General features: G+C 39.5%; 2 protein-coding genes and 1 long non-coding RNA gene across 7 annotated transcripts in view; 1 reads left to right on the forward strand and 2 right to left on the reverse strand.

Annotated features, from left to right (window-relative positions):
• Positions 1–2920, reverse strand: part of LOC128734231 (tubulin-specific chaperone cofactor E-like protein) — a 127853-nt gene extending 124933 nt beyond the window's left edge. Inside the window, exons 1-2 of one of the 5 annotated variants that reach the window (XM_053828299.1) lie at positions 2722–2919; positions 2377–2639 (exon numbers count right to left, since the gene is read on the reverse strand). The gene's annotated coding sequence lies outside the window, so the exon portion shown is untranslated. Of the gene's footprint in view, positions 1–2376 lie in introns of all 5 variants that reach the window. The other 4 variants (XM_053828301.1, XM_053828302.1, XM_053828298.1 and 1 more) reach the window with 4 other exon arrangements.
• A 22349-nt stretch (positions 2921–25269) lies between these two features.
• On the forward strand, positions 25270–26096 carry LOC128737468 (protein canopy homolog 4). The gene is made up of 2 exons (XM_053832107.1): positions 25270–25560; positions 25621–26096. The coding sequence occupies exons 1-2, from the start codon at positions 25397–25399 to the stop codon at positions 26090–26092; spliced, it is 636 nt and encodes a 211-aa protein (XP_053688082.1). The 5' UTR covers positions 25270–25396; the 3' UTR covers positions 26093–26096.
• Positions 26097–29251: 3155 nt separating this feature from the next.
• On the reverse strand, positions 29252–40469 carry LOC128738334 (uncharacterized). The gene is made up of 3 exons (XR_008412094.1): positions 40204–40469; positions 40014–40107; positions 29252–29369 (listed from the first exon to the last, which is right to left on the reverse strand). It is a non-coding gene; the product is annotated as an uncharacterized LOC128738334 (long non-coding RNA).
• Positions 40470–57874: the final 17405 nt, after the last annotated feature.

The following is a 57874-nucleotide window of genomic DNA, read 5'->3' on the forward strand; positions in this document are numbered from 1 at the left end:
AAAAAGGTAAGAAAATAATATTAAACATATGGAAACAAGTTTAATTTAATGTTTTTTCCACACTCAACATGTTTAACATTTCGTTTTTATTTATTTTATTCGACAGACTACGCAGCCAGCTGTTGGTGTACATCTACATGACCAGCTGCGGGGCCAGTTTCCAAAAAGCAAACAGATAGCAAATATATACATATTTATTTTGGAAAATAAAATGAGTAAGTTTGCAAAAAAATATTTGTATTTTTGCATTTTCAACCACAAAATTACGTAAAATATAAAAATCGGCTGAGCTGGTTCCTATGCCGGTCCTGTTCGGCATGGCTGACAGAAATCGAACAGAAAAATCAAAACAAAACCGTTAGGCGCAATTTCTGCCAAAATCGGTTGTTGCATTTCTGCCAGTTTTCACGGCGGTGACGGCGGCCAGAAATCCGGCAGAATGCCTGGCGGAAAGTATTTCGCTGCCAGAACCCAACTGAGAGCATATTGTATTTTGTATTTTGTATTTTGTACAACACCTGTGAACCGTTGACTTTATCTCGGTATATCTCGGGAATCTAGCAATAAATAAAATTACTGTTTTCAGTAAAGTTGATCCGCAGACAAAGATCTTTCAAATGGTGGAAAAAGTTCCATAAGTTTTTCACCAAGTGGCATTAGTATTCGAGTGAATTCTATCACGTTTTAGCATGCCTATAAATCGGAGTTGACGCGAGTAACGAAAGGTAAATGATTGTGTTCTTACTTGTGAGAAATTCATAATTTCAACTCTTCAGCTAAGTTAAATGGTGGACCTGCAAAGGTCCGTTTGTTATTCTCGAATTCTCAAATTTCTGACTCGTGGTGTCCATTGTCTATTTTCGTCCATCAGATAGGTTATTGGTGTGTGGATTAATAGTGGGAATACTGTTTATGGGACAAACGCTACTGGTAGGATGTGTAATCAAGATAGACTTTTATGTTTATGATGTTATGAGTCGCAAGCTAGCTGCCTGCCGATGTGTCTCCAACGAAAGCCGGCGACCGACTGATCACGCACACCGAGGCAAAGGCAAACAATGTTTCAAATACAACCTTTAAAATTGCCAATTTGCCGCCGATGTGTCTCGAAAACTAGCTGTCCGATGCGTCGCAAGCTAGCTGCTGCTGGCTGATGTTTCGCCAACGAAAGTCGGCGACCGATTGATCACGCACACCGAGGCAAAGGCAAACAAAGTTTCAAATACAACCTTTAAAATTGCCACGGATGTGTCTCAAAAACTTGCTGTCCGGTGCGTCGCAAGCTAGCTGCTACTGGCTGATGTTTCGCCAACGAAAGCCGGTGACCGAAGAAGGTAAGGAAAGGAAGTTTAACCCATAGCTCATCTCGTATATATTTCTGTCATCCGTGCTAGGGAAGCACTGACGTGGGACGGTAAAAAAATGCAAATAATGAAATATTAAATATTCGACTCATATTTTCTCAATTATTAAACGTCTGTTAGGGAAACACGTAATCTACTGCGTTGTAATGGATTTTTTGAAAAATTTCCAATCGATTGATACCAATATCTCTAGAATCTGTTGACGGATGACTGAGTTATAAGCGTGCAAACCATAACCACTTTTCGTTACATGTTTCCTTTTCATTTTTCTAAAGTGCACCCCAATATAGAAATCAAAGAAGTAGTCCTACTTCAAAAGTTCACTTTTTGGACCATTTTTAATACTCAAAATACACATTGAAAAATATTTTTTGTTAAATATTTCACTAGCCACTTTTGAAAACAATATATTGAACTGCAGTAAACTGTATTTAGGTTTTATAAAACATAAGCTCTCTGTATTATATTATATGGGCTTCTTAACCTGTTCGTCTTACCCACAGTTCCCCTACGCTCTTTTTAAAAATCCGAATTAGCTTTAAAAAACTCAGTGGAGCACCCCCTATAAATGCGTGAACCACCCCGACGATAGAAGACGCAAACAAAGACGTTGACACATCGTTTTTTGTTGTACACAGACATTGCAAGGTGAACGCGTTTTTATTTTAAACAATCTTTTTCGTACTTCCATTCCACAAGGCAACTGTTGCTTTTTGAGTAGGTGATGTATATTCACTAAGCATATATACACAACTTACTCTTTATAGATGAGTCCGAAGGTTAGTTGTTACTTTATCGTCACGGTCATGTTGTTAAATATATTAAAGACTACTTATTCCATTGCACCTTTAGCAATGTGTCATAATGTTACCAAATACAAATAAATATCTAAAATCAAATAATCAATGATTTTTGTTAAACGCTAAAGATATATTGCATTCGCATTGCATTTTTTTAATCCTGATGAAAACAATGTACCTAACGCAGTAGTGGCTAAATACTGAAAGTTTACCTTTATTTATGATGATCGAATATCCAGTTATAATGGGCTAATATTAACATTACCACACTAGACGGCTAGAATATTTCAATATTGCTTCGATGCAACTTAGTTTGGATTATTCCATTTCGGTTTTTATCAAATGATTGTGTAACAAAAATGGACTTACTTCAAATTTGAATTTTACTTTCAACAGTTTGATGATTGCAAAAATTTATACACTTAGGTATTTCCGATTTAGTGAAGATTAAAACATTCAATTAGCTTTTTCTCATCTAGAACATGTACCAAAAATCGAAATAAATCAAACTTTATCTTAATTTCTTAAACAAACTGTGCAGGCCACAAAACACACACATATTGCTTAACTTTTTCCACCTGATTGTCTATCGATATCGAACAGTCACATTTTCAAGAAAGAATATTTACTTTACAGTAGTTTTTGACCTTCGCAGCAAGCGTATTAGTTTGCAAGAAGGCAAAAAAGCATCAAACAACGCAAAAGTACAAAATGTATACAACGTAAACTACGCGAGTTGCAACCGTAGGATTTGTATAGCTAAATAAATCTTATTTACAATCAGCGACTACGAATTGCTGACATTTGTTCGGTTTTTGTGCAAGAAAAAAAGAGAAGTATAAGTATTCGCGATGACGGAGCTCCACGATCTCTTTTACTCCTTTTACTCTCATAAACTTCACATCTGTGCTAGAGTGACTATATACAGAGTGGCGCCAAGTCATCCCAAATGTATGCAATGCGGTTTATCCTAGGTTTTTCTTTCTCTTTCCTGCATACGCGTTGGATAGGTTGTCTGCTCTAGAGTGACTATATACAGAGTGGCGACAAGTCATCCCAAATGTATGCAATGCGGCTTTTCCAAGGTTTTTCTTTCTCTTTCCTGCATACGCGTTGGATAGGTTGTCTGCTCGATTGGAATGACACTGACAGATAATTATCATTCCAATTTTGACATTGTCGCCACTCTGTATATATCAACCCATCGGCAGGCAACCATGTTTTCGCTGCCAACATCTCGTGTGTGCGAAAATGAGATAGCATGTCAGCACTGCGTTTCACTCAACTGCCAGCAGTCTGATTTGGGCCCGCTGTCAAATTTTGAGCCCAGGACATGTTGTCGCTGACGTTTACTGCAGCTCGTTATAGAGATGTCGATGGGGTGGTATATATATATACAGAGTGGCGACAATGTCAAAATTGGAATGATAATTATCTGTCAGTGTCATTCCAATCGAGCAGGCGACCTACCCAACACGTATGCAGGAAAGAGAAAGAAAAACCTTGGAAAACCCGCATTGCATACATTTGGGATGACTTGTCGCCACTCGTATATAGTCACTCTACCCAACACGTATGCAGGAAAGAGAAAGAAAAACCTTGGAAAACCCGCATTGCATACATTTGGGATGACTTGTCGCCACTCTGCATATAGTCACTCTAATTTTTATCTATACGGGGTGAAGTGGCTGTCAAATTCATACATTTTCGATGTCCCACCTGTCACCTGTCCCACGCATTGAGATTGCTGACAGCTACCGTATACGCACACTATCCGGCGTATACGTACACGCGATTTGTTGCTGCTGCTGTTGGTTTTTCCATGACGTTTTTCAAACTGGGGGAAAACAAACCACCAACACAACTGCAGATTAGCAAGCTCTATAGGTACCAAACTGTTTATTTTGACAGGAACCAAAAACTTTGCTGGGAATTCCCCTTTACCGAGGACCATTTGAAAGTTGCTCTCTTCACTCCTACACAGAGATGCCAGGTGATTTTTTGAAAAGTCTTCACGAATCAAGGAAAAATGTCTTCATTTGTCTGCTTTCGGCTTTCCGCCCATTTAAATTGCATGGTGAAGACATGTCTTCACCGTCTTCACATGTCTTCAAGTGAAGACATTTCACTTTTTTGTAACAAAAATGTCTTCAAAATGAAGATATGTCTTCACTTCTGCCATCTCTGCTCCTACATGAGAAAGAGATAGCAACACACCATGCCAGGCGTATGAAACTGAAGGGTAAAGAAGTAGCTAACATCTTTTTACGCTTCCTACACGTCCGACACAAAAAGAAAAAAAGCAAAAAAGTAACTTTGTTCGGGAGCTTACCAATACAGATTCATTCGAGGCTGAAGTTAGAGCGGGCTACTCACAAATACATTTTGTCCGAGGCAAAGTTTGTTGTGGGCTAGATGAGATGTTGGCTACACGAAAAATGTATGGGAATGACATTTGTGACAGCGGGGTGCACCATGCCCTCGATTTTTAGTTTCTTCTTTTGCACTCTTTAATTCGCATGTTGCGCGAAATGAAGTAATTTGCGGTTTCGTCACCAACGAGAATGACATTTGCTGAGGATCGCTTATGTAGGTGTGAGAGGGGAGCAAAGAGTGAAGGAGAGGATCCGGGAGTTTGGAATTTGATGTTGTTGATATTGCGGTTATTTACATAAATTTTCATCCTGTTGCGGCGGTAACCCGCATCGTCAATCACCGCAACGAGAACAAGGAAAGGTGGCCAAATATTTTTTGGTTTATATGTGCAATTGTTACTGATGCTTTAGCAACTAAAACTACATAAAAAACGTCTTTTAGCATCTTACATTCAAAAATATGTATTATATAAATTCATTGAATATCATAAGTATAAAAATATGTGTAAATATAGTAACAAAATTTAAGAAGTACGGAATGGGGTTGCAAATATCTAAACAATAGAAATTAATCTATTTGTATGGCAGCTCTGGACAAAAGCACATCCTTCAATATTTGGCGAGGTCAGCATTGGGCGATAATGTATCGATATAACTGGTACCGATATTCGTGAACGAAATCTCGATAGTTTTTTTTCGAAATAGTTGATTGCGGCATGCATATAACAGCTTTGTAAATGTTAACACGTTATAAAACAAGTCAAACGGAGTGTTATAAAACAAATGTAAAATGCAGATCGTCACGTGATGCGAGCATTTTTGCTGATTATGCTCTCAGCTGAGTATACGTATCGATATGTGAAAAATATCGATATTCAATTAACGAAAATTCGTCAGCTTCGCTCAATACAGAATTATTTTGACAGCTTGCTATGAACTTTCCGAGAATGAAAAGATTTCTTGCAAAGCACAATATTACTCCTACTGCAAACAGCCTCAGCGAGGGCCTCAGCTAATGTCAAAAAATCTTTATATGTGTGCGTGGTGGAATACTTTATGGTGCAGCCACCTTCCCTACACTGAAAAATAAAACAAACTAAACTTGAGTTCGTTTTACTCAATTCGGACTAACACTGAAACATGTCGAAATTAGGTAAAGTGCACGTACCCAAAAATAGGTAATCGAACCTGAACAATAAATTGCGTAAAAAGCAACCAAAAGTAAGTTATCGAACCTGAACCATAAATTGCGTAAAAAGCACCCAAAAGCAAGTAATCGAACCTGAACCATAAATTGCGTAAAAAGGACCCAAAAGTAAGTAATCGAACCTGAACCATAAATTGCGTAAAAAGGACCCAAAAATAAGTAATAGCACCTGAACAATAAACTGCGCCAAAAGTACCCAAAACTAGATAATCGCGCGTCAGCAATAAAATGCATCAAAAGTACCCAAAGGTAAGTTGTCGGTTTGTAGTAAAATATACCCAAAAACTCAATTCAGAATACCCAAAATAAAGTTCAACTTACACAAACCAAATTTTGATTATTTTTACAAAAAGAAGGCAAAAATACGGGATTTATCTAAAAACGTTGTTTATTTAAATTGGAATTTATTAGGGACAGACTGTCCGGTGGATAATACACGGTCTAAGCGGCATTTCCCGTAACTTCCTCCTGATTCGTACGGGCTAAGTAACTATACACACTCGTCTACAGTTCGTTTGCCAATCCATTCCAGCTGTGTCTTGAGAGATGCCAAACACGCGACACCTTGGTGACCTTGTACTGACCGGTGCTAAATTCCTTCCAAAGTGTCTCAGTAATTTACAACCCAAGTTCAGATGAAATTCTTGTGAACGCAGTCCAGCGAGTTGGTAGTATTCTTGCAGTGTAAAATGTCGCAAAATAGTCAGGATATGGATGGGATGGGACTTCATGGGTATCCTCATCTGTATCGTTCTAACACTTGGACGTGTCATATAACGAGGCTTCTCCACAATGCGATTACAACTGTAAAAGAAACTGCTAGTGTAAAACTGAATTTAATAATAAAACAATTTAACCTACCTGCAAACCCCATTTTTCCATTGAACCCATCACTTGTCATGTCTCGAGAGTCAGTATTTCCACCGCAGCCATATGTCTGAACGATATATTTTGATCGTCTAAATTTTGTTTAAATTATTTTTCGAGTAAACTTTGCCCAACAATCCTCGGCAATGAAATCCAGTCGAACGATAATAGGGACTTTATATAATAGCTGCGCATCATCTCAAACTCTCCAATAGAGTATGTTTCGTTGATTAAATTAATATCATGCAATCATTATCAGATTTTCGAAAAATCGTCTGACTGATTACACAGCTATTGCACCAAATCTTCCACCAAGGAGCGAAATCGGTGTGGATGTCTTCCCTGTTATGAACTTTATTTTGCCGTCCACTTTTAACAAGCTGGATTTGTTTTGTAATCTCTAACTGAAACAAACCAAATTATTTAGAACGTACCAAAATTTGCCAGATATTGTTTCGAACACTTACCTTCATCGAGCTTTGTTATAGTTTCCAGATTATCCCAATTCTCGTCGCTTCTGTTGCGATTCAGATTTGCATCCTACTAGTCGTAAACATAGCTTTCCGGTTGGACTAAATGCATGACGCTGGTCCAACAAATCAGTCGTCGCATATTCGAATCTCGACTGGAAGAATTTAGGACTAGCTCCGCAATTTTCCTGTGTTTTGACGATTGGCTGCGAAGTCCGTTGGGCGTTTTAACGCAGCTTTAGCTAGGTATTGAATTCTCTCCAGAGAAATTAGTGCTGGTCGTTTTTAGGAAGCATGTTCTAAAACAATCACAGCTAGCATTAACGGGTAAAATGATCACTCAAATATTATCTTGAATATATCTGAAACAAAAATGTCAACAAAAAGTAAACTTTATAGAACTTAATGTGGCGCTGTTCCAAACAGCCTTAGTCACTATTCAAAAATTTCATAACGCAAATGTAGGTCGCCGGTTTGTAACATACCGATGCATACCCTGCATACTTGTAAATGGTCCGTCATAGTGCTATACCAAACCAGTGAGTATGTTTATAGAGTAGCCGATTTTATGTGCTGAATGATACTGGTAGAGTAAAAATGAATATCGAATGTCATTAAGAAATTCAAAATGACAAACCGAATTGCTTTATAATATAAAGTATGTCAATGAGGCATGGGTGTAGCGACGGAGAGGGGCGGGGGTTGGGGATTAAACCAATTACCAGAAGAAAATTTGTTCTACACTTTCATCTAATCTAATCTAATCTCACACTAACGCAGCCAATTCTTGAAGGCATCCTGGAAAATGACGATTACTTGAATCAATCATTTTTCTTGTCAACGGCCAGGCCAACTGCGCAGCATGTACCGCAGAGAGAATTCCTAGGAATCAAGTGGAACCAGAAAAAATACCTAATTCCATTAAACTCCTTGAAATCAAGGGTAAGGAAGAAAGCGTGGACCTCCCGTACCAAACGCTTCCCATATACATAGATAATGATTTATTTACAGTCGTTGGGAGTATCTTTGCTAATAAAGGTTAAGTAATACTCCGGACCCTCAGGGATGAACTAATGGCATTTAGACCAGAAGCCAGGCTGCAATTGGCCAAGGATAAGCGCCTTATTTCGCTCTCCAGAAGAAAATTTGTTCTACACTTTCATGCTTAAAATTTCAAAGCCAGCTGTTTAGAGTGCAGGAAAATGTACGGGTCTAGTTGTATGATCCTCTCGGCGTCGTCAGCAGCTTAGAGTCGGGGTGGCTCGAGCTGTTCTAAGCTCCATTCAACTCGCTCTTCGGTTACTCGTCGCTCATTTCCCAAGTCGCGCTAAAGAAATAAAAAATGTTGCATTAAACCTGGACGAGTCATCTCGCACCAAATATACTATATTGACAATATAGTTCACTCCTCTATAATCCTGAAGACACGACTACTAGCGCCATTGCGGCATAAAAGGTTACCAAAGTACACCGTTAATTCGACACGTCTATCGGAAACAACTCAACTTTTAGTATAGAGTTTACCCATTTCTAGATAGAATTAATAAAAGGGCGAATGTCACAGATGTGTACCAAACGGATGAGTTATTTTCTGCTGGACCAGTATAAGAAAATCAGCTCTCGCTCGGTTTGTTCACGTTTGCCACATTCTCTGGTTTACCGGTTCTATTTTCAATACAATTCAATTCAATTCTCCATCATCCCTTTTACACTCATGGAATTGCGCATATGAAGATAGAATCAACAAAAGGGCGAATGCTGCAAGCGTAAAAACCATTCAAGATTTCAGATTTTGCTAGGCTGGTCCAGCAAAAAAGAACTCACGCGTTTTGTTAACACCTGCGGCATTCGCCCTTTTGTTAACTTTATTGAGATATGTGAGTGTAATGAAGAATTATTGTCAAAAATTGAGAAGAAAATTGTCAAAACTCTTTAATGATTTTCTGACCTTGCCTGTTTTGAAGACTAAATATTTACTGGTGGCAGCACCTTATTTTCGTAGCCGCGTATTAAGTGAAAACTTACTAGATAGTTTGAAATAAAAACGTTGCTACAATTCAAACATTTGGTTGGATCGCTAAAACCAAGACTTTTGGCAATTTTTCGTATAACAAACTAATCCGGTTAGTTTTATTATTGTTCAAGTACTAAATTTGTAAAATGGGTCGCATATACTGTGCAGTTTCTGGATGTTCCAGTTTAAAAGAGGGTCCCTCCAAGTGTTTCCTTTTTCCGAATTAATTCTACCAAAAGGTAAACTATTTTTGGAATATTTCGATTTCCAGTTATGTTCCTATTTCATTATATCTTTAGGCAAACGGATACGTGGGCAAAGTTTTGTCACAAACCATCAATCAGCAAAAGTAGTCTGATTTGTTCCCTACATTTTCATGAATCCGACTTTTTCAATACTGATAACAAACGTCATAGGTTAATACAACAGGCCATAAATGAAAAATTATGACAATTATAAATTAATTGTTTTTATTTTATTCCTGCACGCTACTGAAATGTCAAAAATGTTGTTCAAATATTACGTACACGTCCGACATTATGGTTCGTAAAAAGTTGGACAGTTTCTACCTGAGAGAGAGAGTCGCAAAGACGGTTTTCTTTTTCTCATTCTTTGACAGTTCTCATTCTTCTTATTATGTGCGTGAACCCTACATTGGACGTGAAAAGTGCGTGTCTTGCAGTGACATTTTTTGGTGCTAGTTGATCTATGGTACATCAGCTTTTGCAAAAATACTGTATGCAACATACGATAAATCGGAAGCGCATAGTTTATTGCATGTAAAATGACATGTTATGAGTACTTTAGTGAGAAATTCGAAAGTATGCTTAGCGTAAAATATTTTCTTATTTATGTTTTCCTAAAGAACTACCAGACGAAAACTTGTATGGGTTACCAACACTTTTCCATTTTTGACCAATAATAACAACTGGAAGCATTCGACAGTTCGAACTGGCTGCATTTGACGTACGATTTTTTCCTAACCGCTAATCTCTCTCAGGTTTCTACTGTTCACAATTAATTTTTATATCTAATGTTACAATCTAGAAGAATGACGTCATAGGGTTAGAGATAGCATATTCAATCTACCGCACCTTTTACTTATGCATTGGTTGCACGCTTAAAAATTTTTGTTACAAAAAGCTTTTAGTCACCTTTTTGTCCGCAAGAGGGTGTTACTTTTGCGTCTTTTCGGATATATATGAGATTTTGCGAAGTGAACTATATTGTTAATATAGTATATTTGCTCGCACGTTGAGGCCATCTGTGCCGATGCCGGTGGGGTTGTACAGAACCGTTTTCCTTACGACGTGTCCGGTTCACTGATCAAGTCTTCCACATGATTGTGAGGAACTTGCAGCTCGAGCCAAAGATACTGATACCGGTTCACTGATAGTTTACCGACTTTCGCCAAATGTACGTTGGTAATCTCCCCCTTTGTTGGTTGCAGTTGATTCATCCACCCTCGCCACTCTTCGCTTTCATCTTTTACTTTGCCAAATGTCGTCAGCAAAGGAGCGTAAGTCCTCCGTGAGCATGGTTTAATAGGGATCTAATAGGGGGTTTGTACATTGTCAGGTTCGAACGGTGGCCTATGCCTCTTAATCGCAGCGTTTTGCAAAGGGTCAAGTAGGCTCGATGTCTTGCTTAAATATCTGTAATTAAATAAAAAGAAAACTTATCCAATTTAAATCTACTGTGTATATTTATTCTGGACAGATACGTATTTCGCCTACGACTTGCAGGCTTCCTCAGTGTCTGTTTTCGGAATTTTTTTATCTGAGAAAGCCGACTTGCAAGTCGTAGCTGAAATACGTATCTGTCAAGAATAAATATACATAGTAGAATTAAATAGGATAAGTTATCTTTTTATTTAATTCCAGGCTTCGTATTCTACTAAAACGGTCCAAAAATTTCACTGCTTGAATATGCCGCTGGATCTACTTATTTGTGTCGTTGTCCGCGGCTACCAGCGATCCCACATAAACGAACTCATCTACCACTTCTGGTTGTGGTCCCGATCTTCGCCAAGGCTCGACGGTTTTTTACACAGATGGTTCAAAAATGGACAACCAAGTGGGAGCAGGAGTAACTGGCCCAGGAATAGACATGTCAATTTCTATGGGTAGATGGCCAACTGTGTTCCAAGCTGAAATTCAAGCAATTCTAGAGTGTTCTACTGTGTGCTTGCGCAGAAACTATAGACATTCAAATATATGCATCATGTCCGATAGTCAAGCAGCTCTAAATGCTTTAAAGTCGGCGACATGCACATCAAAACACGTCTAGGAATGTATTCAATCACTCCAAAAATTATCTCGCCGTAACCAAGTCAACTTATATTGGGTCCCAGGTCACTGTGGAATTGATGGAAATGAAAGGGCTGATGTGCTTGCAAGACTCGGATCTTCTCATCAATTTATAGGACCTGAGCCCTTTTGCGGCCTATCTGCTTCTGCTTTAAAAATGGAGCTGAAGGCATGGGAATGTAGGAAAGTGGAATCAAATTGGAATAACACTTTCAATGCTAGGCAGTCGAAACGGTTTATCTCTTCAAACATTTCTATGACTCGCAAAATACTGGAGCTTTCAAAGGAAGATCTAAGCATCTATACTGGTCTAATAACAGGACATTGTCCGAGCCGCTTTCATCTGAAGCTTATGGGAAAATTTCAAGATGATATATGTCGCTTATGTGGCATAGAAAAAGAAGACTCGGAACACCTGTTATGTCGGCAATTTTTAATAAAAGATTAAGGTTCTTCGATAGAGGGCAGTTAGAACCCTGTGATATTTGGAGAACAATTCCCAGTACGGACAAATGCTACTAGTCAAACAATGACGGTCACTTCTAATAGTGGTGCGTCATCTTGACAACATAGCTATAGTAAAATGGGGGATATATCACAATAGATCAAACAAATGGTCGCAGTGATAAAAATACCCAACATGGAAAAAAAACCACTTCTGGTTCGTCGCCGTCAACGATTACCGTCCGTGAAAAAGGCATTTGGTCTTCGTTTATTTTAAGCTCAATCGTCCTAACCTCTGCTTTCAGTTTAGCGCAGATGGCCTTCGCCGTGGCAAATTTTCTGACATTACTATCCTAGTCACCTGCGTAACCAAGAAGTTTGCTACCTTTACTGAAAATCAAACCTCTTGTTACGATATTTATTCGTCGGATCAGCTTAAGAGCGATGTTGAAAATCATGCAGGATAAGTTGTCAGCAGCCCGCACGCCGCGTCTCGACGAGACTCGATTCTATGGGCTCTAACAGCCTCTCCCAGCTGAGATTCGAACATACAACGTACATTTGTCTTCTATTATTTCTATTTGATTTTTTTGTCTGATGAACCCTCAATTTCAACCAAAATAGCTTTTAACTAAAAACAATTCTCCATTTCCTGCATAAACTCCTTACGGTTAGGCTATGTGAGATTTTTCTTGTAAATCCTCTCCAAGGAAAATTGTACCCACCAGCCGCCATTATAGGCATGCGATAAGCTGAATAGCTCGCTAAGAGAAAAGATAAGGTTCCGATACTTAGCAGTTACTTTTTGGAGTCCAGCGCCTCTGTGGTTTATAGGTACACGGGTACCAGTGAGCCACATTGTGGCGGGTTCGAATCTGGTTATAATATCAGATTATAGCTTGGTTCGACCCATCAGCATCTTTGGCTCGAGCAGCACGTTCCTCACTCGTCGTTCGACCCATGCACCTTCCAGCCACAAAAAATAGGAGTCACAACAACTGGTCGTAATACTAGATTAGAAGACTATGAATCTATAATATATTACGATACTACATCTACTTTTCCCTTTTTTTATTTAATTGTATGCAAGTCAATAAAGGCTGTGCTTCCACGTTTAAATTACGTTTTAATGTTTCAAGTATCAAGGTTTTATTGTGTTTGTTCGTGAACATATGTATATATATATATACTAGCTGACCCGACAAACTTCGTATTGCCACAAATTAACCTGTGTTATACATAAATCATGAATCACGGATGATCTTTGTCACAATCCCGAGTTTTGCAAGTTTCTGAGGAGTTCAACCTTAGATGATTCATTTTGGCTGTTACGTAACTATGAAAGCATCCCAGCTAACCAATAAGCATCACCAATGCTATTCAAATATAAGCCAATAAGCATTTAAGTCACCTTAAATGCTACTTAAATGCTATTTTGGCAAAATATACAGCTACTTTACTGACAACCTTCTTATAGTGCTGACAATGCTAATTTACAGCTAATTACCAACACGAAGAATTTGAATACCATTTTGGATGCCAATTTACAACACCTATCCAGTCAAAAAGCTAACATACAATAACGTGCAGTATAAAATGCCAGATACGCTGATTTGCTGCCTACGTTAAGGCTTATTAGTTACCAGGAATGGGTAGTTTAATATACAAATTTGCAATTTTTCCTCACAGTAAAGTAGAAAACAACTCCCCTGTCCCCTCATTGCATAGCCAGAAAGCAGATAGTAATATTCGCCATGATTGTACAACATTTCGCCGAATATCATTTTGCGAAAAACCTTAAGCGGAATGTACCATTTCACGGAAAACTTTTTTGTGGAAAGTACCATTTCGCGATCCTCTCCTTACTCGCTGTCGCTCGTTCCAGGAAACCTAGGAAAACAAATAAACCTAGACAGTAGTGATTTCTGCGGGGAGTTGCCTTCCCACAGTGGGCGGCGCTTCCGACGGCGGGTCGCCGGCAACACTCGCGGCCGTCTCATCCTGAATGATCTAGAGTTACTACAGATAGTTTTTGTGGTCTTGTTAATGACTAATGTTTTATGGAAGAGTCTCGAATTTCTCGAGTTCGATTAGTTTTTGAGTTTCGCAAAAATTTCTGTTTTATTTGTATGAGTCCATATCTCCCTACCACAGAGGTGACAGGTCTCTAACTATCATAAGATAAATTCAAGACTTCAAAATCTCCCACAAGCCAAATTTGGTTCCATTTGCTTGATTAGTTCTCAAGTTATAAGGAAATTTGAATTTCATTTGTATAGGAGCCCCCCCTACTAAACAGGGGAGGGGTCTTAATTCACCATAGAAAAAATTTCTGCCCCCTAAAAGCCCCACATGCCAAATTTTGTTCCATTTACTTGAATAGTTCTCGAGATAAGAGGAAATTTGCATTTCATTTGTATGGAAGCCCACCCTCTTAAAGGGGAGATGGGTCATAACTCGCTTTCTAAAGAGGAGAGGGGTCTCAATTCACCATAGAAAAAAATCTTGTCTCCAAAACCACTTACATGTCAAATTTGGTTCTATTTGCTTAATTAGTTCTCGAATTATGAGGAAATTTGTTTTTCATTTGCATACACTCAAAATAATCGGCACGTCGCATCCACGTGAAAAATCATGTAAACTTTTGTACAGCAACTTACATGAGCTTCATGTACTAGTTAATGGGAAAATTGATACAACTTACCGGGATCGCACGTAAACTGGTTAGTATGAGTGCGAGTTACCAACAATTCACGTGAATGTTACATGAAAAGTGTGATGGATGAGAATTACCTATATTTTCACGTAAACTTGACGTGCTGATTTTTTTTAGTGTAGGAGCCCCTCCTCCTAAAGTGGGGAGGGGTCCTAACTCACCATAGAAAATATTCTTGTCTACAAAAACACCAACATGCTAAATTTGGTTCCATTTGCTTGGTTAGTTCTAGAGTAATGAGGAAATTTGTATTTCGTTTGTATGGGAACCCCCCCTCCTAAAAAGGTAAGGGTTCTTAATTCATCATAGAAAAAGTGTTGCCTCCAAAAACACACACATGCCAAATATGGTTCCATTTGCTTAATGAGTTCTCAAATTATGAGGAAATTTGTATTCCATTTGTGTAGAAGCCCCCCCTCTTAAAGTGGGGAGGTGTCCTAATTCACCATAGAAAATATTCTTGCCTCCAAAAGCCTCCACATGCAAAATTTGGTTCTATTTGCTTGATTATTTCTCGAGTTATGAGGAAATTTGTATTTCATTTGTATAGGAGCCTCCCCCTCCCAAAGTGAGGAGGGGTCCTAATTCATCATAGAAAAAATTCTTGCCTCCAAAACACCCACATGCCAAATTTGGTTTTATTTGCTGGATTAGTGCTCGAGTTGATAAAATTTGCATTTCGTTTGTATAGGAGCCCCCTCTCTCAAAGTGGGGCGGGGTCCTAATTCACCATAGAAAATATTGTTGCCCTCGAAAACTTTCACAAGCCAAATTTTGTTCCGTTTGCTTGATTAGTTCTCGAGTTATGAGGAAATTTGTATTTCATTGGTACAGGAGCCCCCCTCCTAAATTGGGGAGGAATCCCAATTCATCATAGAAAAAAAATTGTCTCTAAAAACACCCACATGCCAAATTTGGTTTCATTTGCTTGATTAGTTCTCGAGTTATGAGGAAATTTGTATTTCGTTTGTGTAGGAGCCCCCCCCACTTAAAGTGGGGAGGGGTCCTAATTCATCATAGAAAATATTCTTGCCCTCGAAAACTTTCACATGCCACATTTTGTTCCATTTGCTTGATTAGTTCTCGAGTTATGAGGAAATTTGTACTTCATATATATGGAGCCTCCCCTCTTAAAGGAGAGAGGAGTCATTCTAAAAGTCCCTTTCTAAAAAGGGGAGGGGTCCCAATTTACCATAGAATAATTTCTTGTCATCAAAAACACCCGCATGCCAAATTTTATTCAATTGGCATGATTAGTTCTCGAGTTATGCAGAAATTTTGGTTTTATTTGCATGGGAGGCCCCCCTCTTAGTGGGGGGAGGAGTCTCTAACCATCACTAAAATCTTTCCTGGCCCCAAAAACCTCTACATGCAAATTTTCACGCCGATTGGTTTGGTAGTTTTTGATTCTATAAGGAACATCTCGACAGACAGACAGACAGAAATCCATTTTTATATAGAAGATTTAGTTAATAATCGATACATTTTTGCCGTTCTCCTCTCCGAAAACATAGTTGAACTAATGTTGGAATACCAGACCGTTTGTTTCCTTCAACCTCCTTTTTTAGAAATACATATAAAACCATATAACGGGTCTCATATCTAATTTTCTACGTTAAATATTGACGAAAAATCCAAGAGACAACTTTTTACGCGTAGCTAGCAATAACCCCCCTGATGTAATGTAATCAATAATGTTGTGGTCAGAGTGATAAGCCCATACAAAAAAACCCTCCTCTCACCTTTATACTCTTTCCCCTCCATTCAAAAAAATCCTTCTTCATTACATTCCCTTCATCAATTGTAGAACCATCGTTTCAAAAAATATTAACCCGTTTTACTCAATAAACTTCAGTCTTATAACTGCATTGATTAGAGAGCGTACTAACCGGATATATCCGGAATGTTAGCGCTTACTGTAAATAATACCAATCAATTCGTCTTTGATGTGATAAATGAAGACCCTTCTCCTGACCTAAGTATAGTTCCGCCGAAGTATTATATATTCCGTATAAGTATCGTATAGTGAACCGCCGCCTTAAGAATTGCATAGGGGGTCTCAATTCACCAAAAAAAAATCCTGCCTCGTAAAACCATCACATGCCAAATCTGGTTCCATTTGCTTAATTAGTTCACGAGTTATACAGAAATTTATGATTCATCTGTATAGGAGCCCCCCTCCTAAATGAGGGGACCTAATTCACCATAGAAAAATCCTGCCTCGTAAAACCCTCACATGCCAAATTTGCTTCCATTTGGTAATGAGAAGACTAATTATAATTTGGAACACATATCTCTAATCTTCCCTAGCAGCGAAGAAATTTTGGTGAACGCACCTCAACCCCGCAACATAAAATAACAAATAAAAAAGTGCCTCATTTTTTAAAAGACTATAAATCCTTATTTAAAAACTTTGAAAGCCCTGCTAATTAAAGCAAATTACTCCTTCTAGATATATTCAAAATAAGAAAATGCGGCTTCGTAATAATTGCTACAATTGAGTCTGAAAATATAGATAACTTAATAAACAAAAATCTACCTATATGGCACCGAGCAGCAACCAGTTCCGTGTCCGTCAAGCTATACGTGATGCTGGAATACTGACTCCTCTAGCAGGAAACAGACGATAGCCGGTAACAAACTTCCGAATGTTGTATGCTTTGCCGGATCTTCTCAACGTTCCGTTCTGACTAGTTGGTTACGGGCAGACAGGCTCAGGAAAAGCGGTGCAGCGGACGGCACCAACAGCAACTGTAACAGAAATGGGACGTGAAAGATCGAAAAAATAAAATCCAAAGGAAGGAAACAACTTACCAGCAGCAGCGGTACATCAAACATTATGAACTCTTCCTCAATATTTTGCGTTCAACACTGTGACCGCAAACACAATTCAAAACCTCCGAAAATCACTGCGTAATATTAAAAATTCAAACAATTAAAACAACACGTAGCCGCGGTAGCTAGCCGCACATTTGGAAATAAACAAATCGCGAAAACGTTTGACAGCCGGCCGACGATCGAACAAGCTATACACGACAAAACAAGACAAAACCAACAAGTCCTAAATAACCCAAAAATACGGAATGCGATACTCACACAAATTTTGCGTTGAAATTACCTAGGTTCTAGTTCGCCATTTACCCAAACGTCAAGTTCGCTGAAGGTACACAAGAGTTGAGTATTTTCAAACTGCAGGTTGGGTAATTTCAGTTTTCAGTGTAGAGTGACTATATACCAGGGGGGATCTATCGGTAAGGAATTGTGAAACTCACATATGAAGGAGCAGACAGGTGACCATAATTTTCAATGCCGCTCTTGCTACTTTTTTTCTTACCGATTTGCTGCTCATGCCTGTATATGTAGCTTCGGAAAAGTTTCATAGTTTGTTTTATTTCAGGGGTGTGAAACGAACGTCAAATGCATATGATTGCAGTAGAGTGACTATATACAGAGTGGCGACAAGTCATCCCAAATGTATGCAATGCGGCTTTTCCAAGGTTTTTCTTTCTCTTTCCTGCATACGCGTTGGATAGGTTGTCTGCTCGATTGGAATGACACTGACAGATAATTATCATTCCAATTTTGACATTGTCGCCACTCTGTATATAGTCACTCTAGATTGCAGTGTAACCGTTTTTTCTGACGTTTCGGTCCGAGTGACGGCTAACGCTTTATTCAATGGAAATTCTAATTGCCGGCGAACTAGTTAAGGATGCTCTCTTCACTCCTACATGAGAAAGAGATAGCATGATTACATACCCTTGAATAGAGTGACTATATAGTATATAGTATATATAGTATATAGTCACTCTACCCTTGAAGTTTGTTCTATTTATGAAGTATACACGGAGAAAAATGTGGCTACTGTGTTACCTGACTCACTGCGAATATGCTAGGACAGGACGTGCCAAGTGTCAACCGCGGCGTTGACCCAAAATCGACCCAATTTCTGATTGGCTGAAAGTAACGAGCAACCGTTGACTGGAAAATATAACGCGGTATCGCTTTCAGTGTTGCTGAAACTCATTAGTGGGAATACGTCAATAAGTTATTATTTCCCAATTTTAATTTCTTTTGTATTCTGTAGTTCTATGCTTGGTTTTATATTAGTTTTGTTTGTACACGAATTTTAATATTCAAAATAAAATGCAAAACATGATTTTGGTCGCATTAACTGTGGCGTATTCGGGAGCTGATTTTCGGCAAACGAAGTTATTCTTAAAACAATATGTGCAGGCAACAGTGGTGCAGAGTGTACAAAGAATATTCAATCGGGATGGCGGTCATAATGAAAAGAAGAGTAAGAAGCCAGATGGCACGTCCTGTCCTAGCGAATATGCGTTGTATTCGCGGCACAGAGAACAGACTACCACAGGTAATCGACAAAACGTGTGTAAAAGGTTTTTATGTAATCTACGAGTAATCCTTCAATAGAGAACCCCTCGAGCAGTAAGTGGCAAACTAAATCTTGATGTCGCTGCCATCGCTGCTATGTAACTCCAGCACAAAGAAATATTGATAAAGGTACATGGATATTTTTTGATGCGCTTGGAAAACTATTTCTGGAGGGCGCCACCGACAGATTTTACACACAAAAATCGATTACTTCCTTCGAGCCTGTTCTCTGTTCTCTGTTCTGTTCTCTTTGGGGTCGGCTAGTACCGGAATTCATGGACACTCGAAACGAATTCAGTCAACTAACCATACTGCAACTGGAAACGGTGAATAAAGTTAAACCACAGAGAACAGACTACCAGGTAATCGACAAAAAGTGTGTAAAAGGTTTTTATGTAATCTACGAGTAATCCTTCAATAGAGCACCCCTCGAGCAGTAAGTGGCAAACTAAATCTTGATGTCGCTGCCATCGCTGCTATGTAACTCCAGCACAAAGAAATTTTGATAAAGGTACGTGGATATTTTTTTATGCGTTTGGCAAACTATTTCTGAAGGGCGCCACCAACAAATTTTACCACCCCATCGGCATGCAACCATGTTTTCGCCGCCAACATCTCGTGTGTGTGAAAATGAGATAGCATGTCAGCACTGCGTTTCACTCAACTGGCAGCAGTCTGATTTGAGCCCGCTGTCAAATTTTGAGCCCAGGACATGATGTCGCTGACGTTCACTGCAGCTCGATATAGAGATGTCGATGGGGTGGATTTTACACACAAAAAATCGATTACTTCCTTCGAGCCTGTTAATCTGTTCTCTGTGATTAAACTGCCCAATGTATTTATCGTCGGCGATTCAATTAAAAGAGTTGCAGGCGGAAATATCGAAGGTGGTTTCAGCGAAGCAAATATGACCCGCTACGCGCTACGTGTACGAAAACCTGCCCAAGTCAAAAAATTATTGAAAATGACCAATCTAATAGATGGAACAGAGATCATTGTGCAGAAACACTCCACACTTAATAGATGTAAATGTGCAATTTCATTTAGTGAATTGATCGACGTCGACGAAGCGAATATTTGTCTTAACCTCAAAGAGCAGGATGTTGTGGAAGTTAGATGCATCAAAAGAAAGGAAAAAGAATGCGAAATTAACACACCAACTCTGATTCTAACGTTCGGAAAAACTACATACCCCGACCATGTAAATGTTGGAGTCATCCGGTGTCCAACAAGACCCTACTATCCAAACCCACTTTTATGTTATGGCTGCTTCTCTTATGGTCACGCCAGGAAAAACTGCCCTGGTCCCACTAGGTGTAATAATTGCTCTGAATGCCACCAAATCGACGATACAATACAATGTTCTGCTAAAGAGTTTTGCATAAATTGCAGCAGTATAATCAATATATATAGAACGCCAGTGTCACTGCAGTGCGCGTGGCAAACATCACACATGTTCAGATGATGTATTTACATTATATGCATATGTGTGTGTGCCTGAGATTCATCAAAACGGGAATCTCATTGTCAAACTTTGACAACCAGTTTAAAATTTCAAATATGGCTGCCAAGTAATGTGATTGGAAACTTCGCTGTCTTCAAATTTCTGAAAAAATCGGTGCAAAAGGACGCAGTTGTGAGATTCAATTCATCCAGATGAAAAGAAAAAGAACGTTTAAAAACATTTCACTGGCATGAAAACACAGTGATGACCCAAGTAACCAGTGAGCACTTAAAGAAGCAGAAATATAACTTTTTATTAGCCTATGGTGCACACCATATCGTGCAGCACTGATCTATCCAGCTTTTTACGAGCCATAATGGCGGACGTGTTCGTAATATTTGGACAGCATTTTTGACATTTCCCTAATACATCGCACGTTTGCTTTCCGCGCGTTCACGGTAAAACTAAAGGAATGTACGGAAAGAAAACGTGCGATGTACAAGGGAAATGTCAAAAATGCTGTTCAAATATTACGAACGCCTGCGCCATTATGGCTCGTAAAAAGCTGGATATGCTTATAAAACGCTATTCGCTATGACGGCGCCGCAGTGGAGACACCTTCATTAGTTTCGAGTTTGCGTGAAGCAGAATAGCGATTTGTTAATGAGTGCAAAAGACAGAAACATGTCGGAAATAATTTTCACGCATTCAGCTACGGGCAGTTCTGTAAGTGTAAAAGAGGTGCCGTCATAGCGAATTAAAAAGCCGGTTTTGGCGAAATATCCGGCTACATTAGTGCTTGGAGATTTACAAATGCATAAAACGTAACGCCTGTTGCGTAACGGTAAAACGTCAAACATAGAAAATGGGAAAAATATATGTTTATCCTTTTTATCTTCCCTCTCTGTTATCCTTATCCTCTGTTAGGCCCAAACAGAATGCTACGTCAACGCATCCGTCAGCGTCAATTTGACAGTAAACCCATGGGAAAACTGCCAGAATACCGCTGACGGACGCATTCACGCAGCATTCTGTTTGGCCCTTAACTGACTCAGCTAGCTGCCTCGATGCACTCCACAGCGGAAAATTCAAGCACCCCTGGATCCAATCAACTGAACGAGAACTTTTAAAACGCAAAATTACTTTCTGCTGGATACCTGGGCATGCAGGCATACCAGAAAATGAGGAAGCAGACACCCTAGCAAACCAAGGAAGAAAAAATACGGCATTAAACATACCTATCCCCTCCGAAGACATCATACGCGAACAAAAAACTACAAGGTATACAGCCCTAAGGGTTGTACGAAAGGGTGACGTAGGACTATGTCATATAATACTCATTACATTGATAACATGTTTTAATCGATGAAGTATAACTTTATGTCTGATCATTAGATCAAAGACTAATGCAAACTGCATTTATGGCATATGCATATTTGAGTATCTGTGAGTATCATTGTTTGAGTGTTTATTTGTAAAAGAAGAGCGAAATATTCTGATTTAATTCTTCATTGAATCAATGGTGGTTTTGAAAAAAACCGTTTGAAATTGTTTGGTGGCCCTGAAAAGAACTATGTTTGAGCTGATAGTACTTCTTAAAAATCAGTACTATAATTACTATTGCCAATATATAGATGGATGTCGCTATTCGGTCCTTTAGACTCTAGGATGATGGTTGCCCGCTAATACAGGAGTGATAGGAAATACCAAATCACTGTAAAGTAGTAATAGATTAGTTTTATCAAAATACTGACCGTCCGTCAGTGCGATCGTGCGATAAATGAGCAAGCGGCGAACCAAGTGTACCATTTTATAGTCACTGGCACTGCCGCTGCTACTTGTAAGCTAGTGTGGGTGGTGAAGGAAACCATATCGGCTGCTGCTGCTTAAATGATTGTCCGACACTGATTGAGCAAGCTATCGAACAATTTCGCATGTCTGCGATGGGGATAATGCCAAATATAACGTAAAGTGCATCGTGTGGGATTCACGTTGGCCATTGCCCGCTGATTCCGCTTGTCTTCGGGGTCGGTGTTGCCGTCAATAGCCATCGATGTTGCCAATTGGATTGGAAAAGGGGTGTGGCTTACAAAGTGGTCTCAAAGGTTATCATTTGGATCCAAATCCTTTGGTGTATCTAATTGTCGTCCGTGCCTGTGAAGCTAGGCGATCACAAGGGAAATGTATGGGAAAATTCGACCTTAAAACTTTACACACATTTTCACTATTTAGCGTATAAAAAAATATTATTAATATGTTACTATAAAATTGCTGGACATTTTATCTATCCAACGACATATTAACTGTTATGTTTCGTTCAGTAGTATAAGTAGAATCAATATATAAAGAATGCCAGTGTCGCTGTTTTTCTATAGGACTCATTGTGGTAAACATGATGCTAACAATCTGTATCAAGTCTGTGAATCGGGAACTTCATTGTCAAAGTTGCTCATAGTTATTTATCTGTTCTGTATCTGTGCGCTGGTTGGTGCTGTCATCAGTGCGTTCTCCGCTGTGTTTTTATGCCAGTTAGAGTGACTATATACAGAGTGGCGACAATGTCAAAATTGGAATGATAATTATCTGTCAGTGTCATTCCAATCGAGCAGATGACCTATCCAACGCGTATGCAGGAAAGAGAAAGAAAAACCTTGGAAAAACCGCATTGCATACATTTGGGATGACTTGTCGCCACTCTGTATACAGTCACTCTAATGCCAGTGAAATGGTTTTAAACAGTAGAATCAATATATATATATATAGAATGCCAGTGTCGCTGTTTTTCTATAGGACTCATTGTGGTAAACATGATGTCAACAATCTGTATCAAGTCTGTGAATCGGGAACTTCGTTGTCAAAGTTGCTCATTGTTATTTATCTGTTCTTTATCTGTGCGCTGGTTGGTGCTGTCATCAGTGCGTTCTCCGCTGTGTTTTTATGCCAGTGAAATAGTTTTAAACGTTCCTTTTCTTTTCGTCCGGATGAATAGAATCCCACAACTGCGCCCTTTTGCACTGACTTTTTCAGAAATTTGAAACAAGCGAAGTTTCCAATCACATTACTTGGCAGCCATAATTGAAATTTTAAACTGGTTGTCAAAGTTTGACAATGAGATTCCCCTTTTGATGAATCTCAGGCACACACACATTTGCATATATAATGTAAATACATTATTTATTTACAAGTCTTCGAATTAATCGTACAGACTGGTCCTACTACTTAATCTACGCTTAAAAATTGTTTTACTTATGTTAAAGTCATAGCACTCAGATACATTTTCGAAATTTCGGCAACACATATCAAATGGATTATTTCGGCCATATCTGAACATGTGTGATGTTTATCACGCGCACTGCAGCGACACTGGCATTCTATATATATTGATTATACTTTTTAAACGTTCTTTTTCTTTTCGTCCGGATGAATAGAATCCCTCAACTGCGCCCTTTTGCACCGATTTTTTCAGAAATTTGAAGCAAGCGAAGTTTCCAATCACATTACTTGGCAGCCATATTTGAAATTTTAAACTGGTTGTCAAAGCTTGACAATGAGATTCCCCTTTTGATGATCTCAGGCACACACACATTTGCATATATAATGTAAATACATCATCTGAACATGTGTGATGTTTACCACGCACACTGCAGCGACACTGGCATTATATATATATTGATTATACTGTAGTATAGTAGCTATTAGCGTTTGAAATATTTCATTCAAACGTTACACTTCTATTTTTCGTTTTTACAAAGTGCTACCCAGTCCCAGTATAGTAAACAAAGACGTACTCCTACGTCAAAAAAAAAAAAAAAATAAATCCGTAGATCGTAAATGTGCATCGGAACAACGGATCCTCACGCGACTATGGATAGGCCACACTCGGACGCCCCACGCCTATCTAATGGAGAAAAATCCACCCCCAACCTGCCAATATTGTGGTGTTTAACTTACAGTTGAGCACGTACTGACTGAATGCCGAGGTTTCAACGAAGAAAGAAAGAAGCATGGTATCAATGGAACACTGTCTGAGATTCTCGCTAATGATAACACAAAAGAAAAAGCACTATTAGGATTCATTAAGGAAACAAAAATTATTATATAGTGAAGTAAAACCTCTAAGCTATAGAGATGAATGAATTTAAAATTTAAAATCTTTTTAATCAATAAAAAAAGAAATAATTAATTTATAGTAATCACAAGCGATTGATTACTGGTAATCATAGGTAATCAGTAAAGTAATCAAAAGTAACTTTTTTCGCTTTTTTCAAAGGTGCGTAGTAATCATTGCTGTTGGAAACCCCTTGAAACACCTCAAATACCTAGAGTGACTATATGTATAGAGTGGCGACAATGTCAAAATTGGAATGATAATTATCTGTCAGTGTCATTCCAATCGAGCAGGCGACCTACCCAACACGTATGCAGGAAAGAGAAAGAAAAACCTTGGAAAACCCGCATTGCATACATTTGGGATGACTTGTCGCCACTCGTATATAGTCACTTAGAGTGACTATATACAGAGTGGCGACAATGTCAAAATTGGAATGATAATTATCTGTCAGTGTCATTCCAATCGAGCAGACGGCCTATCCAACGCGTATGCAGGAAAGAGAAAGAAAAACCTTGGAAAAACCGCATTGCATACATTTGGGATGACTTGTCGCCACTCTGTATATAGTCACTCTATAGTCACTCTACCCAACACGTATGCAGGAAAGAGAAAGAAAAACCTTGGAAAACCCGCATTGCATACATTTGGGATGACTTGTCGCCACTCTGTATATAGTCACTCTACAAATACCTATATATGCCGAATTGTCAAAACTTGCATGAAAACAGTGAAAACAAAAGCCAAAAATATTTAAATACTTGCTTTTTATTTATCTATCTTACGTTTTAATGGTTTTAATTAAATACTGTATAGGTACTAGATTGATAAGATCTAAGTCTAGGCGATACACTCATCAAAACGCTATTTGTTCTGATTAAAAATGAATATATGGTTTTTGTTGTTGGTGGCTCTAGTACATTGCGGTCCTGAAGAAAACGAAGGCGTAAAATATGCAAGTAAATGTGAAGCTTGTAAGATTCTTGCTACTGAACTAGAAGCCCGTCTTTTTGAGACCGGACGATCTCACGATGTGTTGGAGCTCGGGTATGTTGAAAAACCTGTCCACCATGACTCCAAAATATTATTGTTCTCTTTTTTTATCAGGTATTCTGTAGATGACGTTAAGCCAAAGAAACGTACCGAATATCGCAGAAGCGAACTCCGTTTATTAGAATCTTTGGAAAACGTATGCGACCGTATTTTGGAGTACAATATTCACAAAGAACGACAGGATAGTACAAGATTTGCGAAAGGCATGTCTCAAACGTTCCAAACTTTACATGGCTTGGTAGACAAAGGGGTTAAGGTAGATCTTGGGATCCCTTTTGAACTGTGGGATAAGCCATCTGCGGAAATTACCCAAATGAAAACTCAATGTGAAACAATGGTTGAAAACTTCGAGAATATCATTGAGCAATGGTATTTTAACAAACAAAACCAAATTCCGTTAATAAAATATCTATGCGAAAACGAGGTGTTAAAGGGTAAAAATAGTAAATGTTTATATGAAACTTTTAAAAATACAAAAGTTGATGAAGATGTACAAGATTATAGGGGAAAAAACCAAGAGCTCTAAAAATATTCAATATGTTCTTTGAAAGGAGAAACGACTGCAAGAGTGAAACACTTTCATTGATTTATACCTTAAATGAGGACAACGAATATTACCCGACTATTTTAGAGAAGAGAGAGGGATTTTAGAAAGGATACAGAATTTTTTTAGATTATAGTCACTTTAACAGCTTATGTCATTCGTGACTTCTGCGGGGTTGGGATTTGAACCCGGGTCCTCGGCGTGAGAGCAGATCCCTGTCACGACAGCTGTCAGCTGAAGCCGCCTCCTATAGTGGTGGTAATAGAGGTAGACAACAAATTTTCAAACAAAATTTATACGAGACTACCCATGTATTAAATGCTGCGCAGTATGATGAATGCAGCGTGTTTCCCGTCTTTCGTTTATCGTAAAAAATAAGACTATCAAAAGACAGAATTTTTCCTTTTTTATGTTGGCGATAACAAAAAACGAAAAACGAAAATGAACACTAGTACCATCTATGATCGACATTCCCAAATATCAAATAGCAACATTGGAATCCCTCGAAGGACCAAGTATTTTTTATGGGTAATTCCCCTTCTTTCGTCAAAAAGCGCCACTGACCAAAACGGAGACATTCCCAACTAAGCCCAAATTTGAAATGACGGTTTAATCGGTACGAAGAATGGAAAACGAGTGTTATGTCTGTTTGTCTGTGATAAAACCGTCTGATTGGTCTGTCAAATACTAAAATGTGCCCAAATTCCAGGGGGGATCTATCGGTAAGGAATTGTGAAACTCACATGTGAAGGGGCAGGCAGGTGACCATAATTTTCAATGCCGCTCTTGCTACTTTCTTTCTCACCGATTTGCTGCTCTTGGCTGCATATGTAGCTTCCGAAAAGTTTCTTAGGGACCGTTCAATAATGACATCCATTGCTTATGGGGGGAAGCGGGGTGTCAATTTTGTGACAGGTTGTGACAAAGGGGGGGAGGGGGTCTAGGCAAATGTGACATCCTTCGAAGAAAATTTTATTTTCATCATAGGCTGCAAAAATTTGCATTTATTTCGATTTTCAAACTTATCTTACTTCAGAAGATCGCAGCAGGGCCCGACATCGTCGAAACACTTAAATGAAACGGATTCTCTCCTACCTTTGCTTCACTCAAGAAGCGACTTGTTTCAATTGTTGAACAGAATCTTTCAAGTAAGCTTCAATTGAAGCTGGTAATTGTTCCAGCAGACGTCGCTTGAAAGTCAGGTACAATTTGTCAATGTTAACTGGATAGATCACGCATTACATTAAAGAATATAAGTTGCTCAATTTCAGTTCGTTTGCAATCAAAGTTTCTAGCCTTTTACTAAATATTTGATAGAAAAGTACAATGAACTCTAAGATATTGTCACGATGTAATGAAACCTGTTTCGCCGACGCAGATCGAAGCTTGTTTTAAAGCGAAGCGGTGCTACTTTAATTGAAACCAAAGCTTCATTTTTTCACTGATTTGTGACGATTTGCAAGAAATGGCTGAGTCTTAACTAAAAAAATTACATACAAGCAAGTCAGCAGTTCTATAAAAAAATCTGTAAAAAGCAGCATTTTCTATGTTTTTTAATCATACTCTAACTCTTAAAAGGTTAATCTAGTTTTATAATTTTATAAACTACTTTTTGCTTTCAACACGCTTTTCATTTTTATTTTGAGTTTGTGTGACGTCCAGAAGGGGGGGGGGGGTTTGAGTTTTGTGACACAATCGGAAAGAGGGGCGAGGGGGGGGGTATCTAAAAAAGCAGAAATTTGGTGGACGTCATTATTGAATCGTCCCTTAGTTTGTTTTATTTACGCTAAAAATCAGATAAATGCATTATCGGGATCAAAACAATACAAACGACAATTGCGCTGCGTGTTTGGGTTTGAGTTTCTGTCAACTGCAGCAGACAAAAATAGAGTTGCGAGTCCCCTGGCTTGAAATCAATCACACGTCGTTTGGTCCATGACAGTACAAGCGTCATGGACCAAACACCATCTGCGGTAACACAGACAGAAATAGATTCCCCCTGCCAAATTCTGACAGGAAGAAAATTTGACGATGAAGCAAACAGTGTAGGGGAGTGTCGTCGTGGTTGGGCCACAGAGAACAGACATCCAAGCGAAAGGTCTCCACTTGGATAAAACTTATGTCAAATTAGTTGGGAAACTACAGCGGACCCCCGTTCGTTTGAACTGCAAACTAACGGGGTTAGTTTTTAATTTGAACAACTGGTAACCCTAAATATGCTGGAACTTGTGTGAACTGGCTGCCCTGCTCTTTGTTATTGTTTTGGTGGTTTGATTCAGTTGGCATTCTCAGCGAAATTTACATAAGATTTTCATAGGAAATACTTATGTTTTTTTGCCAAAGCAAAATACTATGTTAATCATACGATTTTCTAATGATAATCAATCGAACCACGCTTATGATTTTCATACATCCTGTATCGAAGAACATAGCGATTTCTTATGAAATTTAATATTTTTTCAAATGCATATCATACGATTTTTTGATGAAAATCAATCGAACCAAACTTATGATTTTCATACATCGTGCATCGAAAAACATACAGATTTCTTATGAAAATTAACATTTTCTCAAATGCAAATCATACGATTACGATATGAAATGTTAATATATGTCGTATGGGAATTATAGCGGCCCCGTATAATTTTCATAAAAAAGACCAATAATTTTCATACGAAAACTATATGATTAATGGAAGAATTTTCTTATGGATTTTAATACTTTTTATATGGTTTTTTATAGTACACACCATGAATTGTGTATTTATGAATCCCGCACTACGCTCGCCGAACGTGGTGATAGGGAACACAACAGTTATCGTTCTTACATCAAAAATTATCTATTTACCGACCCATTTTGGATGTAATGTTGCCAATCTAGGCAAGGAAACATTGTACCCAAAATCGGCTGGGAACAAGATAATTTTTAATGTCATCAGAACGATAGTTGTCGTGTCCCCTATCACCGCGTTCAGCGAGCTTAGTGTGGGATTAATAAATACCTAATTCATAGCGTGTATTATATGCACCTGTGAAGCATTTTTTCTTGTTCTTACGTTAAAACGATTTAAATACATAAACTGTAAGTCTGTTTATAATTTATATATTTATTTTGTTTTAATTTTTGTATTTATTTTTCCTTTTAAAGTTATAATATCTCAATTTAGGATCTAATTAAATTTCTATTGCTGGTTTCAATCCGTTTGGTGCTTTAGTTGGAGTTAGCACAGTGTTCAAACCAAGAACTTGTAGCCGCAAGTCTGAAAGAGTTAATGAAAAATATTTAAATTTTATATATGTATTAGCAATTCGATAAAATAAGGCACCATCAAAATTTAAAAGTACTCTGATTTTGTCCAAATTTTATGTACTTTATTTTTATCGGAAAATTTTAATTTAAACCCGTATTTTTTTTAAAATACTTTTCAAGGGTGGTGTCCTTGAAGGAGTTTATTAATAAAATAATAACAATAGGGTTACCTTGAATTCAGTGAATACGAACTTTTTTTAAATAATTAAAAAATTCTTCCAGAATGTTGGAGAACATACTAAAATAAGCAACTTTGCTGAATATAGTAGGGGAGAGTAGTCAACAGTGAGTCAACGGGATTAGTTACGTCATAAAACATTCAAGATCCATGACATTTTCATGGAAAATGAAGTTTGTGAACCTACATCGCATAATGTAGTTTGAGAAAAAATTGTTGATTTTTTTATATCTATACCTATAAAAATGGATTTCTGTCTGTCTGTCTGTCCATATGTTCCTTTTAGAATCGAAAACTACTGAACCGATCGGCGTGAAAATTTGCATGTAGGGTTTTTTGGGGTTGCCGAAGGTTCTCTCGATGGCAAAAGACCCCTCCTCCCACTAAAAGGGGGGGGGGGGCTCCCATACTAATCTATGCCTATAAAAATGGATTTCTGTCTGCTCTATGTTCCTTACAGAATCGAAAACTATTGAACCGATCGGAGTGAAAATTTGCATGTAGGGATTTTTGGGGCCAGGGAAGCTTTTTATGAAGATTCGAGACCCCCTCCCTTTGGAATAGGTGGCTCCCATACAAATCACACACAAATTTCTGCATAACTCGAGAACTAATCAAGTAAATGAAATCAAATTTGGTATGTGGAGGATTTTGGGGGCATGAATATTTTTCATGGTGACTTAAGACCCCTATCCCTTCTGAAAGTACCATTTCGTAAGAGTGATCCTCTCCGCTTTCGTTCGTTCGGACCTAACTGAAGAAAAGTAATAGAGGTCAGTAGACTTAGGAAAACAAATATACCTAGACAGAGGTGATTTCTGCGGGAGCTACCCCCTGAGTAGCCGGTGCTTCCGACGGCGCGTCGCTGGCATCACTTGTTTCATTTGTATGAGAATCCTTCCTACTTATCACAGGGGTGAGGATCCCCAAATGAGGAAATATGTTTTTCATTTCTTAAAAGAAAGAGGGGTCTCAGTACACCACAGAAAAAAAATCCTGCCTTCAAAAACCCCCATATGCCAAATTAAGCTCCATTTGCTTGATTAGTTCACGAGTTAAATGGAAATTTGTACAGTGGACTCTCGGAAAAGTTAATCGATTGGGGAATGGGTCGATTAACTTTTCCGAAATATTAACTTTTCTGAGTAGGTAGTCCTAAAAATCATTGAAAATGATAAATACAAAGGCGAAAAATGCATTCCAGGATATAGGATACACATTTGTATGTATTTAGAAGTTCTAATGAAAAGATATATGTAGTAAGATCTTTATGAAATAATACTTAGCTCCTTTCAGTAAGTTTAAAATAGTCGGTTCACTAGTTTACTTTTGTATTTTCGTAGTCTGCGACTACGTTTTAATAATGTTCGTATTTTAGTTCCTTCTTTTGCATTTAAAATTCAATCTGAGTTTGCGCTTTTCCAGTATGTTATTAATCAGTATCACGATCAGTAGTTTTCGATTCTGTAAGGAACATATGGACAGACAGACAGAAATACATTTTTATATATAAGACTAGCTGATCCGGAAAAGGTTGGTAAACGGCTAGATAATGCGGAATATAGTGGTCGTTAGCCTCATAGTGGTCGTTAGCCTCTTATCCAGCAACTCCGATCCCGACCTCCTCGTGGTACCAGCCGGAATACGAGCAACCTTAGCGGAGATCGGGTAACCAACCCCGGTGGAAACTAAGGTCGTATACTAACCGGGAAGGAGGTATAGTGCGTCTCGGCACTATGAGATGGCAGCCCCATCGCGAGACTCGGTAGTGTTGCCCCAGTACGGCTACACACCTAAACTAAACTTAACTAACAACATTCAAGCATATTCGGAGCGGAATATTCGGCATCGACCTAGGCGACGAAATAAGGACGACGAATGGAGACTCGGGACTTGGAACTGCAGATCGCTAAATTTCGCAGGTTGCGAGCGGGTGCTGATTGAACAGCTGGAACCCCGCAAACTCGGCATCGTAGCTCTGCATGAAATCTGTCGCAAAGGAGAGAAGGTATGGAAGATCCGTGGCGGAAAGGCCCAGTTTTACCAGAGCGGTGGCGCTACCAACGAACTGGGAACGGGCTTTGTAGTGCTGGGCGGAATGCAGGATCGCGTGATAGATTGGAAGGCGATCAACGAGAGAATGTGTGTATTGAGGATAAAGGGCCATTTCTTCAATTTAGCATCATTAACGTGCACTGCCCGCACGAAGGTAGACCCGACGATGAGAAAGAAGCGTTCTACGCGAGGCTGGAGGCTACGTACGACAGCTGCTCGTCACGGGACATCAAGATCGTCATCGGGGATATGAACGCCCAGGTCGGTAGGGAAGAAATGTATAGACCGGTGGTAGGACCCCATAGCCTGCACACCGACACAAACGATAACGGCCAACGATGTATAAACTTCGCAGCTTCCCGAGGCCTGGTGATCCGAAGTACCTTTTTCCCGCGCAAGGATATCCACAAAGCCACCTGGAGATCACCTGACCAACGTACAATGAACCAAATTGACCACGTTCTCATAGAGGGCCGGTTCTTCTCTAACATCACGAACGTACGCTCCCGTCGGGGTGCGGATATTGATTCTGACCATTACCTAGTAGCAGTACATGTGCGCTCAAAGCTGTCCACCGTATACCGGACACGTCAAAGCCGCCCTCCTCGGCTGAACATCAGGCAGCTAGATAACCCACAAGCTGCCGAGAACTCCGCGCGAGTACTGAATGAGGCACTGCCCTCTTCCGAGGAGTTAGGTGCTTCAAACCTCGAAGACGGTTGGGGCAGAATACACTCGGCCATCGGAGAGGCCGCTACCGCGGCACTAGGTATTGAGCCTCGGAGTACACAAAATGATTGGTTTGATGGGGAATGCCAACAAGCGGTGGAGGAGAAAAAAAACGCTTGGAAAAATTATCTAAGTATTGCCACTAGAGAGAACCTGGCCAAGTATCGACGAGCTAGGAACCAGTTGACCACGATCCTGAGGAGAAAAAAGCGCCAAAAGGAGGACAGAGATCGTGAAGAATTAGAACAACTATTCCGAGCTAATGACACGCGCAAGTTTTATGAGAAGGTGAACCAAACTCGGAAGGGCTACACACCGAAACCTGACATGTGTAGGGACGAGGGAAAGAATCTAATTACAAACGAGCGCGAGGTGGTCGACAGATGGAAGCAGTTCTTCGATGAACACCTCAATGGCGAAGTCGCAGAAGGAGGCGGAACGGAAATTAACCTAGGAGCGCCCATGGAAGATAGTGATGTCCTAGCACCTGATCTCCAAGAAGTCAAACGAGAAATCAGGTTGCTGAAGACCAATAAAGCCGCTGGGAAGGACCGCCTACCGGCAGAGCTTTATAAACATGGCGGGGAAACGCTAGCAAAGGCTCTACACTGGGTTATTTCGAGGATTTGGGAGGAGGAAAAGCTACCGGAGGAATGGATGGAAGGAGTGGTTTGTCCCATCTACAAAAAGGGTGATCGGCTAGACTGCTGCAACTATCGTGGTATTACGCTGGTAAACGCCGCCTACAAGGTACTCTCCCAGATCCTGTTACGCCGGCTGTCACCGATAGCACAAGGTTTCGTAGGGAATTATCAGGCGGGTTTCATGGGGGCTCGCGCAACTACGGACCAAATGTTTACTATCCGACAGATCTTACAGAAATGTCGGGAGTACAACGTGCCCACGCATCACATCTTTATCGATTTCAAAGCAGCATACGATACAGTCGATCGAGACAAGCTATGGCAGATAATGCACGAATACGGTTTCCCGGACAAACTGACGCGACTGATCAGAGCTACATTGGATCGAGTGATGTGTTTCGTACGCATCTCTGGGACACTCTCGAGTCCCTTCGAGACGCGACGAGGGTTGAGACAAGGTGACGGTCTATCCTGCATGCTGTTCAACATCGCTCTTGAGGGGGTGATCCGACGAGCGGGCATTGAAACGAGAGGCACGATTTTTACCAAGAGTAGCCAACTTCTAGGCTTTGCAGATGACTTCGATATCATAGCCAGGAACTTTGCGACGGCGGAGGCAATCTACGCCAGACTGAAAGCGGAGTCTAGGAGAATTGGGCTAAAAATAAATGCGTCGAAGACCAAATACATGAAAGGAAGAGGCTCAAAGGAAACAAATGCGCGCCTCCCACGGACGGTTACCGTTGACGGCGACGAACTAGAAGTGGTAGAAGAGTTCGTGTATTTGGGATCGCTGGTGACCGCGGACAACAACACTAGTAAGGAGATCCAGCGGCGCATCCAAGCGGGAAATCGGGCCTACTTTGCCCTTCGTAAAACGCTACGATCAGGAAGCATACGCCGCCGCACGAAGCTAACAATGTACAAAACCATTATTAGACCGGTAGTTCTTTATGGACTTGAAGCCGTGACGCTGCTTACGGAGGACATACGCGCCCTTGCCGTGTTTGAGCGGAAAGTGCTGCGGACGATATTTGGCGGAGTACAAACTGAAAGCGGAGAGTGGCGGAGGCGTATGAATCACGAGCTACAGGCACTGCTTGGGGAGACTCCCATCGTACATCTAGCGAAAGTTAGCAGGCTACGGTGGGCCGGACACGTCGTAAGGATGCCGGACGACAGTGCGACGAAAACGGTCCTCTTCAACAACCCCACCGGCACCAGGAACAGGGGGGCCCAACGTGCACGATGGCTCGACCAGGTCGAAAGCGATTTGCGACTTCTGAGACGACTAGGAAATTGGCGACGAGTGGCCCAAGACCGAGTTGAATAGAGACGAGTGCTTGAAACAGCACGAGCCACCCCGGCTCTATGCTGCTGAAGAAGACTAGCTGATCCGACAAACTTCGTATCGCTACAAACTAAACTGCTGTACATAAATCCGGAATCTCAGATGACATTTTTGAGGAGTTCAACCTTAGAATAAATCATTTTTGGCAGTTACGTAACTATGAAAGCATGGGTAGTTCAATGCACAAATTTCCAATTTTACCGGACATTAAAGTAGAAAACAACTCCCCCCATTGTTTAGACAGAAAAACTAAAACGGATATCATTTAAATATTCGCCGTGATTGTATAACATTTCGCCGAATACCAGTTTGCGGAAAACCAATTCTCGAATGACCTTTTCGCGGAAAGTACCATATCGCAGTGGTGATTTCCATCTTACTCGCCGCCGCTCGTTTGGACCCAACTGAAGGAAAGTAATAGAGGTCAGTAGATCTAGGAAAACAAATAAACCTAGACGCTGAATCATCTAGTGTTACTACAAATAGTTTTTGGTGGTCTTGTTATTGACTGTTTTATGGAAGAGTCTAAAATCTCTCGAGTTCGATTAGTTTGAGTTACGCAAAAATTTCAGTTTTATTTGTATGATAGTCCCCCACCACCTCAATCCACCATGGAAAAAATTGCTTTCTCCAGAAAACCTCACATGCCGAATTTGGTTCCGCTTGCTTGATTAGTTCTCGATTTATGCAGAAATTTGTTTTCATGTGTATGGGAACCCCCCCCCCCCCTCTTAAAGGGCCTCGTAAAACCCCCACATATCAAATTTGGTTCCATTTGCTTGATTAGTTCTCGAGTTATGCAGAAATGCGTGTTTCATTTGTATGGGAGTTCCCCCTCTTAAAGGAGGGAGGGGTCTTAATTCACCATAAAAAAAATTCCTGCCTCCAAAAGTCCCCACATGCTAAATTTGACTCCATTCGTATTTCATTTGTATGAGAGCCATTCCTCTTAGAGAGGCAAGGGGTCTTAATACACCATAGAAATAATTTCTGCCTTCAAAAACCCTCACATGCCAAATTTGGTTCCATTTGCTTGATTAGTTCCCGAGTTATGAGGAAACTTGTATTTCATTTGTATGGGACAACCCCCCCTTCTTAACCTTCCTAGTGCATTGGGGTCGTTTTCGACCCATCGGCATGCTTACAAAGGTTGATACTCAGTAACGGAACGAGCTAGAGACTTGAAATTTTCTGACTTTTCCTAACTTTGGAAAACTAACATTGTTAGGGAGTTTCAGCTTTCAGCGACATCTAGAAGTGCCATAGCAAAAAAAGTTACATATTATGCATTGGGGTCGAAAACGACCCAAGTTTTGAAATTGCTCTCATTCATCTATTTTCAATCCGAATTTCGTTTTCTTTACCTCGTTTGAAAGATATGCCCAATACCTGGCACCCAAGGCCACTTCTGCGTCGGTTCCGGAACACCCACTACCAGGACCCGGGGGACACTTTTATACTTTTTGGCTTGATAAAATAAGACTAGTGGAAGTACAATGGGGACACTTCTGCACCCGAATGGCCACTTCACCATCGGTTCCGGAACACTCGGTACCCGGTTTTTGAGGACAATTTTGAATTTTAGAATGATTTATATTGCGACACGTCAAATTTCATCACATTGATAACATAAGACTATTGAAAGTATAATAAAGACATTTTGTAGGCAAACGGCCACATCAGCATCGGTCCTAGAACAACCAGTAACCAGTTTTTGGGGACATTTTTATATTTTAGGATAACTCATAATGCGACATATAAAATCACATCGGCTTAATAAAATAAGACTGAAAGTAAAACAGTGTCATTTAGAAGCCAAATGGCAACTTTACCATCGGTTCTGGAACATCCGATGCCAGTTTCTGGGGGCATTTTTGGATTTTGCGGTACCTCAAATCACATCGCGTTTATAAAATAACTGTGGAAGCACAATGGGGTGTCAGTCGCATATAATCCGGTACCCGGTATTTATATTGAACCTTAAAACGGGGTAACACGGGCAGATGAATTGCCCTGGAATCCAAAAATGTCGCCAAAAACCGGGTACCGGATAGCCCGAAACCGATGGTGAAACGGTAATTTTGGCTGGAAATTTTATTGGTACACTGGCATTAGTGTTATTTTATCAAGCCAATATGATTTGATGTACCGCAAAATGAATTATCTCAAAATATAAAAATGTCCCCCGGGACCTGGTACTGGGTGTTCCGGAACCGACGCAGAAGTGGCCATTAGTCAACAAATATTCCTTAACATACCTTGGGTGCCAGTTTTTGGCCATAGTTTTCAAACGAGGTAAAGAAAACGAAATTCGGATTGAAAATGGATGAATGAGAGCACTTTCAAAACTTGGGTCGTTTTCGACCCCAATGCATGTGTAACTTTTTTCTAATGCATTAGGAACGTTAACGAAAAAAGAGGTCATAATTCACCATAGAAAAAACTGCAAGGTATACAACTCTAAGGGTTGTACGAAAGGGTGACGTAGGACTAAATCGGATCATTAGATCAAAGACTGATGTAAACTGCATTTCAGGCATATGTATGTTTATAAGAATCTGTGAGTGCCATTAAGAGCAAAAGTGAAATATTCAGATTCAATTCTTCATTGAATGCAATGGTGGCTTTGACAATACGTGGACGAGGGTTCATAAGTACAACGCCTGCAACCATTAAGATATAGATTTTTTTTAAAAATCACTTGTGTGCATCATAAAAGTTGAAATTGTAATGAATGACCAGCCTACAGATTATTGTATTAAATATAATTATGCGTAGCTTGACATATTCCAATAGTCTTACTTTAACCACAGAGAACAGATTAACAGGCTCGAAGGAAGTAATCGATTTTTTGTGTGTAAAATCTGTCGGTGGCGCCCTCCAGAAATAGTTTGCCAAACGCATCAAAAAATGTGCATGTACCTTTATCAATATTTCCTTGTGCTGAAGTTACATAGCAGCGATGGCAGTGACATCAAGATTTAGTTTGCCACTTACTGCTCGAGGGGTGCTCTATCGAAGGATTACTCGTAGATTACATAAAAACCTTTTGCACACTTTTTATCGATTACCTGGTAGTCTGTTCTCTGTGCTTTAACTCCCTTGAGGCCTTTCAAAGGGCCATTGGTTACAAGTAACATTAAAGCCAAAGCACGTTCATCGTAAATATGACGTGCCATTCGAATGTCCTTCTCTTTTAACATGAATGGCAACAGGCACGTAAGGTAACGGCGTCGATTCACTATCTTTTGCTTCGAGAAGGTTTGACTAGTTTATTTTCACACCTTACCGCTTGTTACATAGCAGAAAATATGGCACATACGCAAAAATTTCTGTTATATTTGGGACGATTCAAATATGACGTCCACCAAATTTCTGCTTTTTTAAACCCCCCCCTCCCCCCTCTGTCCGATTGTGTCACAAAACTCAAACTCCCCCCCCCCTTTGGACGTCACACAAACTCAAAATAAAAATGAAAAGCGTGTTGAAAGTAAAAGAGGTTTATAAAACTAGCTTAAGCTTTTAAGAGTTAATGTATGATTTAAAAAAAAATAGAAAATAACAATTAATAAAAAATAATAACTACGAACAAGGGCTCTAACAACATTCAATTGCAAATTGTTACAAATCAATGAAAAAATGAAGCTTTGGTTTCAATTGCAGTAGCATGGCTCCGCTTCAAAACAAGCTTCAATCTGCGTTGGCGAAGCAGGTTTCACTACGTCGTGACGATAGCTTTTAGAGTTCATTATACTTTTCTATCCATTATTTAGTAAAAAGCTAGAAACTTTGATTGCAAATGAACTGAAATTGATGTGTAAATTGATCCTTTAATGTAACGCGTGGTCTATCTAGTTAACATTGACAAATTGTGCCTGACTTTCAAGCGCCGTCAGCTGGAACAATAGGTTCGAAAATCGAAATAAATCAATGAGTGATGAATGACTGAGAAACATTTTTTTGCTGCCTTTTGATGAAAATGCAATTTTTTTTCGACGGATGTCACATTTGCCTAGACCCCCTCCCCCCCCCCTTTGTCACAACCTGTCACAAAATTGACACCCCCCTCCCCCCCATAAGCAATGGACGTCATTATTGAATGATCCCTTTGTATGAGAGTCCTTATCCTGGGTGAGGGGTCTCAAACCATCATAAAATAAATTCATGCCTCCAAAAACCCCCACATGCCAAATTTTGTTCCATTAGCTTAATTAGTTCTCGAGTTATGAGGAAATTTGTATTTTATTTGTATGGGAGCCCCCTCCTATAGAGGGAAGGGGTCATAATGCACCATAGAAAAATTCTTGCTTTCTGAAACCTCCACATGCTAAATTTGGTTCCATTTGCTTAAAGTTCTCGAGTTTTGGGGAAATTTGTACTTCATTTGTATGGGAGCCCTCCCCCTTCCCCTTAGAAGGGGAAACGGTCTCAGTACACCATAGAAAAAAATCCTGCCTTCTGAAACTTCCACATGCCAAATTTGGTTCCATTTGCTTGATTAGTTCTCGTGTTTTGAGGTAATTTGTGTTTCATTTGTATAAGAGCCCCCCCTCTTACGCCCTCCTTAAAATTGCTCTCTTAAAATTGCTTCTCCATAAAATTTCTGGTCATTTTATCTATCCAACGACACATAAATTGTTCAGTTTCATACAGTAGTTCAGAAGTTATTAAATTTTGAAATCTTTTATTCAAACGTTACACTTCTATTTTCGTTTTCAGAAAGTGCTATCCAGTCCCAGTATAGTAAACAAAGACGTAGTCCTACGTCAAAATTCATCCCTGCAAAAATCCCCACATACCAAATTTGGTTCCGTTTGCTAGATTAGTTTTTGAGATATACAGAAATTTGTATTTCATTTGTATGGGAACCCGCCTCCTAAAGGAGAGCGTCTTAAAGGTTCAAACACGCGTGATTGATTTCTGGGATTTCAAAAGCAGTTTTGCGTCTGTCAGAACGCAATGGTAAATTTTCATGAACATATCTTGTGTTTTGAGCATGAAAACTGCTTTTGAATCCTAGAAATTAATGACGCGTGCTTGAGCCTTAAAAGCTCGATGCTCCTGCATCCATGGATATCGCAGAACTGTTGTAATTCAATACTACCACCGGATGGTCGCAATTATGCCTACAAGCTACTACTTTATCTTCGCAGATAGTTACATTATTATCGAGACTACGATCGATGAAGATGATAAAGCCCTCCCTGTATTTCCTGTGAAAAAATACGTGAGCTTTTGATCGCTTTAACAGATAAAAAATATCAAGTTCAAGTTATCAAGTGCGTCCCTTGTCATTGTTCCATAGTGGCAATGAGAAGACTAATTAAATTTCTAACACGTTCCCAGTTTTCCCTAGTGGCGAATGCTACACTAGAGTTAAAATAACTCACTTCAATCCCACAACATAATACAACAGATAAAAAAGTGCCTCATTTCTTAAAACAAACTATAAATCGTCATCTAAAAACCTTGAAAACTATGTCAATAAAGCCCAGCTAATTAAAGCAAATCAGGTCACTCCTTCAGAGTGTCTCTCTAAATATATATATATAAACAAAATAAAAAAAATATGGCTCGTTACCATTTCTACAATTGAGCCTTAAGAAAATAGATAACTTATTAAACATAATTCTTTACCTATGTAGCACCGAGCAGCAACCAGTTCCATTTTCATCGTGCCATGTTGCGTAATCCGAATAAAATCAGGAATTCTGTTACTTTAATCGTTTTCCTGCAAAGTAATTTAAACCATTTTAAACAATGCGGTAGGTAGATAAATGAGTTCCTAAACCTACGTAATACAAAGCAGCAGCAAGCTCCTCCGTACCGTTTGTTTTTGTTATTCCGAAGGTTCGATCAGTTAGCGGGTTGCGGGAATACCGGCTTCTCTAGCAGCAAACACATCACGATAACAAGTTCCCAAACGTCGTATATTTGCCGGATCTTCCCGATCGTTCCGTTCAGATAGTTCCGAAACAGGTTTAGGAAAAGCAGCTCGTAGTATCATACAAACTGCACCAATAGCAACTATAACGGAAAATGGTAATGAAACACGACGTGCCGGAAAAATATAATCCAAAGGCAGGAAACAACTTACCGGCAGACCAACTTTTCCTTTGCATTAATTGTGCCGAAAAACAATTAGCTAGCTACACATTATCCACTCGTTCGATATTATGTCCCGCAACACGCCGACCGCAAACAAAATGCGAAAAAGATTAAATTCGCAACGTAATATTAAAAATTCACACATTTAAATAACGCGCACATTCAGAAACAAACAAAACACGAAAACTTTTGACAGCCGACGATCGTTACACGATAAAACAAGACGAAACGAAAAAGTTATAAACAACCCAAAAATGGGTAATCAACCTGTATTTCATACGTCACACGTATGAAATTCAAAGTGAACTATTATGTTTTTCTTCCTGCAGCTTATGAAGTTCTTTATTTTGCGTATGACAATCATACGTTTCGTATGAACGCGAAATTATATACCATTTACCTGATTCATACGATCCATGTTATGAAAATCCTATGTGAATTTCGCTGAAATTTGCAAGTAGCAAATATTTATTCTCCCAACCCATCGGCAGACAACCATGTTTTCGCCGCCATCTCGTGTGTGCGAAAATGAGATAGCATGTCAGCACTGCGTTTCACTCAACTGCCAGCAGTCTGATTTGGGCCCGCTGTCAAATTTTGAGCCCAGGATATGCTGTCGCTGACGTTCACTGCAGCTCGATATAGAGATGTCGATGGGGTGCATTCTCCGATCGGATTTCTACCCTAATCATTGGGAAAACGCAATGTGAAACAGATTAAACACGCTAGATAAGCACAAACAAATCGTGTTTATGTGCATTGTCTGCATAAGCAAACGATGTCATATTGAGTATGACGTTTGAACCATTTTTAATTTGCACGTCGTGCAAACCAACGGGGTTCAAATTAAAAAGTGTTCAGATTAAAAACGGTCAAACGAACGGGGTTCCACGGTATAGTGATGATGTCGCTAAAGGCGCTTAAAATTCTAGACTAAACTCACAACAGCTAGCTTCTGGCGCTAGCATTACGCATACAGTCCACATATACTAGCGCCAGAGGAGCCAAAGGTTGTCAGTGTGCAAATTAAAAAAATCATTTAGTTGGGAAACTATAGTGGTGGTGACGCTAGCATATTAGGTAATTTTAATTTGTAATTTTATCCAAGAATTCGCGAAAAATTTGTTTTTGAATGGATGTCTGTTCTCTGTGCCTTCTGCCATCTTAATGTGGGCGGGAGCCACTGTGCCCCCTTTCCTGTTAGCGTACGACAACCGAAGTTGCGTACCCCAGCTGGCACCTCGTAGAGGTAGGAATAGGAGTTAATGAACAGAGGTTATGGAATGCACATGTTCACCCTTTGCCACTCGGTCCCCAGGTAGTTGTGGAGAAAATCGGGGACGTGACAACGTGTGGATAGAAGACCGCCGTCTGATCCGATTGCATATCAACCAACTTCAATGTCGTGCTGTACAGCGTCCACTATTTTTGAAGGTTCGCAAGCAAAGGAGTTGCAGCAAGTTCATCTAAATCAACCGAAGCTACACATGTACGAGCCCGGCGGGTACGGGTACGGGTGCGGGTTTCGGGCAAATTTTCCGCTACCCGACCATCTCTAACATGTACCATGGACCCCCGTTCGTTTGACCGTTTTCAATCTGAACACTTTTTAATTTGAACCTCGTTGGTTTGCACGACGTGCAAATTAAAAATGGTTCAAACGTCATACTCAATATGCCATCATTTGCTTGTGCAGACAATGCACATAAAATCGATTTGTTTGTGCTGATCTAGCTTGTTTAATCTGTTTCACATTGCGTTTTCCCAACGATTATGGTAGAAATCCGATCGGAGAATGAATATTCGCTGCTTGCAACTGCCAACTGAATCAAACCACCAAAACAATAACAAAGAGCAGGGCAGCCAGTTCACACAAGTTCCAGCATATTTAGGGTTACCAGTTGTTCAAATTAAAAACTAACCCCGTTAGTTTGCATGAGGAATCGTCCAAACGAGGGGGTCCGCTGTATATCTATTATTGCAGATTGCATCAAAAATGCGAAATACAAGGAACTTGCAGACAAAATGATGATGATGATGGTCCCGCCGCATACCCCCACAAAGGATTGAGCAAGACGTGATATCTATGAGATAATTATTATAACAATATGAACCAGTTATGCAAAAAAACGAACTGGTTTTATATACAGAAGTCAAGTCAAGTTAAGAAGTTAAAGTTATTTATATCCGTATGTCGCGCGCGAGGCTCAAACTTTTGTAGACTACTCTTGTATTTTTTTATTTATAATATGAAAGAAAAAAATTCATCATCACCATCGTGGCGAACATAGTAGTTACTGTGGCATTACAAGAATAAAGAAATAAATAAATTAAGAAAAAATATGAATATAATTTCAATTACAATGAGATCATTCGTAAAAAAACTTCGTCAGTTACAATCTTCTATTCAATAAAATAAATAAATAAATAATCCTAAAATGAAATAGTCTGTTTAATACGTCGTCAGTTATAATCTAAGTCAATAAATATTTTTAAAAAACTGATTTTACGTGTGAAATACATAGCCTCTTAAACTCTGCAAGCGTTGACGCACGTTTAATGTGTCTTGGCATCGAATTGAAAACATTTATTCCTTTATAAAATAACGAATTTTGTGAAGCACCTGACAAGAAATTCGGTGTTCTTACTTCATCCGCGTTTCTAATATTATATCTATGATAGTCTCTTCCTCTTTCAATTCGATTATACAAATACTGAAGCAGCAAACCGTTGACTACTTTATAAATGAACACCATAGTCAGATAAACAATTCGTTGCTTCACTGACAACCATTGTAAAACGTCCAGCATTAAAACTGAGGAAGTAAATCTGTCACATCTTAAATTAAAATTAAACGCATAATTTTGTTCTGCAAGCGCTGTAGTCTCACTATTTGTGTTTCAGTGGCCAAAAATAAAATGGAAGGGCAAAAGTCTAGGTGAGGAGAGATAATTGATTTGTATAGCTATATTTTACTCCAAACAGTTAAATCGTTTTTCAATCGGCATAAAATTCCATACTTTTTGGCTATTTTCTTGATGACATTGTCAATGTGAGCATTGAACTTTAGTTTGTCATCAATAATCACGCCTAGATATTTAATCTCCCGGACGCGTTAAATTGCCTCATTATCAATTTTAACGGAGACATTCTCATTTAACCGATTGCGCGAAATTACCATGAATTTAGTCTTAGTTATATTCAATTTCAATTGCTTATACTTCAACCATCTACCTAGAGAACGCAAATCTTCATTCAAATGTGAAACGGCTGCATGCAAATCTTTAGCTGCAATGAACAACACGGTATCGTCTGCAAAAAGGTTAATATTACAAAAACGTAAAACCCGTCGCATGTCATTTATATACATAATAAATAAAAGGAGCCCTAATACACTTCCTTGGGGCACACCAAGATTATTACACGTTGGACTAGATACAGAATCATTAAAAGCCGTCCTTTGAGTTCTGCTAGACAAATAGCTTTCAAACCATTTGAATGCAGTACTCGTAATTCCAAAGTGCTCGATTGTTCTCAACAATACAGGCCTGGAAATTGTCTCAAAAGCGCGTTTCAGATCCAAGAAAACAGCAACTATTGTGTGTTTACGATCTAAATAGTCTTTCCATTTTGCTAACACCAAATTCAATGCGGTTTCACAAGAATGACCTTTTCGATAGCCCGATTGTTCCGGAATCAACAAGGAATTACAATTTAAATATTCCAGCATCTGGTATTTAACAACAAGTTCTAATATTTTCTCTAAAGTGTGCAACATATTGATGGGACGAAACTCTTTGGCTTGGATCGTTCCAGCAACCTTTTGAATCGGAACAACCAACGATTCTTTCCACACTTGAGGTACATGTCCAGTTTGCAGAGATTCATTAATAATGTCCAACAAAGTGTGATTAATGACGTGAAAGCAATCTTGAATTACTCTAGCATTTACATTATCTACTCCAGCCGTTTTTCCTAGCGAAAAGCAAATTTTTCTAAGTTCGTCTAATGTAATTGGTTGAAAACCTTCAAATCTACAATTGCTATTTATTGGCCGTTTTATTTCATCTGGTTCATCCATCAATTCAATTGATTGATTAATTAACGAAACGCTATCGACAAAATAATTATTAAATTTGGATGCAATTGTCAATTCTGACTCTTCCAATGTGCCATTAAAAGTTATGGACCGCGGTTTACAATTGGTAGGTTTCAATAAAGTGTTTAATATTTTCCATAACTCTTTGCTGTTGTTTTGATGCTGAATAATCTTCCTCTGAATGTGTTCACATCTAGTTTTCTTAATCTCTTGTGAATATTTATTGCGTGCGTTCGTGTACTTATACCAATGATTTTGACTATTAGATCTATTAAACTTTTTGTACCATTTGTCCTTCTTACGTTTAAGGCGCAAGAGATCTAAATTGTACCAGCTGTTCGAGTTTTTCAACAAAACAAATTTTTCTTCAACTAATTGATTCGTACACGTCTTCAGAGTATTAGTAAGAACAGCTGCAGATTCATCTAAATTACCGGCTGCGAACGGAAAATCCACAAATAGTATCAAAATTGGAATAAACATGATCAATCAGAGTTCTACTATGTTGGGAAATGCGCGTGTATTCATCTACCGTTTGCCTTAAATTGAAAAATTCCGCAAGATGCTTCAAATGATGACAGTTTGAGTTATCAAGCCAATTTATATTAAAGTCCTTAGCCAATATATTTAATTTACTTGAATCAAGAAATGTCTCCAGCCAATCTTCCAAGATTTCAACGAAACGTTGGTCGCTAGAATTGGGTGAATGGTATAAAACACCGTAGATACCCATCTTCATGCCACGCACAACTGTAATACCCAAGAACCAGTTGCCCTCATTCACTTCGTTGAGACAAAGCTTGAATTGAACTGATTCTCTGACATAAATAGCAACACCACCAGTATGTCTAGAATGTGATAAACAAGCAGCGACGGTGTATCCCGGAATGCTATATTGATCAAATGCTTCGTTTTCAACCATGTGAGTTTCTGCTAAAAACACTAAAAGTGGACGTTGTTCTTCAACAATCTGGCGTAGTGCAACGTAGTTTGTTGACAACCCCGCAATATTAAAATACAAAAAAAATCTATTTTATTTACATTCTTCTCGGAAACTTCTTGCTATTTATTGAAACGCAAACTGCTTTTCTTTTGTTCAAAGAGCCTTTTATAAATTAAACATTCGGAGCTAAATGCGGCATGGCCGATGTAATCCGATTTTTGCGTGACTCGAACTAAAAATAGTTTATTTGCATTTTCTATCAACAATATTATTAATTTTACTTACAATAAGTCGTCTCGTACTGCGAATATAGCCTCGCTTCAAAGATGACTTTAGGCAACTATGTCCTGCTAATTGAATGAATGTATAGATATATTTATTGTTGCTTTAGTAAGGAAGTAAATAGTTACCGCTTTTAATAAACAATCAGGAATTAATAACTATCTCCTGGGGCGATTTAACTGCTCGATGTGTTAGAGCTATAGAAATCTAAACTTAAGCTTTTAACAATGTCTGCCAGCAATAGTATATTAATTCTAATCTGTTTTATCTAAACCCTACACTCACTCACTCACTGGTGTTATCAAATGAGATCAAGTAGTCACCTGTGGTGTAATATGTCTGTAATCGTGTATAACAGGGGGCTGGCATGGTACGTGCGTTAACAGCCGACGTCCAAGTTAATTTTACGCTCTTTATTAGTTTTTAAACAATTAATACATTTCAACATAGTTGACGTACACTCCGATGTCTTGTGATTCAGACTACACCTTGAGCATGTGACTTGGTTGGTAAACGGCTGGATAATGCGGAATATAGACCCCATAGTGGTCGTTAGCCTCTTATCCAGCCACTCCGATCCCGACCTCCTCGTGGTACCAGCCGGAATACGAGCAACCTTAGCGGAGATCGGGTAACCAACCCCGGTGGAAACTAAGGTCGTATACTAACCGGGAAGGAGGTAGTGAGTCTCGGCACTATAAGATGGCAGCCCCATCATGAGACTCGGTAGTGTTGCCCCAGTACGGCTACACACCTAAACAACACAAACTAACAACATTCAAGCATATACGGAGCGGAATATTCGGCATCGACCTAGGCGACGGAATAAGGACGACGAATGGAGACTCGGGACTTGGAACTGCAGATCGCTAAATTTCGCAGGTTGCGAGCGGGTGCTGATTGAACAGCTGGAACCCCGCAAACTCGGCATCGTAGCTCTGCAGGAAATCTGTCGCAAAGGAGAGAAGGTATGGAAGATCCGTGGCGGAAAGGCCCAGTTTTACCAGAGCGGTGGCGCTACCAACGAACTGGGGACGGGCTTTGTAGTGCTGGGCGGTATGCAGGATCGCGTGATTGATTGGAAGGCGATCAACGAGAGAATGTGTGTATTGAGGATAAAGGGCCGTTTCTTCAATTATAGCATCATTAACGTGCGTGCTGGAGGCAACGTACGACAGCTGCTCGTCACGGGACATCAAGATCGTCATCGGGGATATGAACGCCCAGGTCGGTAGGGAAGAAATGTATAGACCGGTGGTAGGACCCCATAGCCTGCACACCGACACAAACGATAACGGCTTCGCAGCTTCCCGAGGCCTGGTGATCCGAAGCACCTTTTTCCCGCGCAAGGATATCCACAAAGCCACCTGGAGATCACCTGACCAACGTACAATGAACCAAATTGACCACGTTCTCATAGAGGGCCGGTTCTTCTCTAACATCACGAACGTGCGCTCCCGTCGGGGTGCGGATATTGATTCTGACCATTACCTAGTAGCAGTACATGTGCGCTCAAAGCTGTCCACCGTATACCGGACACGTCATAGCCGCCCTCCTCGGCTGAACATCAGGCAGCTAGACAACCCACAAGCTGCCGAGAACTACGCGCGAGTACTGAATGAGGCACTGCCCTCTTCCGAGGAGTTAGGTGCTTCAAACCTCGAAGACGGTTGGGGCAGAATACGCTCGGCCATCGGAGGTATTGAGCCTCGGAGTACACAAAATGATTGGTTTGATGGGGAATGCCAACAAGCGGTGGAAGAGAAAAAAATGCTTAGAGAAATTATCTAAGTATTGCCACTAGAGAGAACCTGGCCAAGTACCGACGAGCTAGGAACCAATTGACCACGATCCTGAGGAGAAAAAAGCGCCAAAAGGAGGACAGAGATCGTGAAGAATTAGAGCAACTATTCCGAGCTAATGACACGCGCAAGTTTTATGAGAAGGTGAACCAAACTCGAAAGGGCTACACACCGAAACCTGACATGTGTAGGGACGAGGGAGGGAATCTAATTACAAACGAGCGCGAGGTGGTCGACAGGTGGAAGCAGTTCTTCGATGAACACCTCAATGGCGAAGTCGCAGAAGGAGGCGGAACGGAAATTAACCTAGGAGCGCCCATGGAAGATAGTGATGTCCTAGCACCTGATCTCCAAGAAGTCAAACGAGAAATCAGGCTGCTGAAGACCAATAAAGCCGCTGGGAAGGACCGCCTACCGGCAGAGCTTTATAAACATGGCGGAGAAACGCTAGCAAAGGCTCTACACTGGGTTATTTCTAGGATTTGGGAGGAGGAAAAGCTACCGGAGGAATGGATGGAAGGAGTGGTTTGTCCCATCTACAAAAAGGGTGATCGGCTAGACTGCTGCAACTATCGTGGTATTACGCTGGTAAACGCCGCCTACAAGGTACTCTCCCAGTCACCGATAGCACAAGGTTTCGTAGGGAATTATCAGGCGGGTTTCATGGGGGCACGCGCAACTACGGACCAAATTTTTACTATCCGACAGATCTTGCAGAAATGTCGGGAATACAACGTGCCCACGCATCACATCTTTATTGATTTAAAAGCAGCATACGATACAGTCGATCGAGACAAGCTATGGCAGATAATGCACGAATACGGTTTTCCGGACAAACTGACGCGACTGATCAGAGCTACATTGGATCGAGTGATGTGTATCGTACGCATCTCTGGGACACTCTCGAGTCCCTTCGAGACGCGACGAGGGTTGAGACAAGGTGACGGTCTATCCTGCATGCTGTTCAACATCGCTCTTGAGGGGGTGATCCGACGAGCGGGCATCGAAACGAGAGGCACGATTTTTACCAAGAGTAGCCAACTTCTAGGCTTTGCAGATGACTTCGATATCATTGCCAGGAACTTTGCGACGGCGGAGGCAATCTACGCCAGACTGAAAGTGGAGTCTAGGAGAATTGGGCTAAAAATAAATGCGTCGAAGACCAAATACATGAAAGGAAGAGGCTCAAAGGAAACAAATGCGTGCCTCCCACGGACGGTAACCGTTGACGGTGACGAACTAGAAGTGGTAGAGGAGTTCGTGTATTTGGGATCGCTGGTGACCGCGGACAACACTAGTAAGGAGATCCAGCGGCGCATCCAAGCGGGAAATCGGGCCTACTTTGCCCTTCGTAAAACGCTACGATCAGGAAGCATACGCCGCCGCACGAAGCTAACAATGTACAAAACCATTATTAGACCGGTAGTTCTTTATGGACTTGAAGCCGTGACGCTGCTTACGGAGGACATACGCGCCCTTGCCGTGTTTGAGCGGAAAGTGCTGCGAACGATATTTGGCGGAGTACAAACTGAAAGCGGAGAGTGGCGGAGGCGTATGAATCACGAGCTACAGGCACTGCTTGGGGAGACTCCCATCGTACATCTAGCGAAAGTTAGCAGGCTACGGTGGGCCGGACACGTCGTAAGGATGCCGGACGACAGTGCGACGAAAATAGTCCTCTTCAACAACCTCACCGGCACCAGGAACAGGGGAGCCCAACGTGCACGATAGCTCGACCAGGTCGAAAGCGATTTACGACTTCTGAGACGACTAGGAAATTGGCGACGAGTGGCCCAAGACCGAGTTGAATGGAGACGAGTGCTTGAAACAGCACGAGCCACCCCGGCTCTATGCTGCTGAAGAAGAAGAAGAAGAGCATGTATCACCGTTTTGGCAATCCATGCTCTTGTGTCCAAACTCTCCACATTTGAAATATCTTAATACGTTAATCGCTGGTACAACAAAGCATCGATCGAACTCGACGCCATCATTTTGACTTTTCAGAAAGTCAATAAAGACATCGGAGGAATATTTTTCACTCATGCCTACTATTTTTAATCTTGGCACCGACTTGGGAACAATAGCGCTATAATTTTCACCCAGATTGCTTTCAATACCATTCTTCACCTGGTCTATATTTTCGCCTGAAGCACATTCAACTATGATAGAACCATCTTTGCCGTTCCTGAAATTGCTAATTTTGTGTGTTCTTGGATCTAACTGTTCTTTTAAAAACCTACGAGTGTCATCACAATCCTGTGAAGACTCTTTAGGTTTTATCACAATTACTGGTCGAATCTTACGTTTTACCGGTCTAAAATCGCTATTACTATTACTATTTTCGCTACTTTTATTATTATTGCCCGATTTTACCTTTGTTATACTATAACAAAGGTTTAAAAATTGGTCGAAAAACACGAAATTGATCCAAGGCACATATACCAATCGATAGGGTTCGACGATTTGAGCAATGTCTGTGTGTGTGTGTGTGTGTGTGTGTGTGTGTGTGTGTGTGTGTGTGTGTGTGTGTGTGTGTGTGTGTGTGTGTGTGTGTGTGTGTGTGTGTGTGTGTGTGTGTGTGTGTGTGTGTGTGTGTGTGTGTGTGTGTGTGTGTGTGTGTGTGTGTGTGTGTGTGTGTGTGTGTGTGTGTGTGTGTGTGTGTGTGTGTGTGTGTGTGTGTGTGTGTGTGTGTGTGTGTGTGTGTGTGTGTGTGTTTGTGTGTGTGTTTGTGTGTCTGTTTGTGTGTGTGTTTGTGTGTGTTTGTGTGTGTGTTTGTGTGTGTTTGTGTGTGTGTGTGTGTGTGTGTGTGTGTGTGTGTGTGTGTGTGTGTGTGTGTGTGTGTGTGTGTGTGTGTGTGTGTGTGTGTGTGTGTGTGTGTGTGTGTGTGTGTGTGTGTGTATGTGTGTAATAATTTTTTCTATCGCCTGTTTCTCAGAGATGGCTGAACCGAATCGTTCGCTATTACTTTTGTTTAAAAGGTGTTATTGTCTAGTAGATCACTATTGAGTTGTTTCGTGATACGACATTTCGCTTAAAAGTTATTAGCAAAAATGTGAAAAATACGTGACACGGGTTTCTCCGGAACTACATGACCGATTTCAACGATCTTAGTATCAAATGAAAGCCCTTATTAAAACTAAATTGTTCCGGAATTTTTAATTGAAAACAAACAAGCAGTTTAAAAGTTATGCTTAAAAAACCTGTTTTGACAAGGTAATAATTATCGCCCGTTTCTTAGAGATGACCAAACCGATTTATGCGCTATTAGTCTCATTTGCAAGATAATATATCCTAATAGATCACTATTAAATGATTTTTTGATTGGACGTTTAATTTGAAAGTTACGAGCAACCGTATACACCACACCAAAATTAACAAAAATTAATTCAGATTTTAACCAAGATAATTAACCTAATTTCAATTATTTTAATATCAAACGAGAGGTTTTGACACTACGAATATATATGCAAAATTTCATAAGAATTGGTTTTACCGGTCAAAAGATATTAATCCTCGAACATTCGCGCCAACTATCGTAACGCAGTTACTCGCGCGCACAATAGCCCCAAACCAAAGAAAACATGTGCACTAGAGTTTTGACTGGCAAAACTTGGTTTTAGGTTTATCAAACCTTTGGAAGAGTTTCTTGAAATTGAAAGCTCTATCGTTTGGTGGAATACAAATTTTGATTAATCCCCCTAAAAGTGAAATAAATAAAATATTTTTCGTCAGTGTCAATATAACACATTGATGTGTTCTGCAAAGTTATAGAACATATTATTACAAGATATTTTGCTAAAGACAGTAACCTTCTATCTCTGCAGCGAAGATAGAAAAATCTTATTTATTGTATATGAATTTGTAAAATCAGTTTTTCTATTTTCGTTCTTTTTTTAATTGTTGTATGACTTTTTCATGTACTACAAAATTGTACAAATAGTAAAAATACACAACTTTGCTGAACATAGTAGGTTTGCTTGTTTAGGAACTGTAGAACTTTGCTTATAAAGAATACTCTAATTTTGACTCCGAATTACTCGACTACCAGCAGACGGATACATTTTAAACATTTTACATTTGCTGATAGTTTTGCTGCATACATTTTCCCAACAATTTAAATTATTAATGCATTGAATAATTATGACATTTTGCGCACAATAAGTTTGTTGAAGAATATACGTTAGTTGAACAACGTTTTGTAACTTTATAACAATATGGCGTTGAAAAACCTACACGTCTTGTACAAAATACAACAGCGTGAGTAACCGAAGATTAATAAAAATTGATGAAAATTATTCAAGAAAACTCTATTGATGTGATTCAAATAGAATGGCATTACAGGAAACTATGCATAGCTCAAAAATCTATAAACTAGACTTTACTAGACAATGTATATGTTAAAGAATAAGATTTCCTCTTACAACTTACTTTTATTTGCACTTACTCAGGTTAATAATAACTTACTTATCCTTACTCAGCAATTTCATGAAAAAAGGATCTATCAAAATTTAAAGGTGTTTCTATTTTGTTCAAATTTTGTAAACCTATTCAATTTTCAAAAAATTTATGTAAACCAACGCACTACGCAACGATAACCAATAGATGAATTATGTTCCGAAGACGTGTCGATTTCTATCTCAAATAGCAAATAAGACCGTATAACAAAGGTTCCTTTCACCACTAGGTGGATTAAATCGGGTTTTTATTTTTACTTTGATTTTTTACGATTTCCGCGTAAGTTGCGGTATCTGCAAAAACATCGTTATCATAAAAAACCTAAAAAACCTTGCGAATTAACTTTTATAATTGAACTGGTCAATGTTTCAAACTTCTCACATAATAATTTTTCAAGAGACCCATTTACATTTAATCTCAACTGTTCCAGACCCCTTTCTAACGCGTTATCTATCTGGGAAGAAATTTGATCCCGCATGGCAATGACAGAGTCCGAGAGTGAAGATAATCTCTTCATTTCTTCCTCTATTCTTTTGACATCCAAGATCAAATCATGCTGCCCACTACAACCTTGGTCTGATACACAATCATTACATTTGAAGCAAAGATTGTCGTTATCCGTAATCATCCTAGCCGTCGCCTTGTTGAGCGGCGTACACTTGTAGTGAAATACTCGTGTACACTTACCCACACATTTCAACGGTAAATCCGACACAACAATTGCCAATCCACACGCCGAGCAAATCATCGCTCAGCCAATCACGGTTGCCAGTATGCCAGATAAATCTGGATTTTGCCAGATTTTTGATTGCGCGCCAGACAAACAGACAAAGCTCAAAATCTTCCAGATATTTGGCAATGTGCCAGATTTTTGCCAGATTTCCGATCCTCCGTCTTGCAAAAAGTCATCACTTCTAATTTTGGACGAAATTTTGCATCTACGGTGAGCAAAACGAGCAAGATTTTTTCAGGAAAACGCCTCCCCATAGGACTAATTGACCACCAGATTTTTGCCAGACACTTTTATTCGTATTCGCCAGATTTTCGGGAAAATCTGTTGGCAACCTTGCAGCCAATACACATTAAACGCGGACGCTATACCAATAGCATGCAGAGTGGACAGAGACAAGGAAAAAAAATAAAAATGAATTCCGCCGCAGCTGCTATAGTAGCGCGCTGGGGGGATATTAATTAGGGTAAAGAACCGATTTTAAGCAGTCTAAGCGGGTCACTGGTTGTTTTACCTTATTACAAGCGATGGGTTGACTAAGTGGGGGATATCAGCATACCAATCTTCTTGCTATCTTTAGTTCTTCAAGCTGTTACCATTGGAAGACACTATTGTTGTGCTAAACTTTTGATTTTCCGCTTACAAGTTGGAGCGGTGGAACTCATTTTGATCAGACCGAACATATTTTCACCCTCAAGGTGCTTTTTAAGCAATCCTGAAATCTGAATTTTTTTACGTTCCCGTAAAAAATCCCTCGAACTTTTCCCCCTATTCAGTAAGTTCGCGTTCCTATCCGCGACCTACTAATCGGCATCTGATGCGTAATCGGCATAGCGTATCAGCATAGATGCGTGAAATTCCATCTGTCTAAATTGTTTATCGGGGCATACACTCACCGCACCGTTCGGCAAACGGTATTCGTCGTCTCTTTTATTCTCTAGTGTTCTTATGGGAAACTGCGAGTTTGACGTCTCACTCGCTGTTCATAAGAATGGTGGGAGAACAAAAGAGGTAAACATAGCAGTACGCACGGTCCGACTCAGAACAGTGTTGTCAAAGCAAATAACATTGAAACACATCGTTGCTTCATTAAATCACTGAAAAAATCTTCGAAAATTATTGAAAAAGCTGTCTTTTGTGTTGTTTTTAATAAAGAAAAATTAATTATGAACATACATTTCTCTTGAAAGTATTGAACCACGTTTTCACCATTGGAGGTTTCAGTTAATTTCAAACCTATAATTCTTATTTCCAGAACCGAAACAGTGTCTTGGCAACACGATAGTTTATCAGTTTTGCTGCAGTTGCTGCTACTGGTGAACAGGTTCCGTCAATTCAGAATTAGTTTTCAGTTTTGTTATAAAATAATAAAACTTTCGGCTAGTGACAAAGCCTTAGATAATAGAAAAAAAGAGAGTGAATAATATGGTATGTGACAATTGAGTGCTTAACTTTTAGAGTGGTTGTAATCAGTGCTGAAAAATGTGATGGATTCGTTAGTAGCGAGGTGGCGATTGTCTTCAGCAGCTGAAAAATTTACGTTTTTGGACAACGATTTTTAATTCATCAAATTTCTTGTCGGAAACCCAGTAAATTGTGTTTGTGTGAATCAAATGTATGGTTAAGTGATTTGTGAAGATGATCCTATCAAAAGATTTTGAAAATATGAATAAAAAAGTGCATTTTCGGCTCATTTATTTTCAACTGATTAAAATAGGTGACACTGCTTAACTCGTTACTTACCTTATATCAAAATTCTACAAGAACAAGCTGCAAATGCAACTATTCTTCTACTTAGCCTGGTGTAAAATCAATACGGCCGCACAGTAGAATATTTTTACAGACACTACATTATTTCACATGTAAAATAATCAATTTATTAGCATCAAAAAATCACAACTACTGTGTATCGCCATTACACAAAAAAATGCTAGTAAAATCCCAGCAGCGAGCTGTCATTGATGTCGTCAAATTGGTGATTACTACAATAGCTACAGATAAAGCTAAAGCACTAGCTAACGTCGTAAAAAGATCATCATATACAGTTCCGGTATAAGCGCTAGTCCGTTCACACATGTTTTACATATGTACGAATAAATTGTTTGAATCTATACTTGTTCGCTAATTCATATGTATATATCCGAGACAACCCCGGTACCCCTCGCCGTAGTTCGAGAATCTAACCCAAATTCTCTATGTTCTCAACAGCTCCTAAGAAGATTATTTGGTAATGTCCACGTGTCCATCTCTGTGGCTGCATGATGCGTGGTGTGCAGTATGCTGGGCTTAGGTATACAGCAGTCCCCCGAATAACGCGGTTTCGAATAAGAACGTTTCCAATAAGGTCGCGGTCTCGAGTGATTCCATTAACGCGGTCGAACGTCCTTAATGGAGTCTACGTAGCATATGGGAATCGACTTAATTGGTTCCAACATGGAATAACTCGTGATCCTGAGAAGGTTAGTGTCTTCAACAGAGTTGTTCAGTACATCAACGGGTTTTCATGGGATTGTAGTATTGCGAAATTGTCTCACTACGTGGCGCTGGCGTATATGTAACACTCTTATACAGGCTATATATTGCGCTGCTGACTATCTAGAAAGTTACGGTCTTCGGGAAGGTTGCTCAAATGATTGCCACCTTCAAGATGGCATGAAAAATAGCGCAGAACTGACTCACTACGTGGCGCTAGCGTACATGTGATATGCTTAGACAGGCTGTATCTTGCGCTGCTGACTATCTAGAAGGTTGCCGTCTTCAGGAAGGTTACTCAAATGACTGACACCTTCAAGGAAAATAGCGCAAAATTCACTCGCGGCGCGTATATGTAGTATACTTATACGGGCTGTGTCTTGCGATATTGAAAGCTCGACGCTCAATTTTATTCTCTAGCAACATTTTCTGCCTGCAAAAAAAATCTATCGTGCTAATCCACCAACTATTAATGCTACTTCCTAAATGGCCAGAGAAATCCCACTAACTCATTTATTAAATTAGTCTCAGTCACGTTAACACATTTCCATCTACTTTCTAAACATTCTTTATGATTCATGAACAATTATATTTTCATTTTATCACTATTTTTACCTTTGTTATACTATAACAAAGGTTTAAAAATTGGTCGAAAAACACGAAATTGATCCGAGGCCCGGAGGGCCAAGTCACATATACCAATCGATAGGGTTCGACGATTTGAGCAATGTCTGTGTGTGTGTGTGTGTGTGTGTGTGTGTGTGTGTGTGTGTGTGTGTGTGTGTGTGTGTGTGTGTGTGTGTGTGTGTGTGTGTGTGTGTGTGTGTGTGTGTGTGTGTGTGTGTGTGTGTGTGTGTGTGTGTGTGTGTGTGTGTGTGTGTGTGTGTGTGTGTGTGTGTGTGTGTGTGTGTGTGTGTGTGTGTGTGTGTGTGTGTGTGTGTGTGTGTGTGTGTGTGTGTGTGTGTGTGTGTGTGTGTGTGTGTGTGTGTGTGTGTGTGTGTGTGTGTGTGTGTGTGTGTGTGTGTGTGTGTGTGTGTGTGTATGTAATGATTTTTTCTATCGCCTGTTTCTCAGAGATGGCGGAACCGAATGGTTCGTTATTACTTTTGTTTGAAAGGTGTTATTGTCTAGTACAGCGTTTCCCAAATTGGGGTTCGCCAAAACTTTAGTTCGCTGCAGAATAGTATAGGGAAATCCGCCAGGGGGTTCGCGAACCGAAAAAGGTTGGGAACCGCTGGTCTAGTAGATCACTATTGAGTTGCTTCGTGATACGACGTTTCGTTTAAAAGTTATAAGCAAAAATGTGAAAAATACGTGACACGGGTTTCTTCGAAACTACATAACAGATTTCATCGATCTTAGTATCAAATGAAAGCCCTTATTAAAGGTAAATTGTTCAGGAATTTTTAATTGAAAACAAATAAGATGTTTAAAAGTTAGCCTTAAAAAACCTGTTTTAACAAGGTAATAATTATCGCCTGTTTCTTAGAGATGGCCAAACCGATTTATGCGCTATTAGTCTCATTCGAAAGATAATATATCCTAATAGATCACTATTGAATGGTTTTTTGATTGGACGTTTAATTTGAAAGTTATGAGCAACCGTATACACTACACCAAAATTAACAATAATTTATAATGATTTTAACCAAGATAATTTATCTAATTTCAATTATTTTAATATCAAACGAGAGGTTTTGACACTACGAATATATATGCAAAATTTCATAAGAATTGGTTTTACCGGTTAAAATATATTAACCGTCGAACACTCGCGCGCAAAATAGCCCCAAACCAAAGAAAACGTATGCGCTAGAGTTTTGACTGGGAAAACTTGGTTTTAGGCTTATCGAACCTTTGGAAGAGTTTCTTGAAATTGAAAGCTCTATCGTCTGGTGGAATTTAAATTTTTATTAATCCCCCTAAAAGTGAAATAAAAAAAAATATTTTTTTTCAGTGTCAATATAACACATTGATGTGTTCTGCAAACTTATAGAGCATATTATTACAAGAAATTTTGCTGAAGACAGTAACCTTCTATCTCTGCAACGAAGATAGAAATATCTTATTTATTGTATATGAATTTGTAGAATCAGTTTTTCTATTTTTGCTGTTTTTGTAATTGTTGTATGACTTTTTCATGTACTACAAAATTGTACAAATAGTAAAAATACACAACTTTGCTGAAAATAGTATACCTGTATGTTTGCTTGTTTAGGAACTGTAGAACTTTGATTATAAAGAATACTCTAATTTTGACTCCGAATTACTCGACTACCAGCAGACGGATACATTTTAAACATTTTACATTTGCTGATAGTTTTGCTCCATAAATTTTCCCAACAATTTAAATTATTAATGCATTGAATAATTATGATATTTTGCTCACAATAAGTTTGTTGAAGAATATACGTTAGTTAAACAACGATTTGTAACTTTATAACAATATGGCGTTGAAAAACCTATACGTGTTGTATAAAATACAACAGCGTGAGTTAATAAAAATTGATGAAAATTATTCAAGAAAACTCTATTGATGTGATTCAAATAGAATGGCATTACAGGAAACTATGCATAGTTCAAAAACCTATAAACTAGACCTTTGCT

Source organism: Sabethes cyaneus, chromosome 2, assembly GCF_943734655.1.
Source record: "Sabethes cyaneus chromosome 2, idSabCyanKW18_F2, whole genome shotgun sequence".
In the NCBI taxonomy this organism is placed as follows: Eukaryota; Metazoa; Arthropoda; class Insecta; order Diptera; family Culicidae; genus Sabethes; species Sabethes cyaneus.

Coding starts and splice junctions, on each gene's coding strand:
- LOC128737468 (XM_053832107.1), top strand. CDS start 25,397: ATGAATATATGGTTTTTGTTGTTGGTGGCTCTAGTACATTGCGGTCCT. Junction 25,561..25,620: donor CACGATGTGTTGGAGCTCGG/GTATGTTGAAAA, acceptor TTTTTTTATCAG/GTATTCTGTAGATGACGTTA.